Raw genomic sequence first — 72,089 nt, forward strand, 5'->3', positions numbered from 1 at the left:
GGGGGTATTCGCACAATCCATGCTATCCTGTGAGGCTGCGGGGTCTCCGGTATCTCCCTCGTCGAAGAGAAGCATTAGATCGCGGAGCGCCCTGAATTCCTCCATCGAGAAATCCTTGGTGCGCTCCGTGAGCTCACGCTCCAGTCCCTGGTTGGTACGGTCTTTATCATACATGAATCTAAAAGTTAGGTTACGTGCAAATAGGTAAAGATCTTTAATTGTTTCAGTAACCCTAAGTGCATCAAGGGGACAAAAGCCCAGTCCTAATTGAAGTATCGAAATTTCATCATTGTTAAGTGTGTAGGGGGTGAGGTTGATTACATTGCGGTCAGTGTGATGTGAGGAGGATGGTGCTATTGGGACGGTGGAGGTTTTAGGACGTATGCATCTAGATTGCTCTGTTGTTTTTTTAGATCTAAAAAAATAGCATCTTCATTGACTTTAGTGTATTTGTTGGTCATTAAACCTGAATTCAAAATTTTTGGAATAGTGCCGTGTAATGTGGAATAACCAGTAGCCCCTTCCATAGGGGTATTGGTATCCTGTGAAGTCTGGTGTAGGGGGTGCTTGGGTGAGTCTAGGGCCTCTAGGGCCTTTCTTATCTTTTTAGGATTTGTAGGTGGGGTGTTGCCTCCAAAGCGAAGTCTCTTTCGTGAGGCGTTAAGTGCAGATGAAGTGGTAGGTTGGGTAGTGTTTAAGGAAGATACCGTAGAGGACAAAGATGAGTCTGATTCTATGTCAGTGGTGAAGTTTCTGTTATTGGTACGGGGGGGGCCTCGTCTACCTCGGCCTCTCCCAGGCCAGCCTGGGAGAGGCCGAGGTAGACGAGGCCCCCCTCCCAGGCCAGCCTGGGAGAGGCCGAGGTAGACGAGGCCCCCCCCGTACCAATAACAGAAACTTCACCACTGACATAGAATCAGACTCATCTTTGTCCTCTACGGTATCTTCCTTAAACACTACCCAACCTACCACTTCATCTGCACTTAACGCCTCACGAAAGAGACTTCGCTTTGGAGGCAACACCCCACCTACAAATCCTAAAAAAGATAAGAAAGGCCCTAGAGGCCCTAGACTCACCCAAGCACCCCCTACACAGACTTCACAGGATACCAATACCCCTATGGAAGGGGCTACTGGTTATTCCACATTACACGGCACTATTCCAAAATTTTGAATTCAGGTTTAATGACCAACAAATACACTAAAGTCAATGAAGATGCTATTTTTTAGATCTAAAAAAACAACAGAGCAATCTAGATGCATACGTCCTAAAACCTCCACCGTCCCAATAGCACCATCCTCCTCACATCACACTGACCGCAATGTAATCAACCTCACCCCCTACACACTTAACAATGATGAAATTTCGATACTTCAATTAGGACTGGGCTTTTGTCCCCTTGATGCACCTTAGGGTTACTGAAACAATTAAAGATCTTTACCTATTTGCACGTAACCTAACTTTTAGATTCATGTATGATAAAGACCGTACCAACCAGGGACTGGAGCGTGAGCTCACGGAGCGCACCAAGGGTTTCTCGATGGAGGAATTCAGGGCGCTCCGCGATCTAATGCTTCTCTTCGACGAGGGAGATACCGGAGACCCCGCAGCCTCACAGGATAGCATGGATTGTGCGAATACCCCCCCAAATGTACCGGTAGCAGGGACAGCTGTACCTGCTCTCCCTGCATCTAATGGTTGTGATCTTCCGGTCAAGCATAGACACATACCCTTGCCGAAATCCTTCCATCTGCGATCTCGCAGGTTCCCTGATCTAAACACCTGCCCCGAGATATGGGCCTTTCTGCGAGCTACAATCAATGATCTCAAGAAACAAAAATGGCCCGACTTCTCCCCAAACCTTGATTCTAGTCAAATTCGAGCCCTCCGGTCCTTACAGCAACATCCTGATATTGTGATCAAACAATCAGACAAGGGTGGGAATATTGTCCTTATGACTAACCATCAATATCAATCTATGTGCCTTGCTATACTGAACAACAAACACTGGTACAGACCCATCTCTTCCACTCACGTTCTCTCCTTTGCACAGGAACTCCGGGATCTTTGCACTGAGGCCTATTTCTCAGGCCTCATTGACAAAGACACCTTAGAGTTCCTGGTCCCCAAATTTCCTCGCACCCCCACTTTTTATTCCTTACCCAAGACTCATAAGGATATACATCGCCCCCCGGAAGACCCATAGTGTCGGGGATAGGCTCCTTAACAGACAATGCAAGTAAATTTGTTGACGCTTTCCTAATGCCCCATGTCCGTAGCCTCCCGTCGTATATCCGGGACACTACCGACTTGTTACAACATCTTGATGGTATCCAGATCCCTCCTGACGCCCTGCTCGTGGCTGTTGATATTGAGGCTCTTTACTCCAGTATCCCCCACGAGCAGGGCGTACGGACGGCTGGATCCTTCTTAGCTGAACAAGACACAACGACCTGGCCCTTGAATCAGTTCATTTTGACACTACTGTATTTTATTTTAACCAAAAATTACTTTACCTTTAATGATCAATTATTTTTACAAATACAGGGTGTCGCAATGGGGACGTCCTGTGCCCCAGCATACGCCAATCTATATTTAGGTGGCTGGAAGCGACAGATTCATGCTCACGACCAATACACGGAGTTCCTAAGCGATATCTTGGTATGGTATGGTTTTATTGATGACCTGTTCATGGTCTGGTCGGGCCCTAGGGAAAAACTTTTACAATTCCTACGTCAACTTGATAACAACGATCTTAACCTTAAATTTACCTTCAAAATTGAGACACAACAAATCCCCTTCTTAGACGTACTAATCATCAAACAACTTGATGGTACCCTAGGAACGGACCTGTATAGAAAACCCACGGCGGGGAACACCCTATTATTTGCCACAAGTGCCCACCCTAATTCTTTGATACTGAGCATACCTTATGCCCAATACTTACGACTACGTAGGAATTGCACACATGATAGCGACTTCAAACGCCAGGCTAAAGCATTACGTGACCGCCTCTTGCGACGAGGTTACTCCTCCACCTCCCTACGTAAAGCTTATAACAAATCTTTGTCACGTTCACGAACCTCTCTTCTCTTCAAAGATAGGAAAGCATCTCCCCCTACAGAAACTGTAAGATTTATTACCACCTATTCTGCACACCACTATGTGTTGCGGAATATCTTAGCCAAACACTGGCATCTTTTGGCTCAACACCATATTCTAACCAAATACATCAGACATACACCGGAAGTGGTCTTCCGCAGAACTCGATCACTACGTGATCAATTAACTACCAGCCATTACGATCCTACTAAACCCGGGCGTGGTGGCCCCAAGGGCACATTTCAATGCGGGGAATGTCCCCGGTGCCCTTGGGTCCACCAAAGCAGAACAGTGACCCTACCTAACGGAGAAATTCTGGTTCCACGGGCTTTCGCGAACTGTGCTACAAAGGGGGTTGTCTATCTCATGAAATGTGTATGCAAAGCCTTCTATGTGGGCAAAACTATTAGGGAACTTAGGCAGAGAATCGGTGACCACCTCTATGACTCAGAAAACGGCAAACTGACTACTATTGGCCGACACATCGGACTTTATCATAGATTCGACAATTCCGTGGCCAAATTTCTGGTATTAGAGGTGGTGAAACCTAGTCCTAGAGGTGGCGATTGGGATCGCTCGATATTGCAGAAGGAGTCTCTCTGGATCGAGCGACTCAACGCCACCACCCCGCCAGGCCTAAACGAGTCGGTGTCCTATAGGGCCTTCTTATGAATCCATGGTCACCCTCTTTTTTCCCCCCCTCCCTTCTCCCTCCCCCCCCCCTTTTTTCCCTCTTTCCCCCCCCCCTTTTTTCTCCCCCCCATTCCCCTACCCCGGCACTCCCACGGCCGAGTATCTATTAATTGACCATGTTTGCCCAAGATTCATCCCCAAAAGTTATGTGGTGGCTGTCACCTTCACATAATTTTATACAATGCTTGTTTAGACAATTTTTTTTAAGTTTTCTTTAAGTTTTTTTGTATTATGTTGTATTATGTTGTTTCTCTTTGTTGCTGTGCAAGGTCAGGCTCCCATCCCCCGTTATCAGACTCTGTTGGCAGACTGCCCCGTTCCTTCTCCAATGCGACGGACATATGCTCGCCCTGGCAGCCTTTTGACTGCTTGCGTCTCCTCGTCCGGGAACTAGATTCCCTTTGACGGGAGCGCGCGCTTGCGCAGTAGCACTTATTGTGCACCTGCGCAGTGCGGACGAGCAGACCCGGTGACGTCAGGGACCGCCTCTGCCAGGCCGTCCCTGACTTCCGGGTTGGGGTGCTCTTATAGCGGCCGGACACGGCCGCTGTACGAGCCTACAGTCCTCTGACGTTGCGCTCCACGAGGAGCAGTGTTTGGGGTAAGCTTCGCCCTCCCCCTGCTTCTTCTCCCGTCTCCTTCCCCGCTGGTTGGCCTCTCCCCCTCCTCTACCTCCCTTCTCATCCATGCTGGGTTGGTTATCACCGCCTCTACACACAGTGGTGCTGTGTGTGGTGTGTGTGTTGCTCTGCTGATATTCTAATATCCTCTTCTCACTGCGGACTACATGTAATCTGTTACCCTGACACCTTCTGGTACTGGTTACTTACTTTCATTACCTATGTTATGGTACTCCTTATCTCAATGAGTTACCGCTGTTGTCCCCCTCTGCTTTGTGGATAACCATTTGTTTTTGTTTTTTTTTTTTTTTTTTTTAGTCCCCCCCCCCCCCCCTCTCCCTTGTTACTATTGTGGAATACAAAAATTTCCCTACTCTATTACAGCCGCTGCGGTGTTGTTTGCTCTTGCTTATACCATTGATTTCAGCCCTGTGGAGCCTTAACCATTAATCAATGAACGCCCGGATCGTTTGTATCCATTGAATGCCACGATCCACATTACTGTATGTTCTCCCCTTACTTCACTCCATCTCCCTCGTCGATCAATGTTGTAGGGGTAAGTGATGGCCCGCATTACCTGTGTGCAATTTTTCATTTTCTTTTCAGTTTGACTCTTGTCACCTGGATCTATACTATAGGTCCTATCTATTACTCCACCCCCCCTCCCCCTCCCCTTTCCCCCCCCCTCCCCCCCCCCTTTCCCCCTCCTTCCCCCCTCCCTCCCCTCCTCCCTCCCCTCTCCTTTCCTCCCTTTCTCCTCCCCTCCCTCCCCTTCCCTCCCTCCTTTCCTAATCTTTTGCCTTTCCCTCCCTCCCTCCCCCCCCCTTTTTTTTTTTTCCCCCCTCCCCCATCCATTCCCCTTATCTCCCTCTCCCTTTCCCCCTCTCTCCTTCCCCCTCCCCCCCTCCCCTATTTCTTCCCCCCCCCTTCCCTCCTTCCTTTCCCTTCTCCTCCCCCTCCCTTTCCTCCCCTTCCTCCCCCCTTCCTCTTCCCCTTCCCCCTCTCCCTCTTTTTTCCTTCCCCCCCCCTCCCCCTCCCTTCCTTCTTTTCCAACCACCTTTTCAACTTCTTTCTTTGCACACTGGGTTCTAAACTTAGAGCTACTTCATGGGTACCCCTTTACTTTACCACGCTCTGCCTGTTTTGTGGTTTAGTGATCCACACTAAAATCATTTATTTAAACATTTTACCCACCAGAGGCTGTTCTGTTACCCCTGTGTTCGTCGCAGGGGGAATTGTTTGGGGCCCCACATGCCCACAGAGAATACCTGAACGGGTGAGCCTGTCCTTTTTATATTCAACCTGTACATTATTGTTTATTGTATTATCCAATGATTGCGCTGTAATTACCACACGAAAAAACCCTATGCATCTGTGAACTGTTGTATATTTATTACCTGTCTCCTATGCTATATTATAGACTTTACTCTCCTGAGGAAGCGGTGAATACCGCGAAACCGGTCGAGAATCCAAGTCACTTTTGCAATCTCTGTTATCACTGGATGCAATTTATGTGGTTGTATACATTACTTTGTCCTGTATTACAACTGTATATGCTATTATTATTGTAATATTTAGATATATATATCTCCTTTTAAAAATGGTTTTCTATTAAAAATACAGTTTTTATCCTACTATTTTCCTCCATTCCTTTGTACTAATATCTAACTATCCTCAGTACCGAAATAGTCCCTTGTGTTTTTTCCTGTGTGTGGGGGGTGGGGACAATTGCCGACAGAAGCAGCGAACTGCGGCTTTCCCTACTTCCTGCCTCCTTTTACATGTAGAAAATGGAAGAAACACTCTCATTGCCCAGACATCCGACAGAAGGGTCAATTTATTGATAAAAAACAGTATATAAAACTCACATGTACTGAATGAGGTACAGGCAATCGGAAAGCGTCTGGCGCTTCCTACTCACAAGATAGCAGCTACTCCCCGTCCACAGCTCTATGTCACGTGTCCCTGCAGTTTGTTTCGATGATTTTTATCTATATTGCCAGGATCCGACAATACATTACAGCCGCAAGCAGTTTTAAATTACATTTTTTCCTTTAGAAATGTAATTTTGCTGTGGTGCTGTTATAAACACGGGAAAAATGCGCTACTTTACAGGCAGACTAAGGAAACCCCCCAGGCACAATATTTAAAGGAATACTTCATTTTAATTGTTTCACTTTAAGCATTATTAAAATCACTGTTCCTGAAAAAATGGCCGTTTTTAAAACTTTTTCTTTTAAAGCCAGTGTTTGTTAAACTATGGGTCATGACTTAAACTGGGTTGCAAACATGTTTGTGATGGGTCACCACATGCCTTTATATTAAATGTAGTCTGGTTGGTCCATGCACAAAATCAGTGGCTAGTGATATAACAAACTTTATCCATGTTCAAGTCATATACTACTGTAATCTAAGACAGCTTGCAATGACTGAGTTTTGTGTATCACGAAGTGCACTCATATCTATGGGATAAAATGTAATAAATATTCCTGTCAATGGCACCACCGCCCCTCCTAAAAACTGTGAAACAATTTGAATTGATATGATGGACAGCACAGACACATATGGGGCACTATGTGTTGCACATACTGTACAAGGTGGAGGGAGGTGTGGGGAATTACATAGACAAGGTGAGAATAACCAACCCTGACACTAGTTAAAATGTCAATAGGAACTGGCGGGGGCCCCCCTCTTTGAATTCCCCCTACTCCCCATTTGTTTATGGAAAAGAACCCATGATATACAGTAGGAAAAACTGACCCAAAAAATATACCTCAAGCCAGACTATTCCTAGTCTCAAGGTTACCCCATAGGCATCCTCACATCTCCCCTCTTCTATCATTAGACAACCACCCTAATCTACCTCACCAACAGAGTTATGTAGTACCAGACTAAAGCCTAGTACACATGGGCCAACTATCAGGCAGTATCAGCTGTTCAGTAGAAACCAGCCAACATTCAGGCTATGTGTCCGACAAAAGCCAGCCAAACGTCCACCTTCTGTGGAAAGGAAATGAAAGAAAAAAAGGTCTGCATCCGGCATCCGATCAGCCAACAGCTGAGAGTGCTGACCACTATGTTTTACCGGGGGGGCAGTCCCCCTGTCAGAACACAATAGCTCAGCGGGGAGATCGCTGTACTAACTTCAGATTGGTAGTACAGGATCTTCTCCCGAGCTCTTCAGTTTTTTTTTCATTTAGCCCGCTGGGTTAAATGAAAAAAAAACTGCTAGTGTGTACCAGGCTTACTACTGCATACCCTTGAAAACCATTTAGTCTTCTTTGTTAGTGTTTTGATGCCTTCTTCGTTTCTAGCCAAAAGTTACAGCAGAAACTGCACCAGACAAATGGCCTAAGACCAGGAGGGATAGGATCTCTCTGCTGTCTGAATAGACAGTCTTCAGCTAAGCATTTAATAAAGGACAAGCTTTCAGGTTTGTAGCTGCATCGACATATGTTTCAGCTGAGGCTGAGTGTGTAGAGATTATATTATATATTATTATATAGGATTATATGTATATTAATTTATAGGATTATATGTATACAACTTACATAAATTCAGGTTAAAAAAAAACAGTTCTGCCTCTATAATTCAAACTTTGACTGCAATGAAATATTAGGTAAGGTTAATGCACAGGGAGCTGTATTATTTAAACGTTTCATGCTGGTTTTACATCATTCCTCCATTAAAGCTTTAAACATTTCATTAGTATTTTTAGGAGGATCAGACTTTAATCTACAAAGCTTGTAATGGCCTGCTATCCATTAGATGAATTTAGACGTTCAAGTGTTGCTCTTCCACTTAATTTGTCTAAGGTCTAAAAGTTAGTGGAGCACAAGAGTCATACACTGACCACTTTATCATGGATAAGGTTTTTATTTGTAACAATTCCTTTACTGCTTAAAGAGGCACTGGGGGTTATTTACTAAAATGAGATTGTAAAAGATTGTAAAATTTGGTGCAATTATGGATATAAACCAGCTTCCAGGTTTTATTGCCAAAGCGTAATTGAACAAGGTGAAGTTAGAAGCTGATTGGCTAACATGCACAACTGCACTAGATCCTGAATACTCCAGTTTTAGTAAATCCACCCCACTGCCACCTTAGGATTGCTTAGCAGGTAAATCTGTCATACTGTGCTAATAATTTTTGACTTCGCCAGTGACCAGGAAGGTGGTGTCTTCTCGGAGCTCCTGTGACGGAACAGCGCCGTATAGCGGAATCATCTGGGAGTACACCACAACTCTTTCATCGGAGACAGATAGATTTAAGGCATACAGAGATCCAGTCCAGGATCCAGGACCAACCCCCATAGGAGCTGATACGAGCGGTGTCTGATTCATGCTGTAACCTCAGTGTAATGAGGTAAGGGGCCACTGCTTATCACTGTAGGATTGCTGCATGAAGAGGATCTAGTATCCCTGTCTGGTCTATGCACTTCACATCTCCCACCCATTCAAATGATTGGTCTATGAAGAAAGTTTGCTGTTTGCACTAATTCACTGTTTGGCACTTTAAGGACTGATGAGTTACTGAAGACTTTTACTTGTTGCACAAGTCACTTTCTCTGGATTGTATATATGTTTGTATGTTTTTTGCCTTCTGAGCACTGATTTATTTGCACTGGACACTTTAGATTATTAAGTACGCCCTGAGATCTCCCCAGATGTACAGTATAACATTGTATTCTTTCTAATTTTATTTGCTGCATATTGGGTAAATTAATCTTTGGAAACCCACACACCTATATATGCACGACTTGATTTGGCTGATGCTGCATGTTTTATATTGTTTTTGATGATGATATTGCATTTTATTTATATGCACCAGTTCAGATATATCGATTTATCACTTTTGGAGATTAGCTATACCTTATTGTAGTTTCGACCTCACGTTTCTTTATACTAGTGCATCCACTGTTAAACACACCTCACGCCCATGTTTTTGGGCTAGTTTCATACACATTTATACTTGGAGCGCTGTAGCGTGTTTTCTATTTATTTATTTATTTATTTATTGGATTAGCGCAGCACCATCCCCACTCACTAGTTTACTGTATCAATAGGGGCCAGTTAGGACCCTATCCGGTGCAAGCGGCTTTTCCTTTGTCAGTATATTTCCTACATGGTAGCGCGGGAATAAAAAACTTTAGATTATCCATACTGTGCTAATATGCCATGCATTGTACAACATTAGGGCATAAAGCACCTGGGGGCCATTTTTTTAATGTTTTTCTGCAGAGGTATAATTCCACTTGTCCATATACGGGTAGATTTTCGTTCAAATGTTTGTAAAATATTTGTTCATCGGAACATTCCTTCTTGTCATCTAGTTTGTCAGAAAGCCCTTAACAGTTTGTCTAGACCTGCTATTTGAATGAAATTCCAGACGTATGTAACAGGTTTCATTACAATATGTATGATTTTGTCCAAATGAAAACCACAATAACGGCTTAATTCAAAAAAAGTTTCCATCCTGCTTGTTTACATTTTCACATCTTTACAGTCAAAAACAATCATCTATTTTACAACTAACCATTAGAAAATTGAGCAAACATTTGCAAAGAAGAACATGTTTTAACAAAATTCTACTGGTGTATGACCAGCTTTACTAAATACCTTAGGCCTCCCAAGGCTTGCTCTGTCTGGTTTGACCTCCCTAATGGTTGTATCTGAACTGTTCACCTTTTCGAAGTTCATATGAAGGGCTGTAAGGTTCTTTGTAGTGTAGACTGACGTTTTCAAGAGGAATGAATGGCTTTCCCTGTTTGTACTGATGCACCACTTTTGGAAACACCTGGCCTGTTCACCTTATGTAGGATATTGATGGTTCTAAGTTACTTATAGACAAGTTTGGGCCTCATCTGGTGAGCCTACGGTCAGTAGGATAAGGAATAATGCCCTTTCATTGGTATTAGTTGGATTTATAGTACGCCATTGTTTGTGTCACTGGGTGGTGCAGCATCCAAGCTGCCAGCTGAGCACCAATAGAATGATCCTCACTCTGCGATTATATATTCATCCTGCTCAGACGTCAAGCTTTATTGAATTGTTCTTGTAACACATTTCTTGTCCCCCAAACCTTAGTCAAATATTTCTGAAAATATTGCAAAATAGAACAGACAAGTGATTGTCTGTGTAACATTTTGCAGTTGGCATTCATTACCAGCATCTCTCTGGGCAAAAAAAACCCATAATCAGTATTCGGTATTCACCAGCCTCTGCTAGACCGTGATATGTTTGTGTTCTTAGATGGAGAATTAGGCGTTTATCATGTCTAGTTCAGAATCCTAAAATTGCATTCCTGTATCTGAACATGGAGGACTTTTCCCTGTTCACAAAGCAAGAAGCAATCCGATCTAAAAACCGAGGAGAGAATGCATAAGTACAGCTGTGAGGAGGCATACAATTAAGCGTTCTCTGGCAGATGCCTATCTTACAATACTTTAAAACCAGTACTGAAAAACACTTCTGAATCACAAATTTCCTTATATAAAATAACTAATACAGTCTTATATGTTTAGAAAATCTATATTTGGATTGATCTTTATAATTACTCTAAAAAAATTAGGGAAATCTGTTGGGTATTTCTATGTACACAATTTGAGTTATTGAAAGTAGATTTAAGCTCTAACTAAAATACATTTAGTTTGCTATAGCACTGTGTATAATACCTGAATTACTTGAAAATTGAGTTACAGAATTGCTGAAGTTTAGCTAAGAAAAAAAATACCAGCAGCTACAACTTCATCACTTACTGTTATGAAGGATGTCTAATGATGCAGAGTGGGTTGGGTGCACCTCCATTCACTTGAGTTGCATTTGGCTTACTACGGAGTGGATAGTTTCTGCCAGGTCACGATTACACCCCTGTCGGTTGCCTTTGCAACTTCTGGGTGGACAGTTTGGGGGGAGGTTTAAAACGCAGCTTAACTGTATTTTTTTACCCCCCCAGCTGCAAGTGTAAATGAGCCCTTATACTTTGAAACCAGGAAGATGCACAGGTAGAGGCATGGAGAGGCTGCAAAAGTTCTGTCCTGGATGGCCATCCAATTATCTCTAAGATACTGCAGGTTGATTTTGCACAGACTGCCATTGCTGACCTTCTGAAAATGCTAGTTATCTAGCTCTCTCTGGATACAGTTTTCTAGTAGCAGATCCAGAATTGTTATGCAGTTAATGAAGTCAGAATTTCTGATCAGCCCTATTCGTCCAAGGCCAGTGAATCAAAAACCATTGAAGCTGTAGAACCAGATAGTCAGCCAGCTAATATTTTCCACAGGAGTCATCCATGGAAGCCTGTATGTTGTTTGAGCACAGGCTTTTTCAAATGCCGCGTACACGCGATCAGACAAAACCGTGGATTTTTTTCCGAAGGATGTTGGCTCAAACACGTCTTGGATACACACGGTCACACAAATCTTGTCGGAAATTCCGAACGTCAAGAACGTGTGATGTACAATACTTAGGACGGGACTATAAAAAGGAAGTTCAATAGCCAGTGCGCCACCCTTTGGGCTCCTTCTGCTAATCTTGTGTTTATCTCGTGTTAGTAGAAGTTTGGTGAGAGACGATTCGCAGCCTTATGCTTTTCAGTTCGTTATTGCTTGTTAGTTTGTGCTTGTTGGTTCGTATCTGTTCTTCAGTGCGTGTTGTCAGTTCGTTGCTGTCTTTCAGTGCGTTCTATTTAATAGTTCGTATCTGTTTTTCAGTGCATTCTTGTCCGCTCGTTTCTGATTTTCAGATCGTTCTTTTCAGGTTCTTTCTGATTTTCAGTGCATTCTGTTAGTTCGTTATAACCAGCCGGCCATTTTCTAGCCATGTTGCAGGTACGTACTCGTCGTAGAGTTCGTGCTGTGCTTGGGCTTGGTGTTGGAGTTCTTATTTTGACCCAAGTCCAGTCCATGAACAGGGCAAGGAGGAGTTCATGGACGAAGAATTGGTTGCTCTAGCGTGACCAATTCTCGCACATGCCTTTGCTGAGGGAGATCCGGGAGAATAATCCTAATGATTTCAGGAATTATCTGCAGATGACGGACCACGTTTTTCACCATCTGTTGGCTTTGCTGTCCCCTTTTATTAAGAAGCAGGATACCTGCATGCGGCAAGCCATCACTCCAGAGCAAAGGCTCATCGCCACCGTGCAGTACTTGGCGACGGTGAGAAGTCTCCAGGATATCTTGTTAAATATATTTATTGAGTTTTCACAGAAGAAGAAATAAAATGATACAATACATGGATACATATCAATCATCAGAAGATCTTTGCAGTATGATAAAAAAGATAAATAAATAAGTTAATAAAATAAAGTAATTTTAGAGATATCTTACAACCATATTTACTATATACTAGCTGGGATTCTAAATGTAAGATTAGAGAAATAAATCAAGTTATTAGACTAAGTATCCATAGGAATATTTTAGGAAATAATAAAAGAAAAGGAGAGGGAGGAGAGATAAAGATGGAAAGAAGGAAAGAAGAGAAAAAAAAAAGAGAGTTTCCCGGGATGATGATCCAGCTCTCATTAGGTATACAAATATAATATATATTTCAGTAATAATATGATATATATCTTAGTGTGGTAACAACAGAGATTGGTCAAAATCTGTAGGGAGGTAGTTTTTAACCCATGGTTGCCAAATTTTGCGAAATGTATTTATTTTATTTTCTTCAATAGCTGTCATCTTGGCGTATAAAAGTGCTCTGTTCATTCTGTGTTTAGCTTCAGCAAGAATTAGATTTTGGGACTTCCACGCCTTGGCAATCGTTTGTTTAGCTGCAGTGTTAAGTTGGATAAACAATTGGAATTGAGTATGAGTGAGTATTGTGGGTTTAAGGTTTAGGAGTTCCGTTGCAGGATCTGGAGGAATCGTGATTTCTAGGGCTTTAGAAGCCATAAGAAATATATTCTTCCAGAATTCTTCAACTACGGGGCATTGCCACCATATGTGAAAATGTTTTCCTGCTGTGTCACATCCTCTAAAGCAATTAGGTGAATATGTGGAGACAAATTTAGCTATTCTAGCTGGTACAAGGTACCAGCGTGCTAGAACCTTGTAATTAGTTTCTACAGCAAAACAATTTGGAGAGGAAGTTTTGGTGGCTGACCATATATTCGACCAATCTTGTTTATTAAACACTCGATTCATATCTTGTGCCCATTTAGTTGTGTATGAGGGCAGAAACTCACTAGATATCATATTAAGTTGGAAATATAATATTGAGATAAGTCCTCTAATGTGTGGATCACTTATACAAATCCGCTCAAATTGAGTCATTTGATTAAGAGTTGAGCCTGTACTAAGAAGTGGTTCATAAAAATTTTTAATTTGTAAATATCGAAATATTTCAGTTTTAGGTAACCCAAAGGTTTCACATAGTACAGGAAATGTATAAATAGCTTTAGTCGAGGAAAGATTGTATAAACGAGTCAGGTTCGTAGAGGTCCATGCAGAGAATGATTTTGGGAATTTCCAGGCAGGATAAAAGGCTGGATTATTAAGAAATGAAAGCAAGGGATTATGTGTTGATTGAAGATTATGTGCAAATTTACATTTATCCCATACTGCTAGGGTCTGTTTCGTGATAGGATTAGAAAGATGTATTCTATCAGCAGGACAGAGCCAAAACATATTTGCCACTGAGATAGGGTCACTTTCCACTGATTCAATAGCTACCCATAGGGGAGCTTCTACAGAAGTATGATACTTAGGTATAAGTGCTAGCTGTGCAGCGTAGAAATAGGAGGAAAAGTTGGGCAATCCCAAACTACCACTCAATTTATTAAGGTAAAGCGTAGATTTAGGTATACGAGGTTTGGTGGTACCCCAAATGAAGGACATAACTCTACGTTGAGTAAGTCTAAGAAAGTAAGATGGTAAAGAAATAGGGAGTACCCTAAATAAATATAAGAATTTCGGCAGGATTGACATCTTTACCGCATGAATCCTTCCCAACCATGAAAATGATAGAAGAGCCCATTGTTTCAGGAAGCCGGAAGTTTGTTTAAGGAGGGGTAAGTAATTTGCCGCAAAAAGGTCTTTAAGAGAGATTGTGAGTTTTATTCCTAGGTATGGAAGCTGCTTTGGAACCCAAGTAAAGGGTAAGGAAGTTTGTGCCTGCTGAAGTTCTAATTGAGATAAGGAAATATTTAATGCATTTGATTTTGTTGGATTAACATGTAGTCCTGATATTTGGGCAAAATTATCTAGTGTTTTTAGTAGATTAGGGGTGGATATATGGGGATGAGACAAAAATATGAGAATGTCATCCACAAAGAGACATAGTTTATGGTGATAACCACCTAGTTCGATACCTTTAATGTCAGGATTGGTTCTAATAAGGTGTGCCAGGGGTTCTATTATTAGGGCAAAAAGTAGAGGGGAAAGAGGGCATCCTTGTCTAGTGCCTCTTTTGATATCAATCATTGTTGACTTATAGCCTGCATATTTGTTATATATGCTCTAGGATTATTGTATAAGGATGAGACCCAGGTTAAAAAATTGTTTCCAAATCCCCATTTACCAAGGACATATTCCATATAAGGCCACGTAACCGAATCGAATGCTTTCCTTATGTCTAAGGATACAAGGCAAGCTGGGATTCGTCTAGTTTTAGCCGCATTAATAAGTAAGAGTGCTCTCCTGATATTATCTCCAGCTTGGCGTTTAGGCATAAAGCCTGTTTGGTCTTTATGGATTAGTAGGCCAATAATATTATTCAGTCTAGTGGCCAAAATTTTAGCAATTAATTTTATATCGAGATTTAGGAGGGATATAGGACGATAGTTAGTCCAGGAGGTGGAGTCAGAATGTGGTTTGGGGATCATTGCTATTATAGAGGTGAGAGTCTCTGTTCTAAATGAGTTACCTTTAAGGATCGAATTGAAGGCTTTAGTTAAGACAGATGTTAAGATTGATGCAAATTGTCTATAATATGTTGCCGAAAATCCATCTGGGCCTGGTCTTTTACGTAATTTTAAAGGACTTCAGTATCTGTAATTGGACATTCAAGAAGATCTTTCTGTTGTTGATCAAGGTTAGGAAGCGTGATATTGGAGAACAGTGTGTCTGCTTTAATTTTATCAAAATTTGAGGCAGAAGAATATAGTTTAGATAACTTAGAGCAAAAAATTTCAAGTATTTTCACTGGGTTACTAGTGTAAGATTCCCAGGATACTTTCAATCTGATAGGCGTATGTATATGTTGTGATTTTTTTAAAATTCTCGCCATAGGTGTATCAGGGTTATTTGCCCTGCGATATTGAACATGCTGGCGTTTACTTATAAGTTTATCTGCGGTATCAGTAAGAAAAAGATCTAGATCCAGGCGGGCTTTTTCTAGTTTGGTACTGTTGGTAGCATTCGGGGAGGTTTGAAAAGTTTGATGACAGTCATTAACGGTAGATTCAAGTTTTGCAAACAACAGTTTGCGTTCTCTTTTAAGGTTAGTTGTTTGTTGTATCAGTCTACCCCTAATGACTACCTTGTGCGCCTCCCATAATGTAATAGCAGAGACATTGTCTGTATCATTGGATTTTAGGTAATCAGAAAGTGCTTTTTCAATCTCAACATGATGAGAAGGGTGGGTCAGAATTGAATCGTTTATATACCAAGTGGTATCGTGTGATCTAGGAATCAATGGTAATGAATACTGCGCAGTGGTCTGTCCATGGAAAAGGAATGATTTTGGATGATATGATTTCTGGTAGCATACTTGACGGGATTAGAATATGATCTATTCGTGAAAAAGAGTTATGCGGATAAGAATAATGAGTGAAGCGCCTACTAATAGGGTTCATCTCTCGCCAAGTATCTACCAGGCTATGAGTGGTGAGTAGATGTTGAAAAGTTAGATTTATTGAGTTTGTGGTAGGTCCAGGGGGAGATTTATCTAAGAACGGGAAAATAGTAGCATTAGAATCCCCACAAATAACAACAGTACCACACTTATGTACTTATAAGTTGAAAAAGGTGGGATAAGAAAGCAGTTGGGCGTTTGTTAGGGGCATAATAAGACACAATAGTAATAGGATTATCAGAAATAAATCCTGTTAGGAGAACATATCGTCCTTCAGGGTCTGTTATTTTGGTTACAAGGTTAAATGGAGTGGAACGGTGAAAACCAATAAGAGTTCCACGCTGTTTAACCGTAGCTGAAGCAGTATAGAATTGTGGATATGATGATGAAAGAAATTTGGGATAAACTTTGTCAGTAAGATGTGTTTCCTGCAAACATATAATATTAGCTTTTTTCATAGCAAAAGAGCGTAAAGCCTTGGTTCGCTTATGTGGAGTATTAAACCCCTGTACATTTAATGACAAGATATTTATAGGAGCCATAAAACAACGAATGCGAATAATATAGCATAACAAGCAGAGTACTCACCGAGAGCCAGGATCACCAACCCGAGAGTCAGGAGGGAATAGCAAAGATTAAAGAAAGAAGCAATAGAATAGAAAAAGAAAAAAGGAGAGGAGAATCGAACAAACCCAATATGAAGACAATTTAGCAGTATATAAAGGCTAAATAATAGGGTGTAGGAGCATCTCAGGAGAGTTTTTAGAACTCTCTGAGAGGGTGCGGGACCACCAATAGAGACCCCCATAACAATAGTAGGAGTCCTTAGGTGGAATAAAGGGCAACAAGAAATTCCTAAGGGATGTATAACATCGGAGGACCACAGGAACTATTCCATTACTATCATGGAAAAATTTCGCTTAAATTGTTACAAAAAAAGAAAAAATAAAGTTCAAAAACTTGAGAGGAAAAAAAAACAGAAAAAAGTTAATATAAAAAAATAAAAAAAAAATATTTTGTAACATAACAGTAGTATGTAGCCATAACTCATTTTAGTCATGAATATGGCCAGTTAATTAACTCTGTCAGCATACTGTGCTGGAAAAAAGTAGCAAGGACAAATAACTAGTCTGGCTTAGATTGTCAGTCCATTGAATCCTCATTGTTTGGTGGTGAATGTTCATATCGACCTCGCTTGTTAAGATTTTGATGGGAAGATGTGGAATAGCTGGGTTTTGGGTCTTTGTTTTGCTGTGTAGAACGAAAAGCTGAGCGCCTATGAGACTGGTCATTTGGTAAGATTGCTTCGGCTAGGCCCATATCAAATAGGGCTGACTTCAAGTCCTCTGAAGAGCGACAAACATATTTTGTTTCCAAATGAGTAAATCTGAGACAAAAAGGAAATCCCCATTGATAGGAAATTTGATTTCTCTGGAGTACCTGGAGTTGAGGTTTAAGTGCACGTCTTTTTGCAACCATTAGTGGGGACAAATCTGTGAAGAGTTGATAGGTATTGCCCTGGAAGCTAAGAGATTCTCTCCCTCTGGCAGCTGTTAGTATCTGTTCTTTGGTTCTGTAAAAGTGCAATTTAGCTATAATATCCCTCGGGGGACCATTTATTTTGCGTGGGGCTAACGCTCTATGCACTCTATCTATTTCGAACCTGTCAATAGGGGTTCCAGGTAATAATTCATGAAAGAGCGCCGTGATATTAGCCTGCAGGTCTAGAACAGATTCAGGGATTCCCCTGATTCGCAGATTCGATCGACGATCTCTGTTCTCTTGGTCCTCTAAACGATTTTGTAATGTAAGGTTTTCCTCTTTTAGTACCTTCATCTCAGACATGTAGTTCTGTGTAAAATTATCAATTTCATCAACCCTCAGTTCTAAGTCAGCTGTTCTCTGACCTAGTTCTCTAATTTCTTTAGTCAGTTTGTCAGTTATATGATCAGAAGTCTGTTTGAGGGCTTTCTGAAGCATACATTCAAATTTTTTGAAGATGTCAGACTGTGTAGCAGCTTGTAATTCACAGTATTCATATTCAGACTCAGACTCACCGTTAGCAGCCTGTGTCTTCTGACTGTGAGGTAAAGATTTTCCAGTGTATTCACCGCTGTGCTGACTGTGAGGTAAAGATTTTTCAGTGTATTCACCGCTGTGCTGACTGTGAGGTAAAGATTTTCCAGTGTATTCACCGCTGTGTTGACTGTGAGGTAAAGATTTTTTAGTGTATTCACCGCTGTGCTGTGGGGGAGAGGATGCCGCCGCCATTTCAGCCGCCAGCCTGTGTGCCGTTTCCTTCGTTTTTCCTGCTTTAATTTTCGTTTTAGATTGTCAGTGAAGCTGACAGTATTAGGTAGGATTTTCTGCATTTTTGGGATACTTGTTGGTTCACTGGGACCTGTAGTCCTCCGATGAAAACTCCCGAGGAGCGGAGCTCTAAGGTAACATTACCTTCACCTCAGGCTGCCGCACATGCGCCTCCAAGTCTCCAGGATATCAAGTTTACGAATGGAATCTCCCCCAGGCTTTGGGAATCATTATTCCAGAGATCTGTTTTGCCATTATTCAGGTCCTGCAGAAGGACTATATTAAGGTAAGTTGTCTCTTTCAACATCACATTCTATGTATTTAATGTTTGCTAATGTATTATATTTATTTCATCATTCCATAATTACCATGATTGTAATATGCTGTAAATGCCCTCTTTGTCCTCCCCAGCCATGCTATCCTTGGCCCATACACACCTAGCCTAGTCACTTAACAATGTATTTTGTCAGCTTCATTGTAGTGCTTGCCCTAAACATCCCCTAAAATGTGTCCAAATGTTATTGTTTGTCCTTAAATTCAGGCAGAGTGCAAGAGGCTTTTTTTGGGGGCCCAAACTCATTTGGAACCTCCCCCCAAGCGCTAAGTCTGCCGATACCAATACTCTATATGCTGACTTTGCCAAACCCATACACACTATATCTACCTCTTTTGTGTTCATATTTATGGATGAATTCACCAAAGCATATAGTGCAAGTGCCTGCCTGAATACTTTCAAATGGTACTGTTTCAAATTTTGTTCTCCTAATAGCTTACTAATTGCAGAATGTAAAAATGTGCTTCAATTTGGACAGTGTGTATTTATATTTTTGGATTATGACGCTTCTTAACTGTCCAGTGGGCTGCCAATAGTGTAAGTAAGGAGGGGCTGGTCAAAGTAACACACATTATTTATGCATTCAGCTCTCAATGAAGTGGAGAGGGTTACCTGTCCAAAACATCCCCCCCTAAAATTTTTACAATGGGCCATCAGAGGGGGGGGGGAGGGAATCTGATAAGTGGACCTTATACGTTTGTCTTTAAATACTCCTTAAAATAAATGTTATACTTATGTTGGCCAAGAATGTTTGTGTCTAATCTGCTTGCAATGTTATGTGCAAAAGTACTAATTTTTATTTTTCTTGTTTGACTCCACAGTTCCTTCAAACCCACAGGAATGGCAGACTGTGGCCTCCCAGTTTGCCCAGCAGTGGGACTTTCCCAACTGTGGAGGGGCAATAGATGGGAAGCGCTTCCGCATAGTCCCACTCCCCAACTCGGGGTCATACTATTACAATTATAAGGGGTTTAATAGTATTGTGTTGTTGGCAGTGGTGTCGGCGACCTACGAGTTCCTGTATGTGGACGTGAGGGGAAAAATGGCCGGATGTCGGATGGTGGAGTCATCGCCCAGACAGAGCTTTTCAGACGGCTCCAGAATGGCGGCTTGGGCCTGCCACCTCCGGAAGACAACGTGGCAGAACTCCCGTTTGTCTTCGTCGCGGATGAAGCTTTTGGGCTGGGTGACCATCTGATGTGGCCGTTCCCGATGAGAACCCTCACCCTGGACCAGAGGGTTTTTAATTACCGGCTGGCCAGAGCCAGAAGAGTGGTGGAGAATGCCTTTGGAATAATGGCCATCCGCCTATTCCTCACAGCGATCAACATGGCGGAATATAAAATAAATCATATTGCTCTTGCATACTGCATACTACATAATTTCTTGAGGAAAAATGCATCAAACTATGTGGCCTCAGTTGGGACTGAGGCCGACTTTCCTGATCCAATAACCCTGATGGCTCTTGAAGCTGGCCGTCCTGGTTTGCCCCCTCAAAGCACCCGTGAAGTTCGCCAAAAGTATGTAGAGTACTTTGCGGGTAGGGGGGCCATTGATATGCCAGACAATGTCTAAAACATGTTTTAAATAATTTTTTTTTTTATAAACTGAACTCATATTTCATTTGATTTACTGCTTGTGTTTCTTATCTGTCTCCTAGGTTCTCCAATGGTCTTTTATTTTTGGCCATTTCTTCAATAGTGCAAACATAATTTATTTGATACATGAGGTGACAATCTCTTCTTCAGCTAACAATTATGTTGTGGGTCTGCTACACACACACATTGTTTTTGTTGTTGATGTATGTAATGCATTAATGATAAAAAGAATCATCCTTTTCAGCTCCATGAATTAATTGATTTGAGTCCCTAAAATGCCCTAAAATTTGTCCCGAACAAGTTTCACCACCATACTCTTCTGAAGGGGTGTAGAGCGACAGCAGAGCACAGAACGGCATTGCCGAGCAAGTGAAATAAATGTATCTGCTTGGGTTACATGTAGTGCAAAGGCTAGCGTTTTGCCATCAATCACCAGACCAAGATTCTGTTTCGTCAGTGAAGACCATTGGTGTTTATTGCGACCGAAAGCAAATTCAACTTCCCCAGCAGCTTGTTTTGTTGTGTCATTAGAAGTCTTGGACTCTACATAGTACAACACTAAACTTCCCAACTACTGTACCAAATGTCTACTGTTGTCTTCTTTTCCTTCAGTAAAATTCATTGCATATCTCTACAAAAGGAAAATCCACTTTGCACTACGAGTGCACTTGAAAGTGCACTGAAAGTCCACTGAAAGTGCACTTGTAGTGCAAAGTGGATTTGCCTTTAGTAAATACCCCCATTGTCACTGTAACTACACCAACTTACTCCAAAAACTGGTATTGAGAATTGAAAGAAGAAGCCACACATCGTTGAGTATAAAACATTTTACTCTGTGCACATTCACATGTGACCACTGCTAGCAAAGGACAGCAGAGTTTCTCCCTTCTTTGATCTGCCCCGTTGTACAGTATAGCCATGATCCAGCGGGACACCTAGGGGGTTGTTATTACCAGGTCCAAAACCAGGGGCATTCCTGTGTGAGTCCAGCAGCCGTCTTTGGAAGCTAAAGGCCGTGGCTGGGTTACAGCCGATAGCTTCTTGAAGCCCGATATCTGGTAAGCAGGAAATTTATATGGTGGTCGGGCACTTCTTCCATTTTATGTGAAGTCACTGTGGTGGTTACCTGATTGATCCTATGGACGATTGAATAATCTATTTATGGACTGATTTCACCATTTATGATTTATGTTTTTGAGCGCAGTTCTTTTCCATTTTATCTAATATTTGTGTGTATTCCACAACTGAGTTGCTGCTTTTGTCTCAATTTTGTCTTCATTTTTATTAAGTCTAGCGCAGTTTTCAAATGTTCTATACATTCACATGTGCTTTAGAAAAGGGTTTTTTAACAAACCAACATCTTTGGTGTATAACATTTATGTTTGCCAGTAGAAATATACTTTTTTTTTGTTAAACAGGCATGTTTAAAACCATAACATACACAACACAGGAACTTACAAAGTTCAACTTTGATAAAGTGAAGGCCATATGAGACATTAGTATGTCAAAACTGTGTTGATCTTGCCTTCATCAGATGGGGTGATGTCACCCCTGTAAAAGCCAAATTTTGAAGATGCACACAAATTGGGAGTGAAAATGTGGATTTCCATCCTGATCCCATGCCTAATGTCAACATGTGCTAGCTCCCATCATGGGGGATCAATGAACGTGTTTTGGGGGTGCAACCCCTTCCTCTCATCTACTTTAGTTGCGAGGAAGGGGTTGCATCCGCAAAACGCGTACATTGATATCCTGTGCTGGGAGATAGCACATGTCGGCTTTCAAATTACTTTAAAACTTAGTAAAAACTTAGTAAAAATAAAAAATACAACAAACTGTTCAATTTTTGGGTGTTTTAGATTCTGCATAAAACATCAATGACGTTCTTCATTTTTTGTGGTACATCATTGATGTTTTCCTTGACCTTCTCTAAATCCTGATTGCACATCATTATCTCCCCGATGAGGACTTGTGCACTTGCACTGAAGCTGTGGTCTCAGACGCTGACCTGTTGTGGTCACTATTTCACCCACTTCACGAACCTCTCCCTCCACATCTTCTTCAGGGTGTGTGTGTGGATTTCCCCTTTTTCAGGAGGTGTGGGGTTCCTGGTGTCCTCAGATGTCCCGATTCTTTTCTCCCCTATGTGAATACAAAAAAGGTATACTTAGCACACAGATATTTGAGGCAAGGAATAGGAATATGAAACATTGCTTGGAAGTGAATTGTCTGTTTTGGCTGAGTTACAAGCTGAAGACATGATTTTTTACCTTTCTTAAAGCTGGAATACCTACCTGGAGAGACCCCTAGTATCCACAGGAGCACCTGTGTGGGACACCCTAAAAAAGTGTTCTGGTGTCCCCCACTAGTGCTCCTGCGTCCAGATGTGCAAACAGCTGCTTAGTGTCCTCTACTTACACTGAATTTAGTTTGCATTTCATTCTAGTTACCAACCCATCTAGACAACAATGTACTAAACATCCTTTAATACAAATAGGCATGAACAAAATGTGGTTAACCTGCATCTGCCAAAAACATCATATTAGTGGGCGAACGAACGATGTTTACTACGAACGATTACTGTGCCCACAAACCTGAAATTTGCCATTTTAAACTGTACAACAGTAAAGAAAAGCACACGGAGCAGCATGCAAGTAATAATAATAATAGGAACACACGACAAATACTTACTTTTTAGAAGCAGTTTCCTGATCCTTCTGTACTGATCATGCTCCCTCAATTTAAGGTCTGACCAGCGTTTCCTCAATTGCTCCTTGGATCGTCGTACCCCAAAATTCCTGGGCAAACTTCTCACAACTTTAGTCATGATCTTGACCTTTCTCATATTTGGGTTTCTGTACGGTCCATACTTCCCATCATAGTCGGCCCTTTTCAAGATGTCCACCATCTCCACCATCTCTACAAAGAACATATTTGAGGCCTTAAATTTCCTCCTGGATTGGGACGTTTTATGGCTCCGGGCTTTCATCGTCGTTGCTGCTATTCTCACGCACCTGTTGTCTCTCCGCAATGTGCTCTCTCACTGCGCCGAAAGAGAAGGGGCATGGAATACACTAGAAAGAAGGTCAGGGGCGGAGTTTCACGCATGCGCAGTGCATATAAAGCATAACACGCGTGCGCGTATGTACGATCTGTGAGCGGAGGACGAAGTAGCGTAAGCACCGATCGTGCAAACGAAGATACAATTTTAACTTGGGGCATCAGTGGTTAGTGGCCTATACTGCTTATAGATTGAGGCCTATATTGGGACAAGATTAGGAGAGTTTAGCCTGACATTAGGGTTTATCCTTTGTTGTGTCTTGCAGATAAAATGGATAAATTCACCGATCCATATTTCTTGCCAAACTTTATTGATAAGTACAGAGAGCTGACATGTCTGTGGCAAGTAAAACACCAATATTATAACAACAAACTAAAGAGGAGGGCAGCGCTGGATCAACTGTTGGAATTGGTAAAGCCGGTGATTCCCACAGCAGACATCATCTATTTGAAGGCCAAAATTGGTGGCCTGAGGAGCACATATAATGGGGAGCGCAAAAAGGTCCAGGATTCCATGAGATCAGGAGCAGCAGCAGATGACATTTATGTCCCCAGGATCTAGTACTATGACAGACTGCGGTTTTTGTCAGACCAGAGTGAACCCAGGCCATCACCCTCAACCCTTCCTTCCACACTTCCTTCCACATCAGATGAGGCTTCCGACATACAACCTGGGCCTTCCACCCAGGAAGATGTGGAGGAGCCCAGCTTGAGCCAGGTATAGCATTGTTCAAAATATTTCTTGTCAAAAAACTAATGATGTTAACTAGATGTTATTATTAATCACTAATTTCTGATTTAACAAAGTGGTTTACATATCAATAGAGAGTAGTAGCCAAAAATGGTTGGGGCAAGAATGAAAAATGCTGGGGTCAGAAGGATAGTCTTTTCTATTTGGTAACATTCAATTTGCAACAGTCATGAGCTCAAAATTGTGTGTGATTGATGGCCAAAAAACTAAAACTATGTCCCATTTTCATACACAGGAAAGGAGGCCATGGAAAATGGCAGTCAGGAGGTGGCCGTGGAAAGTGGCAGCCAGGAGGTGGCCATGGAAAGTGGCAGCCAGAAGGTGGCCGTGTCCAGTAGCCTGACTGAATCCCAGGTTCCTCCCCTCCGCCTTCCAACAAAAAGGACCAGGAAGGAGAGGCACATGGAGGAGTCAGCAACTACTTTGATTTGACAGGCTGCTGCGGTCCTCGCAACCACCCCTAGTGTCCACGAGGTCTTTGAAAGGAAGTCTTGAGAGTGACGGCCTGGGTTTGGTGTGGTCTGGCAAAAGACGCAGGCTGTGTAAGACCATAGCCTCAGGACATATATGTCATCTGCTGCTGCTCCCGATCTCTCGGAGTCCTGGACCATATTGTGCTCCCTATTAAACGGACTCCTCAGGCTACCAATTTCGCCTGTAAAATCATTGATGTCTGCCCTGGGGTACAAAGGCTTCACCAATTCCAACTGTTTCTCCAACATTGCCTTCCTCTTTATTTTGTTATGACCCCTATTAAATTTTTAATTTTTGCTTTGAGAAATACTTGGCTATGTGTTTTACTTCAAAAAGGACAGTTTGTTTGTGAGTAGGCAGGTACATTTCAAAAATACAATGTCAAATTAGCAAGGGACACCAACCAACCTCTTTGAGGTTAAAAAATACAAGATAATAATGGTGTTGTGGTAACTTGACATACAAAACGACAAAATTCTTATGAAGATCACTTTAAAAAAAGAAAAAAAAATTCTGGAGATCTTGAGAAAACAAAAGTAGATCACTATAAACAAAATAAAGATTATTCTGGAGATCTTGAGAAAAAAAACAAACAAAAACAACGATTATTCAGGAGATCACGAGAAATGTTAGGAAATCCATTTGTCAGAACTGTGTGTGAATATCAGCATCAAAGCAACTTCATTATTCTAGCATTATAAAGAAGAAGAGAATGCACTGCATTGAAAGATTTCAAAATTTGCAGCGTGACGAATGTGCTATCTCCATTACGGACGCTTTACAAGACTTCAGTCTCGTACTTGATTCTGAGCATGCATGTAATTTTGTGCTTCGGACTTGTGTACACATGATCGGACTTTCCTTTGTTGTCGGAAAATTTGAGAACCTGCTCTCAAACATTTGTGTGCAGAAATTGCAACAGCAATTGTTCGATGGAGCATACACATGGTCGGACTTACAGACAACAAGCTCACATCGAACATTTCCTGACAGAAATTCCGGTCGTGTGTACGCGGCAGAAGGCTTCGGCCTCTTTAACACTGAGGCGCTTTTAAACTGCCAGTAAAACACTGAGCACTTTTGAAGAGCTTTTCAGGTGCTCTTGAAGAGCTTTGAAGGCATTTTTGAAAAGCTTTCCATTAATTTCAATGGAGAGGGGTGTTTTTTCACCGCCCTGCCAGCGCAGTGCCCCAGTGTGAAAGCATTCATTGATTTTAATGGAAATAGGTTTTCGTGAGCTTTTCAGGTGTTTTTTTTGTAGCGTGAAAGCGCCTGAAAAGCTCCTTAGTGTGAAAGGGGTCTAAATGTACACCTGTCCATAATGTACTGTGCGGTAAAATGCAAAATGGTTTCCCGCAGTCAAAATGTTCCTAACCTGAATGCGAGTCTTCCACGCTCAGGAGAGGAAGGTTGAGGGAGGTTGAACCTCCCCTAACCAGAACAGCTCCTAAATTATGCTAAAAGCCTATGTTTACATGGACACACAGGCTTTTATGGAGATGAGTTTAGGAGCTTTGGCAAAAAACGCCAGAAGCTCCTAAACTCAAGCTTAGGAGCAGCTAGTGCACATAAAGCCTAAGGACTCATGCACATTGCAGCTAAAAAAAAGCTGCTTTTACAGGCATTTGAGCTTTTATTTCAGCTTGAAGAAGCTTGTACTTTTCTGTGCTGTTTTGTGTGTTTTTATTGAGCTACTTTGAGCTTTTTTAGCTCTTTTGAGCATAAGTGATTTTTTTTCCCCACAAACTTTCCCCTCGGCTAATTTTTGCTAGTTTTTTGTGCATTTTCAATTTTGAGCTTTTTCATGCTTTTTCAAGCTTTTTTATTTCACTTATGTGTCTTTTCTGCTCGAAAGCTCCTCTCAATAATGTGAGTTTGGTGGGGGGGGGGGGGGTTCTGCCTGTAACAGCATATGCCTGTGAACTCCTGAAAAAGCCATAGTGTGCATGGACACATTGGCTAACAAGGAAGGGAGTTTCAAGGCAGAAAAAAAAGAGCTCAAAAAAGCTCAAAAACCTGTAGGAGCTGCTTCTTTGAGCTTGTTTAACCACTTCAATACAGGGCACTTATACCCCTTCCTGCCCAGACTAATTTTCAGCTTTCAGTGCTGTCGCAGTTTGAATGACAATTGCGCGGTCATCCATCACTGTACCCAAACTAAATTTTTATCATTTTGTTCCCACAAATAGAGCTTTCTTTTGGTGGTATTTGATCACCTCTGCGGTTTTTATTTTTTGCTAAACAAATAAGAAAAGACCGAAAATTTTGAAAAAAATAAAAGTTTTGCTTTTGTTTCTGTTATAAAAGTTTGTAAATAAGTAAGTTTTCTCTTTCACTGATGGGCACTGATAAGGCGGCACTGATAAGCACTGATAAGGTGGCACCGATGAGGTGGCACCAATGAGCGGGCACTGAAGATGGGCACTGATATGCGGCACTGATGGGCACTGGTAGGCGGCACTGATGGGTGGAACTGATATGCAGCACTGATGGGCATTGATAGGCGGCACTGATGGGGACTCATGGGTGGCACTGGTGGGCACTGATGGGCACTGATAGGCGACACTGATGGGCACTGAAAGGCTGCAAAGATGGGTTCTTATGGGTGGCACTGATAGGCGGCACTGATGGGCACTGATAGGCGGCACTGCTGGGTACTGATAGGCGGCACTGATGGGCATTGATACGTGGCACTGATGGGCACTGATATGCGGCACTGATAGGCATCCCTGGTGGCACTGGCAGTGGTAGGCATTGTGAGTGGGCACTGATTGGCAGCTGCCTGGACATTGATTGGCAGCTGCCTGGGCACAGATTAGTATTTCCCTGGGGGTCTAGGGGGGCATACCTGGTGGTCCAGTGTGGTGACCATCCTGGTGGTCCTTGGCGGCATGATGGTGGTCCTGGGCGGGATCCGAGGGGGGGCTGTACTGATAAACAGTTAGCACAGACTCCCCCTATCAGGAGAGCAGCCGATCGAGTGAGGAAAAGCCGATCACCGGCTCTTCCTATTTACATCGTGATCAGTCGTGATTGGACACGGCTGATCACCTGGTAAAGAGTCACCATCAGGGACTCTTTACCTAGATCGGTGTTGCGGGGTGTCAGACTGACACCCCGCAACAACGATCGCCGCGATGCACACCCCGGGGGCGTGCAGCGGCTTAATATTCTGAGGACGTCATATGACGCCCAGTCAGGATATTGAAACCACTTTGCCGCCGTCATTCTGCTATATGGCAGGCGGCAAGTGGTTAAGATGCAGTGGGCATGAGCCCTAAGGAAGGGTTCATACAGATCCAGCTGTGGTTTGTAGTCCGGTGTCTTGTGCTTTGTGTACATCGGTTCAGGTGCGATTCAGATGCAATTTTTTTCCTGAATTTGCACCTGAACTGGACCCAAAAATGCACAGGACCCTTTTCAAATTCGCACCGCAGCCGTCCCATACATGTGTGAATCGGCTCCATTGAAAGCCAGTCACACTCACATGTTTTGTATCCAATTCGCATATATGTGAACCCAGCCTGAGTCATCAAAGATGACTTTTTCCTACCTTTATTGGTTACTAATAAAATGTAGCCCAGGTTGTGATTTTATTTTTTTTTAATTTAGGAGTGCCAATTCTAAATAAGCAGACAATCATTGAAATAATTATCTCCATAGACTAAGCCCTGCCATTAGATTTTATTGAAGTATAAAAATAAACGATTTGAATCATAAGTAAAAATTGATGACATTTTCACTAAACTGCCAAAGGCAATCAAGGAAATTTGTAGCGCTTCCAGTTTACGATCATAATATTTTATTCAGTGTTTGTGTATAAATTCCTCCCCCCACCTGTGTAATTAACCTGCCGATGACACTGCTTGCTGCACTTTGGCTGACTCAGGAATCTGCCGTTTTGTTTTATTTAGGGTTTAGGCGTCATTTTCACTGCATTTGCCTAATTTGCCTTGTTAATTCTGGATAAACAAATACAGTGCCATTGTCATTCAATCACCGCGAGTGTGTAGCTGTGAAATCATTTTAGTAATTAAATTCTGGCGGGTGTAACATGTCAGGTCTTCTGCAAAGCAAACTTGTGGTGAGGCGTGAACATCAGAATGCACTTTCTATTGGCGCCGACATTAATGGAATGCATTAGGGGGGGGCACAGGGACTTGGCAGTAGCTGAACATCATACAGTCCTATGATTTGTGAAATTCAAGCATAGAAATGAAAAGGATTGCTCTCATTAGTCATCTTTTCAAGGGGCTTAATTGAGTGTTTCTTTTTCCCATGACTGTGTAAAAGGTAAGACGAGTATATGCAACACACAGAGAAAATATGTAATAGTGTTTTTGAAAAATATACACTAAGACTAATTTACAATAAAAATAAAAGCTAAAAACACAGATACACTGTTTTCGCTGTCAAAATGTGTGTAATCCTCCTCAGGCACTTTATAATTCACACATTCTACTACCTCCAAACTTTCTAAACAAAGGGCCAGTTTACTGTCCTCAAACTTTAAGGGGACAAACTGTGGGCTATGAGAATAGAAAATGTCCCAGCATCAGTGGGAGTAAACAATGCCTCAGGCTTGGTGTTCAGTGGAAGTAAAAAAAATTACATAGAGCCTGTGGTCAGTGGTATAAGGAATAATGTCCCTTTGGTATTAGTGGGAGAAGTACCCCTATCCTGCACATACCACCCATCGCCATACACTCCATACCCCTATCCTGCACATACCACACACCGCCATACACTGCGTACCCCTATCCTGCACATATTACCCACTGCCATACACTCCATACCCCTATCCTGCACATACCACCCACCGCCATACACTGCGTACCCCTATCCTGCACATACCACCCACCGCCATACATTACGTACCCCACTTTTGCACATATCACCCACCGCCATACACTCCATACCGCTATCCTGCACATACCACCCACTGACATACACTGCATACCCCACTCATGCACATACCACCGACCGCCATACACTCCGTACCCCTCTCCTGCACATATCACCCACTGCCATACACTCCGTACCTCACTCCTGCACATATCACCCATTGCCATACACTCCCTACCCCTATCCTGCACATACCACCCACCACCAAACACTTTGTACCCCTCTCCTGCACATACCACTCACCGCCATACACTCCGTACCCCACTCCTGTGCATATCACCCATCGCCATACACTCCATTCCCCTATCCTGCACATATCACCCACCGCCATATGCTCCAAACCCCACTCTTGCACATACCACCCACCGCGATACCCCCTGTACCCTTATCCTGCAATACCACCCACCGCTATACACTCTGTGCCCCACTCCTGCATATACCACCCACCGCCATACACTCCATACCCCACTCCTGCACATATTACCCAACGCCATACACTTTGTACCTCTATCCCGCACGTACCACCCATCGCTATACACTCCATACCCCACTCCTGCACATATCACCCAACGCCATACACTTCGTACCCCTATCCCGCACATACCACCCACTGCCATACACTCTGTGCCCCACTCCTGTACATACCACCCACCGCCATACACTTTATACCCCCATCCTGCACATACCACCCACCACCATACACTCCCTACCCCTACCCTGCACATACCACCCACCGCCATACTCTCCATTTTGGTGATTAGGTTAACAGTTCCTCATTTATTTATCTTCATGCACCTTGCTAAGAGCCTGTCTGGGTATTCCATATGAAGAAAGCTGCACGATATAAAAAATAAAAAAATAATAAAAAGAAAATCTGAGAAGTAAGCATTACACAGCTAGCAATGAACTGCTACTTAATTGCTCTCAAGATTTGTTAAGCACTCTATTTAACCACACCCCCTTTAAGCTACGCCGAATATTAAGAGCAATTTTAACCACACTCACACTTTGTGCGCCACATTTTTATGTTTCTCAGTGCCTAGGGCCCACTTTTGATCTTGCATACGGGCCCACTGATTTCGTGATATGCCCCTGGTGGGAGGTATAGTTCCCCATTGTTCGTGTCAATGGAGTGCCCCACTGCTGGTATCAGTAGGAGGAATAATACCCCATCATTTGTTTCAGTGAGAGGAATAATGCCCCATTGTTGGTATCAGTGGGAGTAAAAACCCCTCATTGTTGGTGTCAATGGGAGGAATAAGGGAGGAATAATGTTTCTCTGTTGGTGTTATCAAAAGAAATGGTGTCTCATTGCTGGTGTCAGTGGGAGGGATAGTGCCTCATATCAGTGGGAGGAATAGAGCCAAATAAATGCACGCAAAGGCCCCATTCAGCCCACAGGTTGCAGTTTGGACAACACTGCCCTAAAGGATGACCACTGGAAGTTTTCAACTATGCAACCCCCCATTTACAGCTTGCTCATTAGACGGTGGGTAAGTGTCAAGATACAGCTGTATTTTGTAGCCAACTGTTGTGGGCCTTACGTGAGGCGGCTAAAACAGGTCATTTACCTGAGTTGATGAAGGAGGCCATTATTGTGGTCCTCCCAAAGCCAGGCAAGGATACACAGGAACTGGATTCATATCACCCCATATCTTTGCTTAACACTGCTGTCAAGCTGCTCGCTAGGGTCCTTGCTAATAGGCTTTTGGGGGTTTTCGGTCGGCTGGTTCACTGTGACCAGTCTGGATTTATCCCGACGCGGTCCAGGACGAATAACATTCAACACCTATTCCTTCATTTACAGACTCCGGTGGATAATCCCAGGGGTAGGGCCATTCTATCCTTAGACGCTACCAAGGCTTTTTACAGCGTTGAGTGGCCCTATCTCTGGGAGATTCTAACTAGATTTGGCTTGTGGGATGCTTTTATCAACTGGGTGCGGGTTCTCAATTCCTCTCCTCGAGCCAGGATCCGAATCAATAACTCCCTTTCTTCACCTTTCAAGTTATACTGGGGCACTCATCAGGGATGCCCGTTATCCCCCCTTTTATTTGCATTGGCAGTAGGGATGAGCCGAACACCCCCCTGTTCGGTTCGCACCAGAACATGCGAACAGGAAAAAAGTTCGCTCGAACACGCGAACACCATTAAAGTCTATGGGACACGAACATGAATAATCAAAAGTGCTAATTTTAAAGGCTTATATGCAAGTTATTGTCATAAAAAGTGTTTGGGGACCCGGGTCCTGCCCCAGGGGACATGGATCAATGCAAAAAAAAGTTTTAAAAACGGCCGTTTTTTCAGGAGCAGTGATTTTAATAATGCTTAAAGTCAAACAATAAAAGTGTAATATCCCTTTAAATTTCGTACCTGGGGGGTGTCTATAGTATGCCTGCAAAGGGGCGCATGTTTCCCGTGTTTAGAACAGTCTGACAGCAAAATGACATTTTGAAGGAAAAAACCCATTTAAAACTACCCGCGGCTATTGCATTGCCAACAATACACATAGAAGTTCATTGATAAAAACGGCATGGGAATTCCCCACAGGGAAACCCCATACCAAAATGTAAAAAAAAAAAAATGACGTGGGAGTCCCCCTAAATTCCATACCAGGCCCTTCAGGTCTGGTATGGATATTAAGGGGAACCCCGGCCAAAATTTAAAAAAAAAAAATGACGTGGGGTTCCCCCTAAATTCCATACCAGACCCTTCAGGTCTGGTATGGATTTTAAGGGAAACCCCGTGCCAAAAAAAACAAACGGCGTGGGGTTCCCCCAAAAATCCATACCAGACCCTTATCCGAACACGCAACCTGGCAGGCCGCAGGAAAAGAGGGGGGACGAGAGTGCGGCCCCCCCTCCTGAACCGTACCAGGCCACATGCCCTCAACATTGGGAGGGTGCTTTGGGGTAGCCCCCCAAAACACCTTGTCCCCATGTTGATGAGGACAAGGGCCTCATCCCCACAACCCTGGCCGGTGGTTGTGAGGGTCTGCGGGCGGGGGGCTTATCGGAATCTGGAAGCCCCCTTTAACAAGGGGACCCCCAGATCCCGGCCCCCCCCTGTGTGAAATGGTAAGGGGGTACTTACCCCTACCATTTCACAAAAAAAACTGTCAAAAATGTTAAAAATGACAAGAGACAGTTTTTGACAATTCCTTTATTTAAATGCTTCTTCTTTCTTCTATCTTCCTTCATCTTCTTCTTCTTCTGGTTCTTCTGGCTCTTCTGGTTCTTCCTCCGGCGTTCTCGTCCAGCATCTCCTCCGCGGCGTCTTCTATCTTCTTCTCCTCTGGCCGCTCCGCACCCATGGCATGGGGGGAGGCTCCCGCTCTTCTCTTCATCTTCTTCTTCATCCTCTTCTCTTCTTCCTTCTTCTCTTCTTCATTTTCTTCTCCGGGCCGCTCCGCACCCATGCTGGCATGGAGGGAGGCTCCCGCTGTGTGACGGCGTCTCCTCGTCTGACGGTTCTTAAATAATAAGCCGGTGACCCACCCCCCTCTGACACACGGTGACTTGACGGGACTTCCCTGTGACGTCACGGAGAATGCCACAGGGAAGTCCCGTCATGTCCCGTGCGTCAGAGGGGGCAGGGTCACCGGGTGGCCCGCCCCCCGTTATTTAAGAACTGTCAGACGAGGAGACGCCGTTACACAGCGGGAGCCTCCCTCCATGCCAGCATGGATGCGGAGCGGCCCGGAGAAGAAAATGAAGAAGAGAAGAAGAGAAGAAGGAAGAAGAGAAGAGGATGAAGAAGAAGATGAAGAGAAGAGTGGGAGCCTCCCCCCATGCCATGGGTGCGGAGCGGCCCGAGGAGAAGAAGATAGAAGACGCCGCGGAGGAGATGCTGGACGAGAACGCCGGGGGAAGAACCAGAAGAGCCAGAAGAAGAAGAAGATGAAGGAAGAAAGAAGAAGCATTTAAATAAAGGAATTGTCAAAAACCGTCTCTTGTCATTTTTAACATTTTTGACAGTTTTTTAGTGAAATGGTAGGGGTAAGTACCCCTTACCATGTCACACGGGGGGGGGGATCTGGGGGTCCCCTTGTTAAAGGGGGCTTCCAGATTCCGATAAGCCCCCCGCCCGCAGACCCCCACAACCACCGGCCAGGGTTGTGGGGATGAGGCCCTTGTCCTCATCAACATGGGGACAAGGTGTTTTGGGGGGCTACCCCAAAGCACCCTCCCAATGTTGAGGGCATGTGGCCTGGTACGGTTCAGGGGGGGCCGCACTCTCGTCCCCCCCTCTTTTCCTGCGGCCTGCCAGGTTGCGTGCTCAGATAAGGGTCTGGTATGGATTTTTGGGGGGACCTCACGCCATTTTTTTGGTTTTTTTTTGGCGCGGGGTTCCCCTTAAAATCCATACCAGACCTGAAGGGCCTGGTATGGAATTTAGGGGGACTCCCACGTCATTTTTTTTTTTTAATTTTGGTTCGGGGTTTCCCTGTTTGGAATTCCCATGCCGTTTTTATCAATGAACTTCTATGTGTATTGTCGGCAATGCAATAGCCGCGGGTAGTTTTAAATGGGTTTTTTCCTTCGAAATGTCATTTTGCTGTCAGACTGTTCTAAACACGGGAAACATGCGCCCCTTTACAGGCATACTATAGACACCCCCCCAGGTACGAAATTTAAAGGGATATTACACTTTTATTGTTTGACTTTAAGCATTATTAAAATCACTGCTCCTGAAAAAACGTCAGTTTTTAAAACTTTTTTTTGCGTTTATCCATGTCCCCTGGGGCACGACCCGGGTCCCCAAACAATTTTTATGACAATAACTTGTATATAAGCCTTTAAAATTAGCACTTTTGATTTCTCCCATAGACTTTTAAAGGGTGTTCTGCGGCATTCGAATTTGCCGCGAACACCCCAAATTGTTCGCTGTTCGGCGAACTTGCGAACAGCCAATGTTCGAGTCGAACATGAGTTCATCACTACTACATTCCCTCCTTTGTCTGCCATTTTTATTGTTATTTCCTTATTCATATGCAGTTTAGTTATGGCTTGTTTTTATTCAAAAGATATGTTTCTGTCTAAAGGAGTATCAAAATTAAGTTTCTTGATTTCCGAAGTGACCAAAGATAAAAAGGTCCAAATGTTTATGTAGTAGTGATGGATACATCACGATACCGCAGTGGTTCTCAACTCCTGTCCTCAGGACCCACTAACAGGCCAGGTTTTCAAGATAACTGAAATACATCACAGGTGATATAACTTGCTGCTCAGTGATTGCAGTATTCTAGTCTGCATCTCCCCAAGGTAATACTTAAAATCTGGCCTGTTAGTGGGTCCTGAGGACAGGAGTTGAGAACCACTGCGATACCGGGAAATGTGCCTGGACATTTTTTCAAATGATACATGATATTGCAATATTTCAGAGGAAATAATCAATGAGTATAATAAAGAATCTGATGAAATGATCGATAGTGCCTTTGTCGATGGAATTATTGACAAAACCACTCTTGAGACTATTCAGGCTCCATATGCTAAGACTCCTTTTATGCACTACCAAAAACCCACAAAAATTTGACCAGGCCGCCCGATCATATCGGGAATAGGAGCCAAAACGGAAAAGAGTCATCTGGTGGACGCACGGCTACGACCCCAAGTAATTAGTCTTCCTTCTTATGTCCAGGACACTGGACCTATTAAGGAAGCTACATGACATTACCATACCCCCCAACAGTATTTTGGTCTCCATTGATGTGGAGGCCTTATACTGTAGTATTCCTCAAAGATTGGGAATATCTGTGATTGAAAGTTTCCTTGCTGAGATGGATCTACTTGCCAGGCCTTACAGTGCATTCATTCAATGGTTGCTCTACCACATCCTCACCAAAAATGTGTTTACCTTTGATGATTCCCACTACCTCCAGGTACAGGGGTTGCGATGGGGACTTGTTGTGCCCCATCATATGCCAACCTGTACCTGGGGGGTGGGAACGTACCATCTTTACGGAGGAGGGTTTCTCTATGTATATGCCCAACATTTTATGTTGGTACACGTACATAGATGATGTGTTAATGGTATGGGATGCCAGCAAAGAAGAACTAAGTAAATTTATGGATTATTTGTCAGCGAACAGATTTAATCAGAAATTTACCATGCAGAGTGGCTATAAGTCAATATCCTTCTTGTACGTAGAAATTTATAAAAAAATCTAAGGGAACATTAGGGACAACTCTGTTTAGAAAGCCCACTGCATGAAATACCATCCTCCATGCGTCGAGTGCCCACCCTTTATAGCAAGACCAATCTTAAAAAAGCATGCAATAGGGCAGCTGGCAGGGATAGACGGGAACTGCTGTTTAAAGGCACTAATGAGAAAAAACTGGACACTGTAAGGAATGTAAGGATTGTGACCACTTTTTCAGGTCATCACTGAAAAGTAGAGGAGACTATAGGGAAACATTGGCATCTCCTCACTAGTGACCCAATACTAAAAAAGTATTTAAAGGACTACCCTCAACTTGCATACAAAAAATGCAGATCGTTGAAGGACCAATTGGTCCGTAGTCACTTTCAAGCACCATTGGGTACAAGTGAGGATGTGAAAGGTATGCATAAGTGTGGCCATTGTGAGTACTGCAATTGGATCCTGGAGGGACCCACATTTGCATTGCCGGATGGACGCACTCACGACAGAGCGCTATGTTGACTGTCAAACCAAGGGTGTAGTATATATAGTGTTCTGTAAATGAACTTCTGGAGGAGAATCTATGACCACATTTATTACATCAGAAAGAACCTTTTATATACCCCCAATGGGAGACATATTGTGCTCCAGCATAGGCACGATACGTCAATGGTCAAATTTACGGTGTTGGATAAAGTTATGGAGGATCCTAGGGGAGGACATTTTGATTGGAAATTACTTCAATATGAGGCAAGGTGGATTTTTTAATTAAATGCTCCCTTTCCACCTGGCCTCAATGAGGCTCTTAGTTATAGGCCATTCCTAGAGGAATAATTATGTCATTTTATCCCCCAGTTCTGTTCTTACAATGAATAGGAACAGTGGGATTTGTCTTGTCAAGATCAGGTTTAAAATGTAAATATTGTAAATATAAGTCATACAAAAAAATGTTGATGAAAGTTGATAATTACTAAAAGTTAGGAATATAAATGATTGATTATGCAATTGATATGCAAATGATGTTCATTTTTGCAGCCTGTGTAGTCTCACTGACTCCTATATTGGGTCCTCCTTTTTTTCCAGAGGTTGCAGCGGGAGCCTGTGGTGCATGTTTCTAGTAATGCAACAAAAAGAACATATTAGGCTATTGTTATTACATACTTTCTGTAAACATTCTGGGCACATGGGGACTAGTTCAGCCCCATGCCTGTCCAAGGAGGTGGAGTTGAGGTGGTGGAATCACGGATCTCCCATAAAAAATCATGGATATATGCCCATTATATACTCCCAAATATAGATATATAACTATGTGAGCATTGATCTGGGCACTTTCTCTATGGACCATGCTGGGTCTAAGGGGTTATAAACTCATGGTGGGTGTTGGGGCAGCTGGTATTGTTTGGTGTTTTGTTTTGGGGCAGCTGGTATTGGGGGGCGGGGTGGCGGTGTAGATTGTTCGCTCTGTTTGCTTTTCTTTTCCCCTAGTGGAAATTGTTTGTCTGCTCCATATGAAGGAGATGACGTGCTCTTAGATAGCACAGGTGAGTACTGATTAGCTCAAGCATGTGGAGATTTCAAATTGGAGAAGCCTATGATTAGGCTTTATTTAGTAATATAAGGGGTGTAGGTTGGGAGAGGAGTGATGCTGGAGGCTGTGAGAGTCTGGCTGTGCACTGGAGAGGTGAGCAATGAAAAGATTTCCTTCCTCCTTTGTTGTACTCTTGTGCTGAAAATATCTGTGGATACATCAAGTGAGTAGCATAGGAATGTTTCTATTGTTACAGATGGTTTGGTATACTAAGGAGGTTTAACACATGGAAAATAATAGATATCTGGTGATACTTGAAGGCAGACATTATTTTAGGTAAGTGTTCATAAAAGTGTTTGTTTGGCCATTAAGTATGATGGATCAAAGTCCCCCATATGGGAAATTAACAGTTTAGTTTGGTATGTTATTATAAGGATAGCATGAATTTTGATGGGGTTTTGTGTGCCTTATATATATATAGGCTGAAGCCTACTTGATTCCATTATGTGATAAATAAAAACATTTTAAACATGGCCCTTTAAAAAAAAGAAAAGGTCCTTAAAGGGGTTGTAAAGGTAAAAATTTTTTCACCTTAATGCATTCTATGCATTAAGGTGAAAAAACTTTTGACAGTACCGCCGCCCCCAGGCCCCCCGTTTTACTTACCTGACGCCTCGAATCTTCGCTCCTCGTCAGCTTCATTGCAGCTCAGCCTGGTCGCTGATTGGCTGCAGTGGATGGATTGAAAGCAGCGCAGCCATTGGCTCGCGCTGCTGTCAATCACATCCGATGACGCGGCGCGCCGGGGGGCGGGGCCGAGTGATACAGCGAGCGGCTATAGCCGCCGGCTGTATCACGGGAGTGCGCCCGCAAGCACTCACCACCGTGCGAGGGAGCTCGCATGAAGGTGGTAAATGCTTGCGGGGAGGAGCTGAAACAGCCGCCGAGGGACCCCAGAAGACCAGGTTCGGGGCCACTCTGTGCAGAACGAGCTGCACAGTGAAGGTAAGTATAACATGTTTGTTATTTAAAAAAAAAAAAAAAAATAACTTTACAACCCCTTTAAGTGCATTCGGGCGCCACATCAATGCATTTACTAGATTGCAGACGTGGCGCTTCATTGGCAGGGTTTGGAGCTGCTCTGCGCAATCCATTGCGCTGAGCAGCATCCGCTCGGCCGGGTGCTTTGTTCTCAGTGTGAGAACAAAGTCACTTTCGACTGGCTCCAAAAAGATGGCCACCGTGAGGACTAATCCCCTTGTGTTCAGTGGAGAGTAGAGGCCTCTCCCCTCTCCACTGAACACACGGTGAAAGCCAGGAACTAGCTGGGGAGAGACAGACGTGGCTTGAAGGAGGGCTGTGCTGCCAGGGACACAGATGTAAGGAGAGACTCCGCTGACGGGAAAACAGATGTAAGGAGGGGCTCCGCTGATGGGGACACAGATGTAAGGAGGGGCTCCGCTGATGGGGACACAGATGTAAGGAGGGGCTCCGCTGATGGGGACACAGATGTAAGGAGGGACTCCACTGGGGGCACCTGATGTAAGGAGGGACTCCACTGGGGGCATCTGATGTAAGTAGGGACTCTGCTGGGGGCACCTGATGTAAAGAGGGACTCTGCGGGGGGCACCTGATGTAAGGACGGACTCCACTGGGGGCACCTGATGTAAGGACAGACTCCGCTGGGGGCACCTGATGGCATCTGGTGGCAGGTGACCTGGCAGGTGACACACTCAGGGCTCTCACTGATTCTGCATTATGGTGGGTTGAATGATTTCATTTTATAGTACAATGTAATAACAGAAATATTGCGCTTCAATCATCCTGACACCATAACAACCTAGGTGCCGGGATGATTGAAGTGCTAACACCAGGTGTTTGGAGTATCTTTATCTGCTGATTGTTAAACTTTCTAAAATACACATATTTCTATTGTTGTGTAGGATATGGGTCTGCTGTCCCTCCCTCTCATCCTCCCTCTCCCTCCATCCCTCGTTCATCTCAGACACTAACCACACCACCTTAGAGCCACGCCCACTATTTCGCTGAAACCACACCCATTTTCACTAAGTGGGAGGGTTCAAAAAAGGAAGGGCGGGTCTGGCGCCCCCATCCTAAAACTTCACCAGCTGCCACTGGTGCCCACCAGTGGCAGCAATCAGTGCCCACCACTGCCCACAAGTGCCACCAATCAGTGCCCTTTAGCAATGCCAGTCAGTGCTTGCATTCAGTGCTGCCTATCAGTGCTGCCCATCATTGCCCATCACTGCTGTCAATCAATGCCCACCAGTAATGCCCATCAGTGTCGCCCATCAGTGCCACCCATCAATGGCCATCCATGCCCATCAGTACTGCCTATCCATGCCGCCTATCAGTGCCCACCAGTGCCGCCTATTAGTGCCCACCAGTGCCGCCTATCAATGCACACCAGTGCCGCCTAACAGTGCCCATCAGTGCCGCCTATCAGTGCTCATCAGTGCCACATATCCGTGCCACCTATCAATGCCCATAAGTGTGGCATATTAGTGCCTCCTCATCAGTGCAACCTAATCAGTGCCCATAAGTGCAGCCTCATCAATGCCCACCAGTTCAGCCTATCAGTGCCCATCAGTGCCGCCTCATCAGCGCACATCAGTGAAGGTGAAAAATTACTTAGTTACAAAATTTACTGACAGAAAGAAAGTAAAAAACATTTTTTTTTCAAAATTTTTTTTTTTTTAAATAAAAAAACCCAGCAGTGATTAAATACCACCAAAAGAAAGCTCTATTTGTGTGAAGAAAATACAGTGTAGCATGACCGCGCAATTGTCATTCAAAGTGCGACAGCACTGAAAGCTGAAAAATGGCTTGGGCAGGAAGGGGGTGTAAGTGCCCGGTAGGCAAGTGGTTAAAGACCATTTGTAGGTACGGTAGTGCCTAGGCACACTCACTGGAATTGCACTGTTAATTTTTTGGAAGCATTTAATACAATAGGCTACTGCTCAGACACAATTAATATTTCTAAATGTTTCCTTCACTTTTTGAGTTCAGCTCCCCTTTCAGGAGAAGGTTTGCAGCCATAAAAAGATGAAGTATATTTTGCTCAGCCTGAATGCAAAATTACTCTTTGAAGTTTGCATATTTGATATGCAACTTGCGTTACAGCCTACAAACCTCTTAACCTGTATTTATCCAGGGTTAGCAGTTGTCTTTAGGTAGATAAGTGATTCGTTTGGTAACTGCATACTTCTGTACATAGAGTAATGCCCACTCTAGCAGAAAATTAGTCCTCATCTCATCTAATCTCATCTCATTATTTTTCCTAATTAAAATTCAAAAAATGAGCAGGCATTAAAGGTTTAAAAGCAGAAGCATATCTTGTTTAACTTTAATAAATATGCCTGGTTTATATATTGCCAGAGGCAGTTCATTATGTGTCTATGCTTAATTATTCTCTATCTTTCTCATCACTGGACATCTATCTATTCCTGACGGGCCATCCTGACTTTTTTAATAATCACAGTCTGTATATAGAAAGAGAACAGGGTCCTTATCTAGAAAGTTCACTTTGAAGGAAAATAACTCAAACGGAAGCTGTCATTCTCTGAGTCTTAAACATGTCGGTTTCAGGACAGTGATGTCACAGTGAAGGTGAATAGATTCAGCATTACTGCCCCACACTTATCATGTGTGGGGCAGATTTAGAAAATGGAAACCTTTATTTATTTATATATTTATAAATCCAATGGAAGCGAATTCAGCAAACAGCCCATATGTGGATGTAAGCATCAGCATTTCCTTACCAAATTTTATTTTTGGAAACATAAACAGAACAATCTTCCCTTGCACGGCTATAGCAAACACAGCACAACATTGTGGTCCTCTGGCTAGCAGATCCCAAATGATTTTCCGTCCACACATCCACAGAGAGCAGCACTCCTGCAGTACTAACTCCACTTGTGGTTTCCCTTCCCAGCCTTGTGGAAATCCTAACTGTAGGCCAGGGAACCCACCCTTTCTTTTTCTGGTCAAACTCCATTACCCTAACTAGACAGGCGTCCAGTTGTCTGTCCAAGTTTCTGTCCCCTTCTGAAGTCTTTTTATGTTATGAAGCACCACAGTCTTTGCAACATGTACACTGTCTTGAAAAAGTATTCATACTCCTTGAAAATGTCCACATTTTGTCATGTTACAACCAAAATTGTAAATTTATTTTATTGGGATTTTATGTGATAGACCAACACAAAGTGGCACATAATTGTGAAGTGTAAAGAAAATGATAAATGGTTTTCAAATTTTTTTTACAAATACATATCTGAAAAGTGTGGCGTACATTTGTATTCAGCCCCCTTTACTCGGATAAGCCCTAACTAAAATCTATTGCAACCAATTGCCTTCAAAATTCACCTAAATCTGGCCTTTAAAGAAGAGTGACAAGAAGAAAGCCATTGCTGAAAGAAAGCCATGAGAAGTCCTGTTTGCAGTTTGTGAGAAGCCATGTGTGGGACACAGCAAATGTGGAAGAAGGTTTTCTGGCCAGATGAGACCAAAATTGAACTTTTTGGCCTAAAAGCAAAACGCTTTGTGTGGCGGCAAACTAACACTGCACACACATTACCCTGAACACACCATCCCCACTGTGAAACATGGTGGTGGCAACATCATGTTGTGGGGATGCTTTTCTTCAGCAGGGACAGGGAAGCTGGTCAGAGTTGATGGGAAGATGGATGGAGCCAAATACAGGACAATCTTAGAAGAAAACCTGTTAGAGTTAGCAAAAGACTTGAGACTAGGGTGGAGCTTCACCTTCCAGCAGGACAACAACCCTAAACATACAGCCAGAGCTACAATGGAATGGTTTAGATCAAAGCATATTCATGTGTTAGAATGACACAGTCAAAGTCCAGACCTAAATCCAATTGAGAATCTGTGTCAAGACTTGAAAATTGCTGTTCCCATACGCTTCCCATACAATCTGACAGAGCTTGAGCTTTTTTGCAAAAAACTCTCTAGATGTGCAAAGCTGATAGAGACATACCCAAAAAGACTTGCAGCTGTAATTACAGCGAAAGGTGATTCTACAAAGTATTGACTCAGGGGGGCTGAATACAAATTAACACCACACTTTTCACATATTTATTTGTAAAAAATGTTGAAAACCATTTTTCATTTTCTTCACCTTCACAATTATGTGCCACTTTGTGTTGGGCTATCACATAAAATCCCAATAAAATACATTTACGTTTTTGGTTTAAACATGACAAAATGTAGAAAATTTTGAGGGGTATGAATACATTTTCAAGGCACTGTATATCCAATCCCAAACAACTCCCTGGGTAATGTGAGTTTTATTGTCAGAGTAAATATCTATAATCTTTGTTTTACAAATACACATTAAGAACATGTACAAGGATTACCAAAGCGCCAAAAACTTTTCAAATGAGAGTACTGTTGTCTCTTTTATCACTTTCCCTCTTTCTTTGTTGCTCTCTGAACTGAACCATGGACAGAGCCCCATGGAGGGAGGAGGAAAGAGAAGGAGTCATCCTTCACACTCTCTGCCAAACAATGTCCTTTTACAGTAGCAGATAAGGAAAAACTACAAATGTGTGAAAAAGAATGCAAATCTTCACATGCTTGCTTGATATAAGGCCAGCCATACACGGTTCAAATCAGTTTATCAGGAACCGGACAAGATTCGAACCATTAATGGGCAGGCTGAATGTACCAAGTTGATCAATCGCAACTTAGGTGCAACCAGCCTGCCGGAATCTCTTAAGACTATTGCTAGCGGCTGCTATAGCCGCTAGCAATAATCACCGTCTTCTCCCGCCCAGGAAGGCTTCCCCCGCCCATTCTGGCCAGGACGATTTCCCCAACCCGTGGTAGCAGAAAATAAATTTGCACCATGTATAACCGGCCTAAGATACAAATATTGTACATAGAATATTACATACAAACATATTAGGATACAAAATATTCTTAAACTTATTGCAGAATGCTATCAAATAAGTGACTATTTCTGGTAACCCTACTTCCTAGTGATAAGATGTCAGTTCAGTCTGAACAAAGGTTCAGACCAAATTTTGCTTGGTCAGAGGTTTGGCAAACAGCCAAACTAAAATGGTGTCCTGCCAGCATTGCTACCAGTGCTCAATGTGACAGCTTTCCATCAGGCTGGTTGTTAGGAAGTATATGAAAATATGCACTGTACCAAAGAGAGGGCACAGTGCCAAGTGCCACACAGAAGGAGCCCAGGGAAATAATAACCAAAAAATTATGTATTTTAATATCAAGTTATGTTATCGAAAAACCAATGACCAAATTACATAAAAATGACAGAAATCCTACACCTAACATCATATAGACAACGTTGTCTGGGGACAAAGACAAACAAAAACATAAAACAGAGCGTATAACACCACCCAAGCATGCAGGTATACAAATGGAGCACTATAGATATATGCAATTAGGGGTAACTGCATCACCAGCCAGGCAGGCCTCTCAATGGTGATATAAGCAACGGCTGTTCCAACATACAAAAAGAGTCCAAAAAACACCAATCTGTGGCTGAAGGTAATGCTGCTAATTTGGAACGATCCTGGGAATAGGGAGAGGGGCAGGGGTGAACAGCAGCATGTCTGCAAACACTGTAAAATCCAATGGACTAGGAGTAGCCTAAAACCAGCCAAAGCTGATATAACCTGTCAGTAATTACTTCGGAGGCATATAGATCGATAGCCGTACCCAGATGGCTACATAGTGATCAAAACTGAATAGATGCAACAGTTCAAAATTGCAACTAATAAATCTAAAAACTGAGATAGAACAAAGTAGTATGGGGTTAGACCCCCACAAAGAAGAAGAGGAGTTTACTGAACAGAATGATATGGTTAAAAAGGAAATTGATAGAATACAAAAAAATCTTAAAATGACAAAACAGTCTAAATTTAAAAGAGATCTTCTTGATTGGGAAAAAGTTGAGATTTTTGATCTCTCCTCACAGAAAGGTAGAAATAGGTCTAGACGTAGAAGAGGCAGATCCCCTTTTCCTCGTCTGAAACAGGCATGGCTATGAGTGACTTTGACAGTGATGGTTCTATCCAGTCACTTCTTTAAAACAAGATCGGGACAGTTCACTGTCCCCGGTAAGAACTTCTCAGGAAAAGACAGGTATTTCGCGACAACAGAAAAGAACACAAAAAAGAAGTAGAAAAAGGAAAAGAAAGAGAAAATATGGAGCGAAAATACAGGACAAGCAGTCAACACAGGAGAACCTAACAAGTAATTCCCTTTTGGGAAGCATGGACAACAGTGTAGTGAACCTGTCTTCTTTCCCCTTAAAAGAATCCCATATACAAATCCATAGTAAGGAACTTTCTTTTTCACCTAAACAAAATATGGGGGAGTTCACAGTATTTAAAGATGTAAATCTCTTTTTACGTAAGGTCCTATTTCAGTTTTTGCATGAGCAGAGGAATAGAAGCCCTGCAGTCTGCAAAACTCTCCAGGAGGATGATAAGAAGGCTATTGAAGAACTTTTGTCCCTTCTTGATGAGGGACCATCTGATGTTGATTCGCAAATAGACGATGATACTGTGATTCTTAGAGACGTCGATTTAAACTTAAAATCGAAAAAGATGTTACCCCTTTCAAAAAAATAAGCTCATTAGTCAATTTTTGACCTTGTAAGTAATGATTTAAAGAAATTGAACTGGAAGGAGTTTAATTGAGATAATCTGAACAAACAAGAGAGGGCTGGAGGTAAAAAGACAATTAGGTAATCCAGATATCTACTTGAGACTTTCAAGTTCTCCCTTCTCTAGCCTGGTTACGGAATTAAACTATAAGCTGACCTTAGCACAGAAAGAAGGCTTGATCACTTAAAAGGAATTAAATCACCTACAGGTTTCTGGTTATAATATTCCAGTCCATTACATTATCCCTAAACTCCATAAAGAACTAAAAAGTCCCCCAAGAAGACCCATAGTCTCCACAATCAATGGACCCCCTAAAAGGGTTGGTCAGTATGTCGATGGTCTTTTAAAGATAATGGATCCTGCTCTTGAATCATATGTGAGAGATACCAAGGATGTTCTCAATAAATTGAGTGATATTGATATCAATGATGAATGGTTTCTCATCGGTATTGACGTGGAGTCAATATACACGTCAATACCTCATCTTTGGGGACAAAAAGCTGTGGAGTACTTTTTTCAGAAATTGTATCCAAAGATGGCCCATCAAAATTCATTTATATTGGATCTTTTTGAACTTTGTCCTCCATAACAACTACTTTGAGTTTAACGATGTTAACTACCAACAGGTGTCAGGCACTTCTATGGGGGCCCCTTGGGCGCCCTTATATGCGTGCCTGCACTTGGGTATGTGGGAGAAGTGTGAAGTATACACTTTAGGATCTTATGTAGGATCTGTGAAGGCATGGATTCGTTATATATTGATGACATCCTGGTGGTCTGGAAGGGAACCGAGACTGAATTTCATGAATTTATTCATGAACTTAATAACAATACACGCAATATCAGACTTACGTATGGGTTTAATCCTGTCTCGATTCCCTTCCTTGACCTCAGGATTACTAAGAAGAATGGCTCCTTAGTTAATTCGACTTTTCCAAAACCGTCGGCAGCCAATACCCTACTCCAGGCAGACAGTTTTCACCCCAGTTCTCTAGTAAGAGACATCCCTATGGGACAGTTTCTCCATATTCGAAGAAACTGTTCAAGTGATGAGGAATTAAAAAAGGAATCCCATGATATGTAAGCCAGATTTAGAGAGTGAGGCTACAGTCACAAAGTACTCAGGGCAGCAAAGAAAAGAGCAATGAGTCAAGAGAGATCCTCTTTGATAGAGGAACAAAGTCCCCCTTCACTGTCTCCCTTGGGTCGTGCTATACAATGCGAACCAGTGAGATTCATTACCCATTTCGGTTCGCAGTGGTCCAAGGTGAGGGAGATTCTTGAGAGGCACTGGTCTACATTGTCCCGTTGTGCCACTCTGTCTGCCATTGTGGGGGAATACCCACATATGACTGCACGGCGGGCTCCAAACTTATCTGACAATCTCACTCTGAATATACCAGGTCTTCTGATGATTCTTGGCTAACATCCCTTCCAAGATCTAGGGGGATGTTTCCGTGTGGGCATCGTCAGATCTGTCATTTTGTTGAACGTACCGAGGTGTTCTGTTCATCAATGTGGATAACACTAAAGTCTATAAGATCAAAAGCCTTATTAATTGTGCCACTACAAAAATGATCTATAGTCTGCAGTGTCTCTGTAATAAGATTTATATAAGGAAGACAAAGCGTCAGTTACGTGTCCGCATTGGTGAGCATCTCAGAGATATTAAGGAGCCGAAAAAATCTCTTTGGCTCAGCATTTCCTTTTGCACCATTATTTCAAACCTGATGGACTGAGGGTTAAGGGAATTTATGCTTTACAACTCAGTAAAAGACAGGGTGACTTTGATAAAGTCATTCTCCAAAAAGAGAAATTCTGGATTTATAAATTAAATGTTATGATTCTGCATGGACTCAATAGAAAACTAAACCTCCAAGTTTTCTTAGATTGATAAGTTTTTGTAGATAAATATCTTTAATATTTTTGCTAGTTGTGTTCTATGGTTTGAGTGTCCATGCCCCTTTTGTGTCTTTTGCGTGTTATGTGTCTGCACTCTCATACATTACATATAAATGTCCTGCTTATGTGTGGGTTTAAGTCATGATTTCATTATTATTTTTATTTACATTTTTTTTGTTATTTTTGTTTTCTTATTTTGTTTTTTATTTTATATATATATATATATATATATATATATATATATATATATATATATATATATATATATATCTATATCTTTTTATTTTTTCATTCTGTTTCCTTATTAGGTTTGGTTTTGTCTTTAGTTATGATTTTGAATGTGCTTTTATGCACTGTCGATGTTTAAAGTATGCTGTGTGTGCACCATCAGATATGAAGATGCTGCATCTGCTATGATCCCACCCCTTTGGGGGTTAATACTATCTATGACACACTTCCTGTCTGGGTAAAACACAAGGTTAATCTGATTTCTTTATGAGATAATTGAAGCTGAGACAAAAAATGTGTAGATATACTTGTCACAGCCAGGGGGCGCTATTCCTGAAGAAGCTGGTGTTCCACAGTGAAATGCATTGACGTCACTCCTCTGAATGTTAGACACCATTCCAAGTATCAGCCGACATCACCGCCTTGCCTCACGCCGGTCTGTGGCGCGGACCGTGCTCCAAGAACAGCGGGACATGGGAGTCATGCCTTCAGCCACGGATTGGTGTTTTTTTGGACTCTTTTTGTATGTTGCGATGGCTGTTGCTTATATCATCATTGAGAGGCCTGCCCGGCTGGTGATGCGCTTACCCCTAATTGCACATATCTATAGCGCTCCATTGGTATACCTGTATGCTTGGGTGGTGTTATACGCTCCGTTTTATGTTTTCATGTGTGTTTGTCTTTGTCCCCAGACAACGTTGTCTATATGATGTTAGGTGTAGGATTTCTGCCATTTTTATGTCGATTGGTCTTTTGTTTTTCAATAAATTAACTTAATATTAAAATACATAATTTTTTGGTTATTATTTCCTTGGTCTCTTTCTGTGTGGCACTTTCTTTCTTTGGTACAGTGCAATCTTTTCATATGCTCTTTTTTGGCCACTGAGTCCCACTCGATTTGAGTGTATGGATAAATACCTAGTGGTACCTGTGTGTACCTTTATTCAGTTGGTTCCCTATTCTTTCTTTTGTGATATGGTTGTTAGGAAGCTAGCAGCCAGCCATCCTAACAATTATGACTCAACCCCACCGGGCTCATTTAGGCTGACAGTGAAATCTAAAAAAGGGCAGGGTTTGTAAAAGAAAAATGGTGTAGGGTCCCCCCTAAATTCCATACAGGACCCTGATCCAAGTATGCAGCCTGGCAGGTCAGGAGACAGGTAGTGAATCCTTACTATCACGCCCAAATCATACCAGACCACATGCCCTCAACATAGGGGGTGTCAAGGAAAGTTCCATCCGCTGATCACACTGCCTGATATTTGGCGTGCAGTACTGTGGTCCACCAGCAGGTGTCTCCTGCTAGTCTGGAACTGCCAGGGGGCCTTTCCCCTGTTGATGGTATTATGTGATCTTTGGGCTACAGTACTGGCGTCCACCAGCAGGTGGTTCCTGGCAGTGTGGAGCCGACATTACAGTAGGTGACCGCGATATTGTGTCAATCTCGCCACATTTCTCGGCGAGATTTGACACCTGCGAGCCCCGTCGCGGGAGCCAGCGCCGAGATGGCTCACTCATCGGGAAAGGAAAACTTTTTTTTCCTTTCGCGATGAGCGACAGGCAGTGCTGACAGCTGTCTGGTATGAATCCTGAGAGGGAACACCGCACCAAATTTTAAATAAAAAGCCGGTGTGGGTTCCCCCCAGGGGCATACCAGGCCCTTAGGTCTGGTATGGATTGTAAGGGGAACCCCCTACGCCGAAAAATCGTCGTGGGGGTCCCCCCAAAATCCATACCAGACCCTTATCCGAGCACGCAGCATGGCCGGCCAGGAAAGGGGGTGGGGATGAGCGAGCGCCCCCCTCCTGAGCCGTACCAGACCACATGCCCTCAACATGGGTGCCTTGGGGGAGGGGGGGCGCCCTGCGGCCCCCCCACCCCAAAGCACCTTGTCCCCATGTTGATGAGGACAAGGGCCTCTTCCTCGTCCCCACCCCTTTCCTGGGCGGAAGGGCTGCGTGCTCGGATAAGGGTCTGGTATGGATTTTGGGGGGACCCCCACGCCGATTTTTCGGCATAGGGGGTTCCCCTTACAATCCATACCAGACCTAAGGGCCTGGTATGCCCCTGGGGGGGAACCCACGCCAGTTTTTTATTTAAAATTTGGCGTGGTGTTCCCCCTCAGGATTCATACCAGACAGCTGTCAGCACTGCCTGTCACTCATCTCTAAAGGAAAAAAAGTTTTCCTTTCATGATGAGCGAGCCAGTGCAACATGCACAGCACCCTGTCGCCGAGAACCAGCGCGATGGTATCGTGCTGGAAACACAATCTCGCGGTCAGGTACTGTGCCTCCTGCAATCAGGCATCACCTGAGTCTGATTGAGATGTGTATAAATACCCGGCAGACACACTTATGCCTTGCCCTGGTATCTTTCCTTGTGCCCTGATCCTAAACCTGCGAGCTCTGTATTTGTACCTGATCCTGTTCCTGTTCCTGTCTGTCTACCTGAACCCTGAGCCTTGTACCTGTACCCATCCCTCCTGTGATCCATCCATACTCTCCTTGTCCTGTTTGTTTCCCTTCCCCAGCTGCACAGATAGAGAAATGTCTCACTGCCTGTGATTAGCGGTGTGCAGTGTGGGCTTCCTGGCGGGATCAGGCAGGTGGGTTAGGATGAGGATCCCGAATACGCCCAAGCCCATCTCTATTCACAAAGCACGCCTTTCCCTATATTCTTATCATCTTTATTATTCATAATTTTCTAGACATGTTTCCATGTACAGAAAAGGTGCAGAGAATTGTGAAATCAAAAAAGCAGTTTTAGCCACGATAAAAATCTGAGAAAAATGCAAAATGCCATAAATAAAAAAAAATAGCTAATATATCTGACAGAATTAGCAACTATATCTGACAGCTTTATAGTACTCCCGGAAGACAGCTATCTCTATCGCTATATTTTCGAAAGAGTGACCCTGAGCCTTCTGAGCAGTCTTTCTTGAACAGGGGAGTCGCTGCAGCCCCTATGCACTCCTCTCCCCTCTGCCCATTCACAGAAGCCCATTCACAGTTTTTGACAGGTGCCTGTCCCCACTTCGCCGCAGAAGTTTGCCCCCCTCCTCCTTCCACCACCAACGGGCAATTTAGAAAGCACAGCGCGCTTTGCGCATGCACAGTAGGGAACCAGCTGTGAATCTGCAAGGGTTCACTACCGGTTTCCCCTACAAGGAATGGCGGCATCAGCACACAAGAGCCAATTGAAACATCAGCTGGGGTGCCAACATCGCGGAACCCCTGCCGATGTTTCAATTGTGTCCTAATATTAAAAGTCAGCAGCTACAGTATTTGTAGCTGCTGACTTTTATTTTTTTTGGGGGGGGGGGGCTGGAGCTCCGCTTTAACTAATAGCATGCCTTCACTTTTTACAAAGTGGTTAAATTCCCTTAATGGTTGGGGGAGGGGCAGGCACTGCTTTGTTGACGGAACACATTTTAAAGAAGAATTCTGCAAATTATAGGGCTGAATGATCCAGTTAAAGCTTCTTTTTTAAGATAAGAGGGGCCCCAATATCTACACCAAGGTCCCATAACTTTTAGCTCTGACTCCGTTTCTCCTGTGAATTCCTGATCACCTGGTCAGCACATGTTATAATTATTATCTTTCATTTACAATTTGTTTGTTTTTGTGTTATGACAGTATATCCGCAGTCTTGTTATGCTTGGACTAAATATGCTAAAACATTTATTCAGTGAAAGAAAGGTTCAAAGAATAGAATAGAAAAAGAATAGGTTCAATGACCCAGAAATTAAATTAAACATTTGTCTCCAAAATAAACACTACCCTTAACCCTCACAAAGATGATTTATACACATGTTAACTATAGATATGTAAGGTATTAAAATGTAATGTGTGTGTTGTTAAAGTGGAACGTTAGTCAAAAAATAAGTCCTGCTAGGTCACTTCAGGCTGGCCCCTTTTGGAGGTATAGCTATGTAAAGCTTTAAAAATAAGTGCCTAAACTGTTTAAAATCCAGTAATACAGGTCTCACCCTGCTCTGCACATGCTCAGTTGCTCTCTATTTTTAGGTACTTTGCCACATTAGTAGAGGCCAATCTCCTGACAGCCTAAAGATTTATTGCTGCTCAGGGGCTCTGGGCTTCAGCAAAATGGCAGCCTGCAGCAAGAAGAAACAGGAACAATGCTGGAGGCAATATACTGCACACATTTTAGTAACATAATTATTCATGTGGAATCTATTTTCCTCACTAAAGAACATTATTTTTATAAAGTTGTTATGGGTAAAGTTCCACTTTAACAAAGTAATATTACTGCAAGAGCAACAAAAACACTTTAAAGGCTTTTATACTGTCTTTTTTGTTGTTGTTACACCCATACCTCTTTTCTTTTGTCCTGATGTCACAGAGATAAAAACTGAGGGGATATCCTTCCAATTAGGTCACAAATAAATATCTGACACAAGTTAAAACCTTTCTCTGATCAGCTCAAAAACAAAACAAAAAAACAAATTTGACTGAACTTGCACCAAGTATATTCTTTCATAAGTGTACAACACTCAACACAGTTATCTTTTTAAAACAGGAAACTCTTTCCTTACATATGCTTTTCAGCTTTCCCGAAAGAAGAATAGTCAGCAACTGCATAGTCACCAGGAACAGCTGAGACAATAAACACCTGGGTCAGAAATGTTGATGGTCAGTGGCTGGTTGTAAGAAGAACCCTCCTCCCCCAGTGACAGGCTGGAACAATAATACCCACCAGCACTGGTTGTCAGCAGCAGGCTAAAACAATAACCACCCCAGTATTGGTGGCCAGCTGCAACAATAACCACCCCAGTATTGGTGGCCAGCGGCCAGCTGGAACAGTAACCCCCCTTCAGTACTGGTTGTCAGTATCTAGCTGGAAAAATAGCCCCCTTCCACCCCCCCACCCCCCCGACTGTTGGGCACAAACTTCTGGCTGTATTGCACAACCTCTGGCTGTTAGGCACAAACTTATGGCTGCATTGTACAACTCCTGGCTGTACTTGCACTTGCAAAATAACATTTCCACTGGATCTCTCAGCTGATTGTGACCTGTGCCCCTTCCAGATTCTCAAGGCACCACACTGTCACACTCTGCAGCACTGGGGTCTTGTATTCACTTAGCTACAGGATAGTTAGACTTCTTCCCACCAACTTCCTCCTGGCACTCTCCATTAAGTAACCTCCTAATGACCCAGCATACTCCCTGGACAAAGTCTCTTCGGTAGGCCCCCCAACTAAGCCTAGCTGGGACCTTGATGTCTTCACTGTGGCTCCACTAGATTTCCTTCAGACTACCTATGGGCTCTCCCTCCACCTTCTGGGCACACCTTCCAGGGATTGGTTGGAGTCCCATAAATATTCAAGCTGCCTGTCCTGCCCTCCCTCCCACTATGCTTCCAGAAGCCTCTATAACACAGGGGGGAGTAACAGAACAGCAGCCTGTGAAACACTGAGCAGCCCTGAGCAATCACTGTCTGCTCAACTCTTTTCCTGGGGAGCTAAACTAAATTTTCCTAGCAGCCTATTCTGAACTTAGGAGGGAGGGTGCTACACAAGTAATGCCCCGTACACACGGTCGGACTTTGTTCGGACATTCCGACAACAAAATCCTAGGATTTTTTCCGACGGATGTTGGCTCAAACTTGTTTTGCTTACACACGGTCGCACAAAGTTGTCGGAATTTCCGATCGACAACCACGCGGTCACGTACACCACGTACGACGAGACTAGAAAAGGCCGGTTCAGAACCAAGCGCGGCACCCTTTGGGCTCCTTTTGCTAATCTCGTGTTAGTAAAAGTTTGGTGAGAGACGATTCGCGCTTTTTCAGACTCGTGGCTTTCAGATCGTTTTCTGCCGTTCAGTTTGTGCTTGTGGGTTTGTATCTGCTCTTCAGTGCGTGCAGTCAGTTCGTATCAGAGTTTTCTGTGTGATCTTACCTGCTCGTTGCTGTTTTTCAGGTCGCTCTTCACAGGCCTTGCTGTTCTTCAGTGCGTTCTGTTACTTCGTTCTGAGCAGCCGACCGTTTTCTAGCCATGTTTCGTATGCGTACTCCTCGTACAGTTCGTGCTGTGCGGGGGCTTGGTGTTGGGGTCCTGACCTTGACACAAGTCCAGTCCATGAACAGGGTGGGGAGGAGTTCATGGACCAAGAATTGGTTGCTTCAGCGTGACCAGTTCTCTCATATGCCTTTGCTCCGTGAGATCCGTGAGAATAATCCTGATGATTTCAGGAACTTTCTCAGGATGACGGACCCCGTATTTCACCGTTTGTTGGCTTCGCTGACCCCTTATATTAGCAGGCAGGATACTAACATGAGGCAAGCCATCACTGCGGAGCAGAGGTTGGTTGCTACCTTGCGGTATTTGGCCACAGGGCGAAGTCTGCAGGACCTCAAGTTCTCGACAGGCATCTCCCCCCAGGCTCTTCTTTGTGGACATTTACTGCTTGTGTTTGTTTTAGCTGACCCTGACAGAAATGTGTGGAGTGCAGAAAATGTTGTGATTGTGTAACCTTACAAAGCACTGTTGGCTGTTATTTACTAAATGCAAAGACACTTTTCACTACAAGTGCACTTGCAACTGCACTGAAACTGCACTTGTAGTGCAAAGTGGATTTGCCCTTAGGAAATAACCCCCATTTTCTCATCAAACAACAATTACATCACCCCAAAAGTGTTGTAGCATGAGACAATAATCCACACATTCTTGATGAACAATCTTTTTAATACCTGCACAATCACATGTGCATTTACCAAAGGTTTTTCTGACAAACCAACATGTTTGTTGTATACCAATTTTTGTGGTGTCATTATCCAAAATCAAAATGTCCATTTTATAGAAAACAGGCCTGTGTAAAACCCACAAGAAAGACACAAATCTTGATCTTACAAAGTTCACATTTGGTAGAACTGGAAGGCAATATCAGACATGAGTATTTAGGAACTGTGTTTGATATTGCGTTCAGATGGGGGGAAATCACCCCTGGAAAAGCCAAATTTGGAAGATGCACACAAATTTCACAATGTCAACATGTGCTATCTGCCATCACGGGGGATCAAGGGACGTGTTTTGGGGGAGAAAGCCCTTCCTCACCGCTACTTTATTATTGAGGAAGGGGTTGCACCCCCAAAACGCGTCCATTGATCTCCCGTGATGGCAGATAGCACATGTTGACACACTGTGTGCATCCTCCAAATTTGGCTTTGGGAAAAATCACAAAAACATTTCGCACATTGTAGCACACAAAAGAAGAAAGTGATTGGGAGGGGTTTTAAACTCGCCCCAAAACATCAATGATGTTTTTATATTTTGGAATAACATCATTGATGTTTTGCTTGATGTTTTCCAATTGTAAATTACACCCCATGATCTCCCCGATCAGGATCTGGGCACTTTCGGATGTGAAAGGATCTGGATCCACAACCTCACGATCACCTAAAAAGAGAGGAAACCCAAAATAAATTAGGTTTCAAAAAAATGCCGCAATCCATCTCTTATCTGAGCCTGTGGTCGCAGACACTCACCTGTTGTGGTAACTACTTCCACCACGTCTTCATCCTCCTGCTCATCTTGTGTTGGGGGGATTTCCCCTTCTTCCAGAGGGGGGGGGGGGCTCTGGTCTCCTCGGATGAGGGGTGTCCTCTGAGTCTTTTCTCCCCTATGTAAAACAAAAATGGTATAATTAGCACACAGATATTTAATGGCAGAACTAGAAAGATGAAACATTGCTTGGAAGTGGGGTACAATTGTCTATTTTAGCGGAGTTCCAAGATGTAGCTTTTTTAGTGCCCTTTGTCAAGCTGCAATACTTTACCTGTTTGGTAAAAGCTTCACAGATGTAGCCCCCCCTATAGTATACACTGGAGCACCTGTGTGGCCCCCTAATAAAAATGGTGTTCTTGTGTCCCACACTATAGTGCTCCAGTGTCCAGATGTGAAAACAGCTGCTCAGTGTCCTCTCCTTACACACAATCTAGTTTGCATTTCATTCTAGTAACAAAGCCATCTACACAACCCAATTCTTTGAAGACAAGTATAGGGCGTCAAAATGGTGGCCAAATGCATATGGCCTAAACAATGGTATTTTATCGTCCGAAATAACAATGTGTGATCCAAACGAATAATGTGCCCATGAACATGAAAGTTGCCATTTTAAACTGTACAACAGTTCCTAAAAGCACATGGAGCAGCACAAACATAATAAACATAAAGAATAGGAACACAGCACAACTACTTACTTTTTTGCAGCACTCTCCGGATCTTTCTGTACTGCTCATATTCTCATAATTTCAGGTCCGACCACCGCTTCCTGAGCTGATCTTTCGATCGTCGTACCCCGAATTTCCGGTGCAGACTCCTGACCACTTTCGCCATGATCTTGGCCTTTCGGACATTGGGGTTGGGGTAAGGCCCATACTTTCCATCATAGTCGGCCTTCTTCAGGATGTCCACCATCTCCAACATCTCCCCAAAGGACATATTTGAGTCCTTTAATCTCTTTCTGGATCGGGACGTTTCAGGCTCCAGCCTTTCCTCCTCCTCCTCCTCCTCGTTGCTACAATTAGCATGATCCTGCTGTCTATCCGCCATGTGCTCTTCCCCCACTGCGCCGAACAAAAAGGGGCGGGGAATAGAATAGAAAGAACGTCAGGGGCGGGCGGAGTTATACGCATGCGCAGTGTGTATAAATCGTAACGCGCGCGTCTTACGTACGATCTGTGAGCGGAGGAAGGAGCATCGGAGACGCCGATCGTGCTAACGAAGGTAGGATCTAAACTTGGGCCTATACTGCTTCGAAATGGAAGCCTATATTGTAACAAGATTAGGGGAGTTTGGCCTGACATTAGGCTTTGTCTTGTGTTGTGTCTTACAGAGAAAATGGATGGGTTCAACGACCACAATTTCCTGCCCCTGTTCATAGACAAGTACAGGGAGCTGCCCTGTCTGTGGCAAGTGAGACACCCCCACTATAATCACAAACAGAAGAGGCAGGCAGCGCTGGAGAAACTGCTGGAGTTGGTGAAGCCGGTGGTCCCCACAGCAACCATCCCTTATTTGAAAGCTAAAATTGGTGGCCTGAGGAGCACTTATCTTAGGGAGCGCAAGAAGGTCACAGATTCCCAGAGGTCCGGAGCTGCAGCAGATGACATTTATGTCCCCAGGCTGTGGTACTACGAGAGACTGCGATTTCTGTCAGACCACACTGAAGTCAGGGAATCACTCTCTACTCTTCCTTCCACTCTTCCTTCCATCCCAGCTGAGGCTTCCGATGTCCAACCTGGGCCTTCCAGCCAGGAAGAAGTGGAGGAGCCCAGCTGGAGTCAGGTATAGCATTGTTCTACAGATTTCTGGTCAATAAATAAATGATGTTTATTAGATGTTATTATTGATCACTAATTGCTGATTAAAAAAAGTGCTTTACATATCAATAGACAGTAGTGGGCACCCAAAATTGGGAAAATAATGAAAACTGCTGGGCTCAGAAGGATAGTCTGTTATATTTGTTAACATTCAATTTGCAGCAGTCAGGAGGTGAAAATTGTGTGTGATTGATGAATAAAAAACTAAAACTATGTCCCTTTTTCATACACAGGAAGACCTCAGCCAGGAGGAGGCTGTGGAATGTGGCAGTCAGGAGGAGGCGGGGATTAGTGTCAGCCAGGAGGAGGCGGGGATTAGTGGCAGCCAGGAGGAGGCGGGGCTAAGTGGCAGCCAAGAGAAGCCTGGGACAAGTCGCAGCCTGACTGAGTCTCAGGTCCCTCCCCTCCGCCTGCCATATAAACGAGCCAGGAAGGCCACTCCGACTCCCGTGCAGGATTCAGCATACAGGCTGATCCAGAAGGCTTCGGCGTCCCTCAGAGTCTTCCCCAGTCCTGAAGAGGCCTTTGCCTGCATGGCTGCCACCAAATTGCAGGGCATGCAGGAGGGTCAACGCAAGATCTCTGAGGACCTGATTTATAAAGTCCTACGTAAGGGGGAGAGTGGGGAACTGACACACAAGACGGATGTCATTGAGATCGACGATCCTCCTCCTCCTCCTCCTCCTGCTGCCACAACTCCACCACCACAGCCAAAGCCTGTAAGGAAGCATGGAAGGAAGACCAAAGAGTGATTGCCCTGGGTTCAGTCTGGTCTGACAAAAGCTGCAGTCTCTCGTATGACCACAGCCTGGGGACACAGATGTCATCTGCTGCTTTCCGGATCTCTGGGACTTCTGGACCAGACTGCCCTCCCTTAGATATGGACTCCTCAGGCCACCAATTTTGCTTTTAAATAATTGATGTCTGCCCTGGGGGTCCCAGGCTTCACCCACTTCTGCAGTTTCTCCAGCGTTGCCTCCCTCTTTGTTTAGTTGTGAGCCCTTACTAAAATTTTTTTGGGTAAATTCTACTCTCCTGTGTGTGTTTTCATCCAAAAAGGACAGTTTGTTGGTGACGATTCAGGTACATTTCTAAAGTACAATGTGAAATTAACAAGGGACAACAACACCAAACAATCTCCTACAGATTAAATAGAACAACATATCAATGGTGTTGTGGGAACTTGTCACAAAAAACACACAAACATTTTCGGGAATACAAATCAAAATCACCAAAAAAAAAAAAATAAATAAAAAAGAGAAACACAAAAAAAGAATCTACATTAAAGTCCAAAAAAAAAAAAAAAAAATTTTGTTGTCAGATGTGAGAAATCAAAATATATTGAGGGAATCCCGATAAATAGTAACAAAATAAGTTTGTGAGAAGTGTGTGTGAATATGAGCAGCAAAACTACTTCATTCTTGTCACATTATAAAGAAGAAGAGAGTGCGCTGTGTTAAACCATTTTGAACATTGCAGCGTGACGAAAGTGCTGTATCCATTGCGAACGCTAAGTTTACCAGAACGAGCTGTCCCGTGTCGGAATTTCTTCTGAGCATGCGTGGCACTTTGTGCGTCGGAACAGGCCACACACGGTCGGAATTGACGCGATCGGATTTTGTTGTCGGAAAATTTTATCTCCTGCTGTCCAACTTTGTGTGTCGGAAAATCCGATGGAAAATGTCCGATGGCGCCCACACACGGTCGGAATTTCCGACAACACGCTCCGATCGGACATTGTCCATCGGAAAATCCGACCGTGTGTACGGGGCATAAGAATTTGACAAAACAAGCAATATCGGGAAAAGGAGCCTTTCATCTGTTGCTCTTCATTTGTGGAATTAATTTTTCTCCTATATAACATTGTTGAGCAACTTAATTCGAATATTCTTGCATTGTGTTTAGAGACTTGACTTAAACAAAAACACTATAGGAGGATTTTTAAAATAAATTATTTTTTTTATGTTGTAATAACTTGGAAAACAAAACAAAAATGTAACAGCATGCATAGAGATCTTCCCTATTTATCTTCCTTTAAAGTGACGGTAAAGGCTTGTTTGTTTTTTAAATTTAAAATAACAAACATGTCATACTTACCTCCACTGTGCAGCTCGTTTTGCACAGAGTGGCCCCATTCCTTGGCTTCTGGGGTCCCTCGGCGGCTCTCATGGCTCCTCCTCACTTCAGATACCCCCTAGGAGAAGCGCTCTCCCAGGGGGTTTCCTTGTGGGCGCAATTCAGAGTCCAGCATTCGGTGTCCATAGACAATGCTGGACTCGGCCCCGCCCCCCCCAGCGCCCGCGTCATTGGATTTGATTGACAGCAGAGTCAATGGCTGCGCTGCTAAGAATCTATCCAATCAAGAGCCAGGACCCCATGTAGAGAGGGACAGCGCGTCTCTGGTGTGGGAATTACAGGGCTCAGGTAAGTAAAACAGGGGGGGGCTGGGGGGCCAGTGACTGCCAGAAGTTTTTTCACCTTAATGCATAGGATGCATTAAGGTGAAAAAACATGACTGTTTACAACCCCTTTAAGCTCTAGTCAGACCAGGTACCACAGGTTTGCATTTGGTGGCTATTCCAGCGCCAGCGTGAATTGCCTTGTTTCCTGCCTGGCCAGTTCGCATCACCGCATTGTGGTGTTGCATGCAGAAAAAAAGTACTGCATGCAATCCACCACCTCGCACTACACTGCAGCCAATAGAGCCTAACCACGTGGATATACGTTGCTACTTTGATGTTAAATACCGCTGTTATGGCAGCAGATAGCTGCCATAACCCTGGTATTTTTTTTTAACGGCGCGCAGTCAGCTTTAAGATAAAAGTGGTCTCCGTGGCAGATTCACCGCAAGATCACCTTCATCGGTGTCGGGAAAGGTGACGAGCAGGAAGTCGAGTGAGGGAATGATAGCCCCTACTCCACTCTATGCCATTGGATGAAGGGAGTGACATCAAACGTCATTTCCGCCAAACGGCCTTAAAGGGACAATTTTTTTTTTTAATAGCCTTTAAGTGCATCCCAGATCTCACATTAAAGAGGTCCTGTCATGCTTTTTTTTATTACAAGGGATGTTTACATTCCGTGTAATAGGAATAAAAGTGATCCCAAAAAAGTTTTTAAAGGGACAGCGTAAAAATAAAAAATAAAAAATAAGAGAAAAAAAAAATAAAGTGCCCTGACCCTCCATTCTCGCGCGCAGAGGCAAGCGTATACTTAAGTCGCGCTTGCATATGAAAACGGTGTTCAAACCACACATGTGTGGTATTACCACAATCGTTAGAGGGAGAGAAATAATTCTTGCAAAAGACCTCCTCTGTAACACAAAACTGGTAACCTGTAGAAATTCTTAAATGTCGCCTATGGAGATTTTAAAGGGTCAAAGTTTGTCACCATTCCACGATCGGGCGCAATTTTGAAGCATGACATGTTGGGTATCAATTTACTCAGCATAATCTTTCACAATATAGAAAAGAAATGGTCTAACTTTACTGATTTCTTATTTTTTTATTCAAAAAAGTGTATTTTTCCCAAAAAATTGCATTTGTAAGACTGCTGCGCAAATACGGTGTGACATAAAGTATTGCAACAACTGCCATTTTTTTCTCTAGGGTGTCTGAAAAAATATATATATTTTGTTTGTTCTAAGTAATTTTATAGAAAAAAAAAAAAGATTTTAACTTGTAAACACCAAAAATAGGCTTGGTCCTCCTCCTGCTCACCAGCAGCTGCATTCTAACGCAGCCACTGGTGCAAACCAGCCCTCAGATGTTGTTGAGGGTGGGAACAAGCCTAGATCTAAATCTATGATTCACTGGGCTGGTGCATTTGTTGTATCATATACATATTACAGCAGGTTTCTGGCTTGAGAATTTAAGTTTTCAATCATTCAATTAATTGTAGTCTTTTGGTTGATTTCAATGGACTTGTGTATTTTTTTCTTCAACCACTGTAACTGGTGTGTGGCCTACTGGTCTTACATGCCCAAGGTATTTTCCACAGAAGCACACAGTCTGGGACATCCTCAGACACATATAAACTGTCCCACTGTCACCCATTCAGCCAAAAAAATGTGAATCATAAAATATTTGAATGATAATGGTCAGTTTGTTAATGGTGCTGGTGGGTCATAACCTGTTTGTAAAAAGAAACCTTAAAACCTCAAGCATGGATCATATTATTGGAGAATAATATATTGTAAAGAGCCCATACCCAGTGTAGCTGACAAAAAACATATGGCAATGTGGTATAGAAGGAAGATATTGGTGGGCAGCGCTCCATGGGTTGGGTATTAGGATAAGGAGGAAAGTCAATGTAGCCATAAATGGAAAAGGACAATGTTTTTAATTTCTTCAATAAACAATTGATGACTAGAAGTTAGATATGATAAATAAATTAAAAAGAGCCTACGATACCACTAAGGTCTCAAGGGCATTGAGGAGCTAATGTCATCCAGAAATCCAGACTGTGGAGCACAAGGAGGGGCGCCAATGCCCATGCTATGCAGGGTGGAGACCTGATCCAGGGGAGGGACTCATGGGCCAGAGGAAGAGGTACCAGCTGACAAAGAGGGTGGTGTCAGTCAACCAGGACCCAAAGCCGGAACCCAGGAGAGCCAAGCCGTGGATAGGGCGGGCGTGTCTGGATGAATGGCAATGTCAGCCGGAAGTGCAGAGGAGGTGGAGACCCAGGAACCAGCGTGGAACACAGGCTCGTCTGTTGCCATGATGATGAGTTTTTGCGCGCGTGTGCTTTGTCATAGTCACCAGGTCCTCCACCCTGCATAGCATGGGCATTGGAACCCCCCCCCGTGCAGTTTGCGTTTCTGGATGAGGTTAACTCCTCAACGCCCTTGAGACCTTAGTGGTATTGAAGGCTCTAAGATAACACAATCCTTTAGATCGGAAAAATATATTTTTTAGAATGGTCTTTCGATTTACTATCTGTTAGTGGGGGCAAATCAGTGTTTCCTTTCATCAACACTGCGCACCAAACTGAACTCACGACAGTGTGAACATGTAAAAAATCCTGCGTATTCCCTTCTTATACATTCTGTGAATGTGCTGAAAAATTACTTTCTTTTCACTAAAGATCGTGTTTTCTCCCTTCAGCTTTACATCAGTCAAAATTCTACAGATTGTAGCAAAGGAAGGGTGAAATTTCAGCATCAGAATAGGCCAAGCGTTGGAAAAGAAATGGCAATTATTTTATAAAGGGACACCCAAATGTCATCTCATAATTTTCTTATTCGGTAGACTAGTTTTTTGTGATTCATCACTGTATTGAAAAAGAAGAATAGCTACATCTTTAGATGGGTCAAAGATAACTTACAAGGAGAGAGTTATTATGATATCAGAATGTTCCTGACAGAAAGAGGAGGAATTGGTTTTATATATTGTGAGGGATATCTCATAGGTTAGAGAAAAAAATTTAAAAAATATCTAAATCAAAAACATCAAATAAATCTGATCTTCTCATCAGAAACATTTTAAAATTGATGGACAGCAACCTTCACACAGCTCAGAAAATAATAAAAGCAATTATACTACTATTGTTTATAATGCAAAAGATAATTAATAATAGTGATATTAAAAATGATTATTTAGGGTCTACTATGTATTTTGGGGATTCTGCGTGCTGTATTTTTTTCTAAACTGGAAATGAAATGTCATTTTGCTGGCAATTTAGGCAGTCTGATTTTTTTCTTTGTGACCGCAAAATGACCTGTGTCTTCTGATCTGCTATGTGACCACTTATTTACAGCTGCTAACACCCTACTACATTCTCATATAAATGTGTCCAAAAACCTATAAAACATATATTGGTCAAGCGCTTATATATACAAGTAAAGAAATAAAGATACATCAAAACCTGCGTTCTTTTATCAATAAACGTCTCTCAAAAAATTGTGGAGTGTGTGCATTTTTATTCCTCTTTGTGTGTTCTCTGATGCGGTTTCAATATAGTCAAGGTGTGTCCTCACCTAAATTAATTGACACTGGCACTCCAAAAAGTTTCTCCTTTAAACGATCTATTGTTTCCTTGTTGTAAGGTTTGCTTTATAATACTCTCCAAATCAAACTCCACATAGTGCCTGGATAATTCACCGTACAATTCAATTGCCGAGCTTCACCCAAAATGGGAAGTTCTGCTATAAGTCCTACTCCCCCCTTCTCTACCTAATTTGGCATGTCATTTTTTTGAGAGGGGAGCAGGTACCTCGTTTTGACAGGTACCTGCTCCCACTTCCACCTAGGCAATCTGAGTGGAAGTTCTCCTCTCCTACTCCCTCTCCACAGTCTTCTGGGACACGTCACAGATCCCAGTAGACTGCGGGACCATTCACAAAGATGCTAGTGAAGAACTAGCCCAGGTGAGGATGGTGCTGGATCTATGGACAGGTAAGTGCCCCATTATTAAAGCCAGCAACTACAGGATTTGTAACTGCTGACTTTTATTTTTTTTTTTTACAAAGTGGAGAACCACTTTAAATGAGACAGGCCCACTTCCTAGAAGGTTGCAATCATTGGAACCTAATGTGACAAACCTGATTCTAACATAATGGATTTTAAATGGTGGTAAATGTAGAGGTGTACTTACTTTTTCCACATAACAAATGTATTTCTTCATTTACTTACTGAATACACTATGTCAATTTTATGTGCCATCTTCCCAGTATAGTATAGTATAGTATAAGTGCCCTTATCTGTAGGCACTGTTTGAATAAAGATCCAGTGTTTGCCTGTTAAATATGTTTAAAAAGTATTTTCCCATGACTGTGTAGCCCAGCCAGCAGCTGACAAGGAGAGGAGCAGCTGTAATTTTACTGTGTTTGCTACTGATCTTGCTTGTGCTCACAGGAGACTTTTACAAAGACAAAGATGCGTGACGAGACCAGCCAGTGGTGAGCCAGTCTTCTACCCAATAGGCATGCACAAGGATATGGACTGCTAGAATTGCGGGAAGTGTAGTCTTACACAGTGTCAGAGAACAATCTGCAGAAGAACTGGCATATCTGTTAATGGCCAGCACAGTCGCGCATTGGCGAACGCAAATTCGCTAATGATGAAGGGGGGGGGGGAGCTACAAAGATGACTAAAGTGGCAAAGTGAACTAAAAAAGCAGAAACGGGCCAATGCATGAATAGATCCTACATGCTAAAAGAACATGGTAGGGATGCAGTGCAGTGCAACGTAGCTGATCAACATAACATGTTGCGGGCAGACAAAGCCTAATATATAAAGGTAATCGTGAAACAGTGACTGCTTGAATATAGCAAAACAAAAATGCATATACCAACACAAATAGGGTGAATAATGACACAATGCAAAAAAATATATATATATAATGCAAGAAAAATATATGTGGGCTAGTGCCCCATTAGCAAAAACGTGCCAGATCCTGGTGAACTACAAGTGACAAATCCCTAGGACAAACATGAATATTAGTTCTATCATCCAGTCCAAAAAGCAAAAACACGTGATGAGAAACACAAAACAAGTCCAATCGTGAAGGGAGGGGGGATCTTCAGTGAGGACACCTCCGTGTTTGCAAGCCGCTTACCTTAAAACTGTAAGGTGTACAGCCTGTGTTGCAAATGACCCACAGGTGTAGACGTTCCGTGTATACAGGCAGTGACAATGATAAACATGCCAAGCGAAATATAAAAAATAAAAAGTATACAGCATGTAAAATAACTCTGCAACGACCACAGTGGAGGGGGGGCAAGACACACACAGGGGGAGGTTGCACTCACTTTCATGAAGTGAGTGTGGGCATCAATCCACGAGCGCCGAGCTCGTATGCCTCCATCTGTCCCCGTGCCTGGAAACTGGAATATGTCCCCGTGCCTCTCTCCTCAGTGTTCGTCAGGTAGAGTAGTGATGTACAGTGTGAGGGGGAAAGAGACGCACATAGCGTGATACCATATAAAAGGTATATTTATTTAATAAAACAAGTCCAATCAACTTACATTTAAAACAATGCTGCAGTGTGTAGTAACTACGAGCGCCGAGCTCGTCTCCTGTTGTTTGTCTAAGACAAACAACAGGATAGACAAACAACAGGAGACGAGCTCGGCGCTCGTAGTTACTACACACTGCAGCATTGTTTTAAATGTAAGTTGATTGGACTTGTTTTATTAAATAAATATACCTTTTATATGGGATCACGCTATGTGCGTCTCTTTCCCCCTCACACTGTACATCACTACTCTACCTGACGAACACTGAGGAGAGAGACACGGGGACATATTCCAGTTTCCAGGCACGGGGACAGATTCCAGATTGGTGACACTCCTGGAGGCATACGAGCTCGGCGCTCGTGGATTGATGCCCACACTCACTTCATGAAAGTGAGTGCAACCTCCCCCTGTGTATGTCTTGCCCCCCCTCCACTGTGGTCGTTGCAGAGTTATTTTACATGCTGTATACTTTTTATTTTTTATATTTCGCTTGGCATGTTCATCATTGTCACTTCCTGTATACACGGAACGTCTACACCTGCGGGTCATTTGCAACACAGGCTGTACACCTTACAGCTGTAAGGTAAGCGGCTTGCAAACACGGAGGTGTCCTCACTGAAGATCCCCCCTCCCTTCACGATTGGACTTGTTTTGTGTTTCTCATCACGTGTTTTTGCTTTTTGGACTGGATGATAGAACTAATATTCATGTTTGTCCTAGGGATTTGTCACTTGTAGTTCACCAGGATCTGGCACGTTTTTGCTAATGGGGCACTAGCCCACATATATTTTTCTTGCATTATATATATATATTTTTTTTGCATTGTGTCATTATTCACCCTATTTGTGTTGGTATATGCATTTTTGTTTTGCTATATTCAAGCAGTCACTGTTTCACGATTACCTTTATATATTAGGCTTTGTCTGCCCGCAACATGTCATGTTGATCAGCTACGTTGCACTGCACTGCATCCCCACCATGTTCTTTTAGCATGTAGGATCTATTCATGCATTGGCCCGTTTCTGCTTTTTTAGTTCACTTTGCCACTTTAGTCATCTTTGTAGCTTCCCTCCCCCCCCCCCTTCATCACAGCGCAACTACCATCTTCCCCCACTTTTGTCCCATTTGTCCTGCCTTGGATCAGTACTTAGGTGTTGCAGCAGTGTCCTTTTAGCATAGCCCCCCCCCCCGACAGCGCAGGAGTTTCCACTTTCGCAAATTCGCTAATGCTAATGCGCATGCGCACACTGGCAAGAACAATCAAGAAGATGCACCAAAGCGCATGCAATGCGTGACAGATTCTGGCACCCAGTGGCCTATTTAAAGCCAGCAGCAGCAACCACTAATTGCTGGATGATCGTCAGCCCCCCCAGGTTCCTGTGCCTTGTGTATTCTGATCTTGGACCTCTTGTTCCCAACCCAGCTTGCCTTTTGACCTGATTCATCTTGATTCATGTCTCTGACCCCTGGCTTGAACTTCTGACTTGCTTCTGGTTGATCCATTGTGTTTGACCTCGCCTTTGCTCACCGACTCTGCTATTATCTGTTTATCCGTGTATGACCCCAGCTTGTTCCAGTTTCTGCTACCTGCCTATGCTACTGACTGATCCACCGTGTATGACCCTTGGCCTGGCTTCTGGTTCTGCTTCCTACTTTGTCCTGCTGCCAAGTACGGCCGGAACTGCTAAGGACACCTGCCCTACAGCGCATCCAGCCTGTTCCTGCTGCCATTCGGTGATCAGCTCTGCAGACTACTACAACTGGCAACCCATGCTTCTTTGGGCACTGCATTCCCTGTACCACCTCCAGGTGTGTTCTGCATTTAGCCGCAAGGGGAGACCTCTCAGCATTTCGGCCTCAGACCAGGTACGTGACACATAGACTGAGCTGACTTGATAGGTTGGAAGGGGGAACTACATTTATCGGTCTCCCTGACTTCTAAGGGCCTGATGGTGACCCCCAGAGCCAGGGAGAACTGACATTCCTCCTCAGGGTGCAGGTTACTAGGCATAGTGGGTGTGGTGCAAGGTGGAAAGATTAGGCGGCAGTCACTTTTTGTAAAAATTAACAAAGAGATTTTATTTGTCTTAACAGGAATGGTGGGAGAGAGGGTTAGGGCACAGGACACTCTCAGGCAAATGCAATAGCAATTAGGCAAACTCCGCAGACAAAAATAGAATTAGCCAAACAGCAATACAGAAAAAGGGCCTTTAAGCTGAATGCAGCAATCTGTATCTTGTAGCAACTGCTGTCTCCTATAGCAACAACTTCTCTCTCAGTAATTCCACTGTAGATCTTCCAGTTTAACTCACAGTATCCCACTATAGATCCTGAAGCTCAGCTCAAAGTCTCTCACTAGACTTCTTGGACTCTCAGCTACCTGCTGGATCCCTCAAGCTTCACCCACAGCTTACTGCTGTACTTATCTTCAAGCTTTACTTACAGCTACCAGCCAGACTCCTTCAAGCTTTACTCTCAGCTACCCGTTGTATTCCTGGATAAGTCTCCACTGAAGCTTTCTCACTTACTTCACCATCCCCGGCTAATGAAGTATCTGCTCTAGTACTCCTTCAGAACTTTATCCCTTCCAAACTTGCCTCTGGTAACAGGAGTGGTGTTCCCTCCGGCAACTGCTTCTCCTTTAGCTCCGGCAATGGACAGGCTCTCCTCAGACTGAGCTTCTAACACACACGTGGTTCTGCCTCAGACTTTGTGCTTAACCTAGGCTGCTCCTCCTTTGCGGGCCCTTAAATTACTGGATAGGCCTCACGTAGATCTAGCAGTCAGTAGGACTCCTGGATAGGCCTCAGCCTTCAGGCATAGAAGCCAGGAACTGTTTGACACACAACCACCCAGGCTGCCGTCACAGATGGTAAGAACCCCGATCACCTGACTCTTCCCAAATAAATAGCCTATCCCAGCATGCAAAACGGTCCAAAAGAAACTCTTGCTAATTGGCTGGGACAACTTATTTACTCATCACCTGAAATCACTGTAATCCATCATCCTAATGCCAAAAGCAACATTGCCACCTACTAACAGAAGAGAGAGACTACAAACTGAACTCAGACTTAGGACAGAAATCAATGGATCAAAGACTACCAATTAGCCAGGCTAGTTACCACCTAGCACAACTAGATTTTATTAGCATTTATTTAGGTTGGAGGTAAAAGACTTGCCCCTTTGCCACAGCACAGTCTACCTTACTAACCAACTAATTAAACACCCCATTGTCCTTGGAGCCCCAAAGTCCAATAGGTATTTCCCTTGTGATTTACAACAACATGGTCAGCAACTTTCCAGCAGTTCCACTTCTCTCTAGAACCAGCACTGGAACTGTGTGCATGGCTACTTTTAAACAAGCATTTTAGCCACACAAGCATGCAAGGGACTGTAACATTGAAGAACTTTTCCATATTCCTGAACAACAAAGTCCCCTTGCACATAGAACATATCTCAGCCTTTCTTTATCACAGCCGGGGACTGAGATCACTTTTCCCTCACATATGAAGAACAAGAAATGCTGATAATCCAGGGCAACACATCAGCATACCACTTGACAGAGTGAAGCATACTGGCAATTCTAGGGCACAGGCCAGCATGTCACTTTTTTTTTTTAGGGCACCCCCTGCAACTGCTGGTATCAGGAGCACAGTTCAGCAGCAACAGCGCAGGCAGGAGTGTCCCCACTTCAATATATTTCAAAATGCAGAACAGTTTCCTGTAGAACTGACACATCCACCCAGGCTGCAGCCCCATGCATGAAGAACCCCGATCACCTGACTCCTCCTGAATAAATAGCCTATACCTATAGCAGCCCAAAAGAAACTCCTGCTAATTGGCTGCGACAATTTATTTACTCATCACCTGAATTCACTGTAATCCATCATCCTAATGCCAAAAGCAGTAGTGCCACCTATTAACAGAAGAGAGAGACTACAAATTGAACTCAGAATTAGGACAGAAATCAGTGGATCAAAGACTACCAATTAGTCAGGTTAGTTACCACCTAGCACAGCTAGATTTATTAGCAGCCCTGTTTAGGACCAGGGTGCTACATACAGATCCCATGATGCATTAGGGTTTGGAGGAGAGGTGGTGTCCCGTTGTTTTTCTCATCCTGAGGAGAAGAGTGGAGGCTGTAAAAAAGGTCTGAATGCACATCAGGCTGCCAGCAGACCACTCACCACTGCACCCTTAGAGGGAAAGAAAGGTAGTGACAGACATTATGGGACATTGGAGAGTGCCACGGATGCTGAAGGAGCCCGCTGCCTGATTAAAAGGAAGTACAATGTGAACACAGACAGGCTGTGCTGCCAACAGTGAACCGTGGGAGATTATCTGCTGAAATACAAGTTGTTGTGAGGCCACTGGCCAAAACCACACTACAGTTTGACCAAAGAGGGATAGTGTTGTCTGCAAATAACACAGAGCCAGTGCCCTATTCTGTGCCTAAAGGGACCAGAACCAGTGCCTTTCCCAGTGCTTAAAAGGACCAGCACTGATGTCTTTACCAGTCCTTAAAGGGATACTATCCTGAGTGCTCCAACATAAAAGATGGGCCCCAACAAGCTGGTTAGCAGAAGAGGGAGCGAGTATAGTACAAACTGCTGAACTGGTATGGAGGGGGGTGACTCTCCTTATTTAAAGGATAAGTTCACCTTTTGTAACATGTTACATGTTAAACCCATAATCAGGGCATAACATGTAACATGTTACAGATAGACCGACCTCCACTCCATCATTTTGACAGCTAACAGGGGATCTCCCCCCCCACCCAACTAGCTGTCACAATCTGAAAAAAGTGTGGTCTCCGCCGGCCTTTGCGGCTGTCGGCTTGTAGTTCTCAATGAACTACCATGGCACTGTTGACGCTGTGGTAGTGCATTCATTCAGTGTAAAACTGCCAGCCCGTACGCTGTATGGGCAGACAGCTTACACTGACAGTCTGCAGAATACCTGCATGGCATCAGTAATCTGCTGATCACTGGTGCTATGCACATTTTTTTTTACCAACAAATAAATTTACATGTATTCTTTTTTTAAAAAAGTGAACTTATCCTTTAAGATTTCTCCAGTGTAGCAATAACTCTCGGTGGAGCTGCTGGTTTAAGCGGGCTTGTTACCTTCACTCTCGACACCTCTGTTTTACCGGCACCGGGTCTAGGGTTCCGTTGAGTTTACCTCTGGACGATATAAACACCAAACACTTGAGTAGGTTTTCCAATGCTTTAATAAAACGAACAAGGGAAGTAGCAGGAAAGGGGTAGTAGAAAAGCTGCAGGGAAGCTCAAATACCTTTCTGTTGTATTTCTTCAGAACATTCTTTTTAATTGAACACTTGTAATTGAATAGTCCCCCTTTTGTAGGATTCAATCTTTTCCCTGCCTGGATAGACATCTCTCACTTGCCTAGCAGCCAGCACGTAGCATGAACAAAGGTCTCTGCCACAGACTTATCTGGAATAAAACCCGTATGATCCTCTGCCACAGGATGTATTGTTTTGTGATGAATGTCAGATACAGTACTTGAACCTTTAAGCCAACCCGGCAGTACTATACTGTAAGATTACTTCGGAATGCGTCCTCCAACCGAGTCACCAGGCCCCTCTCCAGACCAGCACTCTGCATGATCCTTCCATGACAGGTCCTCCCCTGGGATCTCCTTGGTTGTCCAGCTTCTTCACTCAGGATAGACAGGACCTTTCCTCCGCTGCTGTGGTAGGCCCCAGACAGGCTTCTGGGCCCACCCACACGCCGCAGCGACGCGGGCCTCCGGAACAGAGGACCACGAGGTGGTATTCTTAGTGCATACTTGTCGGCCAGGAGGGCCAGCAGGTGGCTGAAAATGAACCCTAAAACATGGCGTCTGTCCCATAAATACCCTCTCCCAGAATGCAACTCGGAGGACCACCTCCACTGAGTTATCTCCTGGACAGAGGAGCACTCATTCGCTTCAACACGTTGCTTTTCCAACACCTGCCGATGGTGACAACGACACCCACCGGCACAATGTGGAACTGCATGCAACATCAGCCAAGCTGGAACAGAGGCAAATCTAACTTCCTATAATAAGCGACCCACTAAATTTACCTATCAGCGGTAGATTAAATCTACCAGCGCTACACCAGCATAGAGTTTAGGAGGAGTTTACGAGTTTAGGAGGAGTTGCTCTATACACAAATTGATTATTCTTTTTACAATATATCTCTTTCTACGGTTCACTACTTGCAATACATTCCTTGCTAAAGTTTACCATAACTGATGTATTATCGCTCTTGTCTTATATCTCTTTTGCAATTAAGATACTGTACATACATTTGCAATAAATATTCCCCACCCAGCGAGTTGATTTCAGATTGAGTGGTGCTATTTGCACAAAGGAAAAAGGGGAACCAGGAAACAGTGGCTTCATCAGGGTAGGTGCTACAACTGTATATGCGTTAACAGTAAAATCTTGTAAGTGGCTTGCATGGCTTTAATTTATATAATCCTAAAAACTGAACTGTGCTCAAGATTTCTTTTCTGGTGTCATTTGTTTAACTTGCACCATCAGAACAGTAAACATGCTTAAGCTTGGATCTAGCAGACAGAATATGCAGTTTTGTAAAGCACAGAAGAAAGCGTTCTTGAAATACCTTGTAAAGTCTTCTGTTTTAAAGAATGGGATTTTCCAGAAACTTTGAACCTATCATCTTAAAGGGTTAGTTCACCTTTCCAATAAATGTTACTATGCATTCAGGCATCCCCAGTATAAAAAAAAAACACTGTTCATCTTTGAAAAAAAAGACTTCTTGTAAATGTCAAACCTGTAGGCTGTGTGCTGCATCTCTCATGCCTGTAAGAGACAATGATAGTTTGAGTGACTGTTCCCATCTTTCCTGGATGGCAGGACATGCTGTATGTTGGGTGCTCATCCCTAGCAACACAGGAAGGAGCGCACTGCCTGCCAAACGCCTAACTGTAAATGTACATCATTACTTTGACGTTAAAGGGGTTGTAAAGGTTCGTGTTTTTTTCACCTTAATGCATCCTATGCATTAAGGTGAAAAAACACCTTGCAGTCACCGGCCCCCCAGCCCCCCCGTTTTACTTACCTGAGCCCTGAATTTCCATCGGCACGTCCCTGCTGTCCCTCTCTCCACAGTGTCTTGATTGGATAGATTGATAGCACTGCAGCCATTGGCTCCCGCTGCTGTCAATCAAATCCAATGAGGCAGGCGCCAGGGGGGCGGGGCCGAGTCCTGCATTCGGCCTCTATGGACGCGAATGCTGGACTCGGGAGCGCTTCTCCAAGGGGGTTATCTAATGCGGAGAGGAGCCGCAAGAGCCACCGAGGGACCCAAGAAATGGGTATTCAGGGCCACTCTGTGTAAAACGAGCTGCACAGTGGAGGTATGTATGACAGTTTGTTAAAAATAAAAAACGATCCTTTAGTATCACTATAAATACCAGGGGGTTATGGCAGCAGCTAGCTGCCGTAACCCCAGTATATTTGTTTCTGTCAGGTGGTCGGCTTTCATATAAAAGTGGTCCCAGTGGTGGACTCGCCGCAAGATCACTTTTATAGACAGCGGGAGAGGTGCCCCCCCCCGCCACTTACCAGTCGTCTCCAAGCTTACCGAAACCGTCAGTACGCCTGGAGCCGATCCAATCCCTCT

Source organism: Aquarana catesbeiana, linkage group LG05 (genome assembly GCF_042186555.1).
Source record: "Aquarana catesbeiana isolate 2022-GZ linkage group LG05, ASM4218655v1, whole genome shotgun sequence".
Lineage (NCBI taxonomy): Eukaryota > Metazoa > Chordata > Amphibia > Anura > Ranidae > Aquarana > Aquarana catesbeiana.